General features: G+C 42.1%; 6 long non-coding RNA genes across 6 annotated transcripts; all 6 read left to right on the forward strand.

Annotated features, from left to right (window-relative positions):
* Positions 1–10,655: 10,655 nt before the first annotated feature.
* On the forward strand, positions 10,656–11,293 carry LOC124509598 (uncharacterized). The gene is made up of 3 exons (XR_006961465.1): positions 10,656–10,800; positions 10,907–10,937; positions 11,211–11,293. It is a non-coding gene; the product is annotated as an uncharacterized LOC124509598 (long non-coding RNA).
* A 410-nt stretch (positions 11,294–11,703) lies between these two features.
* Positions 11,704–12,671, forward strand: LOC124509556 (uncharacterized). The gene is made up of 3 exons (XR_006961462.1): positions 11,704–11,943; positions 12,430–12,499; positions 12,607–12,671. It is a non-coding gene; the product is annotated as an uncharacterized LOC124509556 (long non-coding RNA).
* A 16,595-nt stretch (positions 12,672–29,266) lies between these two features.
* LOC124509587 (uncharacterized) lies at positions 29,267–30,039 on the forward strand. Its single transcript, XR_006961464.1, has 3 exons — positions 29,267–29,411; positions 29,518–29,548; positions 29,822–30,039. It is a non-coding gene; the product is annotated as an uncharacterized LOC124509587 (long non-coding RNA).
* A 443-nt stretch (positions 30,040–30,482) lies between these two features.
* LOC124509599 (uncharacterized) lies at positions 30,483–31,029 on the forward strand. Its single transcript, XR_006961466.1, has 3 exons — positions 30,483–30,554; positions 30,788–30,857; positions 30,965–31,029. It is a non-coding gene; the product is annotated as an uncharacterized LOC124509599 (long non-coding RNA).
* Positions 31,030–31,485: 456 nt separating this feature from the next.
* LOC124509641 (uncharacterized) lies at positions 31,486–35,812 on the forward strand. Its single transcript, XR_006961474.1, has 8 exons — positions 31,486–31,578; positions 32,268–32,663; positions 33,198–33,255; positions 33,376–34,510; positions 34,771–34,837; positions 35,242–35,307; positions 35,410–35,477; positions 35,586–35,812. It is a non-coding gene; the product is annotated as an uncharacterized LOC124509641 (long non-coding RNA).
* A 1,764-nt stretch (positions 35,813–37,576) lies between these two features.
* On the forward strand, positions 37,577–38,864 carry LOC124509642 (uncharacterized). The gene is made up of 3 exons (XR_006961475.1): positions 37,577–37,910; positions 38,263–38,381; positions 38,653–38,864. It is a non-coding gene; the product is annotated as an uncharacterized LOC124509642 (long non-coding RNA).
* The last annotated feature ends 33,225 nt before the right edge of the window (positions 38,865–72,089 follow it).

Here is a 72,089-nt window from a genome sequence, read left to right on the forward strand (position 1 = left end):
TTTAGCTTGTGGGGGGGGGGAGGGGGGAAGAGAGAGAGAGAGAGAGGGGAGACAGAGAGGGGAAGAGAGTATTCTCGCTAGGAGAAAGAGAGAGGCGGGGGGAGGAGAGAGAGAGAGAGAGACGAGAGAGAGGGAGAGCGGGGGGTGGGGGGAGGGAGGTACGAGATGGGGGGGAGAGAGAGAAAGGGAGGGAGCAAACCCTTGTTGATACCTTGATTTCCTTGCTGGTATTCCGGCAGGAAATGACAGATCCCTTACTACATTCGACACCATGAGTTTTTAGCGTTTAGAGAAAATTCTTGTTTAACTCTGAATGATGAGGGATTGCACGTATCAGGTGTTTGTCGTTATGTTTCAACCACAGTAGTGATCTTGGAAATTCTTCAGGTGCTCTGTAGAAGTTGTATTCTTGAAAATGGTCTTGACCTTGGAATGCTACAGTTGTTCAAGCAGAGGTAATGCTTTCATAATGATGGAAATGACTGAGCTTATGTATAGGTGTCCTGGTAGAGGAAGCTGTGTCCTTTCACCCATGTATCATACTGTCTTTTCCAGGTTTTCTGTCGAGATCATGATGAACGTCCCTCTAGTGATTCTCTGGGGACATTTCTGTTCCCCAGAGTAGTGATGATGTTCACCTCCATTGTTTCAAATGATCTGATCTTCTCATAGTGATATATGTGTGATTGATGGCCTAAACTTGCTTACCGTGTGTGTGTGTGTGTGTGTGTGTATGTTTTAGATAATCAGGTAAGAAATGACAGCATTTTGTCTACGGCCATACCACCCTGAACGCGCTCGATCTCATCTGATCTCGGAAGGTAAGCAGGGTCGGGCCCGGTTAGTACTTGGATGGGAGAAATGACAGCATTTCGCCAATTACTGCTCTCATGCTATTCTAGTGTTTTCTGTTTCAGAGAATGACTATGTTTACTCTGTGAGTGATAGGTGAATTCTGATGTGAATAGCCATAATCATGGAGTTGTGTGATGGGGTAGTACCTTTGGTATTGTGCAGGTGAGCAGGAAAGTGGTGAAGGTGTGGCTATCTGTGGCATAGACCTTGAAGGACTGCAACAATCCGGGAAGAGCTGAAGGGTCCTGCAGTGAGGGCAATGAATAAGATGATGTGCCGTGGCCTAGTAGAAGAGGAGTGTCCATAGACGCATTGTTCGCAAAGTGGTTTTTAAGTTACCATCGAGAGGTCATGGTAAATTTCAAGATGGTCATTGATTAGACTTTGCATCTGTTCAAGTAAGTGATGATATGGGCCTTAAGCACCCTACGAATGGATTTTCAGATATTTAGGTAAGGGTAGATGGTGTTCCTAACTGTTCTGTTACCATGTGTCTGTGCAGGTATTCGGTTCAGAAATGATACTGTTCCAAACACTGCTAGTTAAGTATGAGCCCTTATTTATTTCTGTTTTTAAATTGAGATCTAATGTGTATTTAACTTCAGTAGTGATAACGGGATATGGATTTCCAGGGAACTTCTCCTTTTAGCCAGCAATAGTGACCAGGAGATTTCTAGAAGTACTGCTAGAAGAGATGTTAGTGTGTCTGACAATGGTGTTGACATTCACATTGGGCCAAAATCCATATCATGTTATGTTTTCCCTAATGATGGAAGTTACCGAGATTAGGTGAAAATAGGCTATTTATTTATTTATTTTTTGGCAGGTAAACAAGTTGTATCCTGCCACAGGCTTGTTCAGTGTTTGTGTCAAGATTCTAGCAGTCCTGACATCACAGTGACCCAGAGCGTTGTCATCAATGGGAACTTACTGGTAACCAGGTATGTGATAAAGTGGTTTATCACAATAGACATATCTGATACTCAGCTCTCCAGGTGAGTGAGGTTAGTGTCTCTAGCACAATGTACGGTGCTTTAAAGTTGACCTTGAAGTTCTAGTTCGGCCAAGGTCCAAAGTGTTGATGATTCCTCTAATGATGGAAATATCTTACATGTCAGTTGTGTTTTTTCAGGTTGTGGTAGTCAGTCATGTTGCAGTGACCCTGGTTATGCTCTTTCATGGGACCCTGCTAGTCACCTGGTACGTGGTATTGTGGATGTGACAGTGTAGTTGAGATCACCTATTCTTGAGAATTCTAAGTAAGTGAGGATGGTGTCCCAAACACTCACCACAGTGTTACCATGTTTTTTTCCTGCAGAAATCATGTTAAGGTCTTTGTGTTGCACAGATATGTCACATTAACTCATTAGACCTCCCTATTTTCAGATGTGTATGTAATTAATGATGTTTTGAATACTCTTGCATTACACATGCTTTTGGCTTATATGCAGTAGTTTAATTTGTAAACACCGTATTCTTGCAGGAGTCCTGTTAAAACATGATGGTCTCTCTGATAAAAGTGTCAACCCAAATTAAAGGAATCGCCAAAGTAGAGTTGATGTGTTCCATATTAATGGAAGTCAAAAGGAATATTAGCAGGTGTTCTGGTAGAACAGTTTGTACTTAAACAGACTCTTTCAATGTGTTTGTTCAGGTTCTTGTGAAGAAAACCCAGTGAACCTCACGGTATTCACTGATGGAAGCTTGCTCTTAACCTGGTAAGTGATGAAGTGGGTTCCACCACCATCCAGACCACGTGATCTTCCATAGGAAGGTGGGTGAGGTTGATGTCCCTGACATTTGTGGTACCATGTTTGTTTGCAGGTATCCCGTTAAGGCCTTCGCTACTATGCAGGTATGAGATGATGTGACATTGACTTAGACATTATTTTCAGAGCGCTGTGTGACTAACGATATTATTCAGGCTCTTACATAACTTAGTGTTAGACATGTAGGCAGTTAAGACATTCAGTTGTCGCTAACAATCATAGTATGCATGAGAATTTCTTCTTGTTTAGAGAGAATGTGTTTTGGACTGATAGGGGGACTTTCAGACATCCAGGGAATTCATCATATTGTCCATCACTGTGTTATTAACGATAGCCATTTTGCAGGTGTTCCTTCAAGAGAGGAAGGTGGCTCCTACTGCGGGCTGACCTCAGAGTTTTGCAAGTGTTCAGGTATTATTGTTGGATGCTGAAATGATAGAAATGACCAAGGCAATTTGGAGGTGTAGGGGTAGAACGATACATGGACCAGACACTTTTTTCAGGATGTGTTTTTCGAGTCATGTCAAGACTTCACTGTGAGCTTACCAATGATAACATGGGACGTTGCTGTTACCAAGGTAAGTGATGTGGGCCTAATTCATAGCACAGATCATCTGATCTTCACGTACAGACGTAAGAGGTGATGGGTATCTCTAATATTTCTTTTTAACACACTTCTTAATAGTATTCAAATCATAGAGCATAGATTCCAGCCAATTCTGGGAACCATTGGTTTTCACACTTTATATTAAAGTGAAAAATTATGTTTACCTCTGTGAGTGTTGAGGGATTGTGTGTATCCAACCAATTGTCATGATGTTCTGTCCCCAGTAAGTAGCCATGGGATTTTTATAAGGTTCCTGTTATGAAATGATGATGTTATCTGACCTTGGTGTTGACCTTGAATTCATCGAAGGATCCTTGATGTGCTCTGTGATGATAGAGTGTCCATGGTTATTTGCAGATGTTCTGGCTAAAAAAAAAAAAAAAAAGTTGTATCCCTTAATACATACTTCAAAAAATGTTTTTTGGGTTCTTGTCAAGATACCATGATGAACCAGAAGTCATAAACAGGGGGGACATCTCTGGTATGCAGGTAAGTGAGGACAGGCACATCACAGACCTTCTGATCTTTGTCCGTCTGGGTGAATGATGCTGGATTGTCGAAACCTGTTTGACTATGTGAGTTATTAGGAGGTGTTCAGGTAAACAAGCAATCATAATGTTTTGCTAATTTTAGCAACCATTATCCTGCTGTCCTATTGTACAGGTAATATACGTTTAACTCTGTGAGTGTGGAGTAATTTCCATTTTTCTGGGTAATTCCTGGATTTCCACCTCACAATTGTACCCATGGCAATTTAGAGATGTGTAGTCAGGAAATAATGCGTGTAAATTTGGCGAACCCTTTCTGTCTGTCTGTTTCTCTCTCTCACACACAATAAGTAAAGAAACTTAGGGAAATAAAAGAAATGACAGATTCCTTAGCCATTCTAATAACCATGAGTTTCTACTTTGCATATTTTAGAGAAAATTTATGCTTAATCCTGTAAGTATCGAGAAATTGATCCTGTCTGGGTAATTGTATCGTACACTCACCACAGTAGAAACCATAGGATTTTTTCAGGTATCCGGTCAACTAGTGTTAGTCTCTCCTGAAAACGGTGCGCTGATCTTGATTTGGTACAAGTGTGCTGGTGGAATTCATGTGTTCCATAATAATGGAAGGGAACAAGTTCACGTGCAGGTGTCTTGAGAGAACGCATTGTATATTAAACACATTTCTGTGTGTTTCCTCAGGTTCCTGGTAAGAAAACAGGGTGAACTGAAAATGGTTCACATACCCTTGCTAGTAAGCAGGTAAGTGTCAAAGTGAATCCGACTACAATGAAGACCCTGTGACCTTGAGTATCTAGGTAAGCGAGGGTGATATCCCTAACATTGGTGTTAATGTGGCTTATTTTTTGATTTTTGTCGGTATCAGGTTAGTATCTTTGCTAGTGTGCGGGTATGAGATGGTGTGATAGTAACTGATTAAAGACCTTTGTTTTAAAGATTTTATTTTTAAGTAATTTCTGCACCCTCCATGGGGCTCAAACTCACAACTGTAAGATCCAGAGTCACATGCTCCACTGACTGAGCCAGGCAGGTACCCCTAAAGACATTTCTGTAATCAGGTATCTACATAATTTATCACTTCAAGTCTCTTCAGTTTACTTTCTTTATGGGATGTATTCAGTTAAGAGTTTACTGTGTCCCTTATCATGCTGGTAGCAATACGATTTTTTTGTGTTCTTGTTTGGAAATAAGATCACTTAACATAGCAGTTACAAATTTGCAGATATCCTGGAAGTTTCTCATATTGTCCTTCGCTCCTTATTGACTATGGAATTAGTATAAGTAATTTGAAGAGAGGAAGGTGCGTCTTCCTAGAGATTGACCTTGGAGTTCTGCAAGGATCCATGGGTCCTGAAATGATACAGTGACCAAGGGAATGTGCAGGTGTAGTGGTAGAATGAGACGCGCCCAAAATATTTTTTGCCATGTTTTTCTTTTTTCAGACTCGTATCATTGAATCACACTGAGCCTATTGATGATAGCTAACATAAGACATTGCTAATGTCACGGTAGAGATGATGTAGGCCTTAGCCACAGCACCGACCATCTGATCTTCAGACTGCTAGGTAAGTGCTGATGGTGTCCCTAACACTTGTCGTTGCCATGAATTCTCTGCAGGTATTCAGGTAGGAAATGACAGATCTCTTACTAATTCTCAAAACCACGGGTTTTCGGTGTTTAGAGAAAAGTCTCGTTTAACTCTAATGAAGGACTGCACATATCAGGTGTTTGTCAGTCTGTCTCAACCACAGTAGTGATGGTGGAAATTTTGCAGGTGCTCCGTAGAAGTTGTGTTACCTGACAATAGTCTTGACCTTGGAGTCCTACAGCTATTCGAGCAGAGGTAATGCTTTCATAATGGTGGAAGTGACCCAGACTATTTATTGGTGTCCTGGTAGAACAAGCTGTGTCCTTTCACACATGTATCGTAATGTGTTTTCCAGGTTTCCTGTCAAGAGATTATGATGAAACTCGCACTAGTGATTCTCTGGGGACATTTCTGTTCCCCGGACAAGTGGTGATGTTCACCTTCGCCATTTCAAACCATCTGATCTTCTCCTATCTGGATGAATGTTATCGATGGACTAAACTTACTTAGCGCATGTGTTTTGGTTTTTTTTTTTTAATCATCAGGTGAGAAATGACAGCATTTTACCAGTTACTGAAATCATGCTGTTCTAGTGTTTTCTATTTCAGAGAAAATGTATGTTTCCTTATTTGAGTGTTAGGTGAATTCGGATGTGAATAGCCATAATCATGGAGTTGTGTGGGATAGTAGTAACCTTGATGTTTTCCACGTGAATAGGGAAGAGGTGATTGTGTGTCTGTCTTCGGCATACACCTTGAAGGACTGCAACAATCCAGGAAGAGTTGACGGGTCCTGCGCTGATGGCAGCGAACAAGATGACGTGCAGTGGCCTAGTAGAAGAGGAGACACATTTTTCACCAAGTGTTTTTTAATTACCATCAAGTGATCATGGTAAATTTCCAAATGGTCATTGATGGGACTTAGTTTACATTCAGGTACGTGATGATATGGGCCTGAAGCACCCTACAAATGGATTTTCAGATATTTAGGTGAGGGTAGACGGTCTACCTAACTGTTCTGTTGCCATGTTTCTATGCAGGTATTCACATCAAAGATGATACTGTCCATTACCAGTAAGTATGAGCCCTTATTCATTTTTTTTTTAATTTAGCTATAATGTGTATTTAACCTCAGTAGTGATAAAGGGACGTGCATTTCCGGGGAACTTCTCCTGTTGCACATCTCCTTGGCCATGAGATTTCTCTTCTCTTTCTAGAAGAGATTTTAGTGCGTTTGACAATGGTGTCGAGCTCAAGTTCTACCAAGATCCATGTCGTGTTCTGTTTTCCCTGATGACGGACGTGACCCAGGTTATTTGTAAATAAACTGTTTCTTTTTGCAGGTTAACAAGTTGTATCCTGCCACTTGCTTGTTATAAGTATGTTTCTTAAGATTCTAGCAGTCCTGACACCACAGTGATAGACAGTGGTCGTCAGTAGGAACTTTCCGGGAACCAGCTATGTGATATTGTGGATGTCACCAATTAGTTGAGATCAACTGTTCCTGAGATGTCTAGGTAAGTGAGGATGGTGTCCCAAACACTGACCACAGCGTTAACATGTCTTTTCTGCAGGTATCAGGTTCAAGTTTTGCTGTTGCACAGGCATGAGATGATGTCACGTCAATTCATTAGACATCCCTATTTTCCAGTATGCATGTGATTATTGATGTTTGAATACTCTTCCGTTACACATACTTCTGGCTTATATGCAGTAGTTTAATTTGTCCCTAATAATACTGGTAAAAACGATATTTCGCTGTATACTTGTTCAGGGATTGTGTTTCCTACACTCCCCCTGATGAGAGGTTCTGCACGTATCCAGATGATCTATCACATTGTCCGTCTTCATAATCCTGAATGTGGAAAGTTTACACGTATCTCTTTAAGGGAAGAAGGTATTTCCCACCAGGGTTTAGTCCTGGACGTCTGCAAGTATGCAGCTAGTGGTGATGCCTCTCAAAATGATGCACTTGACCAATGGAATCTGCAGTCGATCACATAGAAGAAAGTATGTGCTGAACGTATTTTCCACAATGTGTTTTTCAGGTTTATGTGAAGCTCTCCTGATTGATAGGCTCAGCTATTGTATTTAATGAGGCATATGGAAGTATGTAGATTAGTGGTGATGTGGGCCTAAACCACAGCACAGATCATGTGATCCTAATATGTAGGTAAGTGATTGTGTCCCTAACACTTCTGTTACTATGATTTTGTTGCTGGTGTTCAGCTAAGAGATGATAGAGTCCTAGTCCTTACCATGTCTAAGTGACCATGACTTTACCCTTTTTAAATTTTGGAGACAACTTACATTTAATCCTGTGAGTCTTGACGTTTGAATGTATCCCTAATTGTCAAGGAGTTTGCATGCCAAGTTAAACACCATATTGTTGCAGGAGTCCATGATGGTCTCTCTGACAGAAGTGTTGACCCGAATTAATGGAAGCCATCAAAGTAGAGTTGATGTGTTCCATAATAATGGAAGTGAAAAGGATCATTAGTAGATGTTCTGGTGGAAGAGTTGTGTACTTAAACATATTTTTCCTATGTGTTTCTTCAGATGCTTGTCAGGAAAACCCAGTGAACCTCACAGTATTCACTGATGGAAGCTTGCTCTTGACCTGGTAAGTGATAGAGTGGGTTCTACCACCATCCAGACCATGTGATCTTCCATAGGAAGGTGGGTGAGGGTGATGTCCCTTATATTTGTGTTACCATGTTTGTTTGCAGGTATCCCGTTAAGGTCTTTGCTACTAAACGGTACAAGATGATGTGACGTTTTCTTATTAGAGACATTCTCATTTTCAGGTATTTACGTAATTAATGTTCATGACTCTTACATTTATCTTAATTTTCGGCATGTATTCTATTAAGAAATTAACACATCCCTAAGAACAGTGGAAGAATGTAATTTTCTGTGTTCTTGTTTGGGGATACTGTGTATTTAATACCTGTAGTGATAGGATGATCTAGGTATTCTATTACATAGTCTATCATAGCATTATTGACCATGGAGTTTTTGCAAGTATCCATCAAGAGGAGAAGGTAGGTCCTCCTCACTTTTTAACCTGAGAGTTTTACAAGTAACCGAGACAAATTTCAAGTGTAGAGGGAAAAGGATTCACTCTCTACAACGTGGTTTTCAGGTTCTTGTCAGAACATTCCGGTAAGGTAAGCCTATTATTGGTAGTTAACCTGGGACATTGCCAATGTCAAGGGTAGTGACAAAGTGGGCCTAACCCACAGTACATGCCATCTGTCCTATACCTAAGGAAGTCCTAGCTTGCCTAAGCTTTTTGTTGCCCTATTTCTCTTGCTTGCCATTTGTCTGCTGGTTTAGGTATTTAGTTTAGAAATGCGACTATCCTCATCAATACTTGTAACCACGTACCTTCCTTTTTTTAGAGAAAATGTATGTTTAACCCTGTGAGTTTTGAGTGATGTGTGGGTGTCCACCTAATGATTATGGAGTTCCCTGTTCCAGTAGTAACCCTGTGTCCCTTGACAGCAGTTAGGAGGTGAGGGTGTTTTTAACAGTGGCGTAGACCTTGGACAACTGCAAGTATCCAGGGAGAGATGAGGTGTCTCATGAGGGTGAAAAGGACGGAGGTCGTTTGCAGGTGTTCCGGTGGACAGTACGTGTCCATCTGCCCACGTATCACAATGTGGTTTTCAGGTTCCCATCAAGAGATCATGGTGAACTTCTTAATGGTTTTTACCAGCGACATCCTTGTCTTGCAGTAAGTGGTGATGTGCCTTAAGCATCCCCACCGACCTTCTGTCTCGAGATGTCTAGGTAAGTGACGATAGTATCACTAACACTTGTGTGACCACGGTTTTGTTTGGTTTTATGTGTGTGTGTGTGTGTGTGTGTGTGTGTGTGTGTGTGTGTGTAAAAATAGTACCTCAGACAAGGCTAGTAAGCATTATTAGCTCTCACAGGCTTAAGAGTTTAGGGGCACCTAGCCCATCCGTGGAGCATGTGACTCTCGATCTTGGGTTGTGAGTTCAAGCCCCGCCGTGGGCCTAGAGCTTACTTAAAAATAAATAAATACGTAAGAGCTTACGTTTAATGTGTGTTGAACATAAATAGTGACCGAGATCTATGCAGGTAAGTTATCCAGGCTTCATACCCCAGTGTTGACCATAAGATTTTTCCAGGTGGTCAGTCAAGAGGTAATGGTGTCTCTAATATCCATGTAGACCATGAAGTTCTGCCAGGATCCAGGTAATGTTGATGGTTCCCACAATGAGGAAATTGACCAAAATTCTTTACAGGCCCCCTGGCAGAACACGTTGTTGCCTTACACACATTTTTGACACCTCGTTTTTCAGGTGCCTGTCAAGAAATCACTGTGAACGTAATAACGGTCATGAGCAAAATCTTGTTAGTAACCAGTGAAGGGATAAAGAGTGTTACTTACCGTGAAGACCATCTAATCTTCACATTATCAAAGCAAGTGAGAATGAGGTCTCTAACATTTGTGTTCTCATCTTTTTGCAGATAAGCCATCAAGGTTTTGCTAGTAAACAGGTATGAGATGATGTGACATTGACGTAGACATTATTTTCAGAGCTCTTTGTGACTAAATGATATTGTTCAGGCTCTTACAGTAACCTAGTGTTAGGCACGTATGCAGTTAAGAAATTAAGTTGTCCCTGACAATCATAATATGCCTGAGAATTTCTTATTGTTTAGGGACAATATGTTTTGGACTGATAGTGGGACTTTCAGACATCCAGATAATTCATCATATTGTCCATCGCTGTGTTACTTACCGTGGGATTATTGCGGATAATCCTTCAAGAGAGGAAGGTGGCGCTTACTAGGGGCTGACCTCAGAGTTTTGCAGGTTTTCAGGTGTTACTGATGGGTCCTGAAATATGATACAAATGACCAAGGGAATTGGCAGTTGTCCATCAGGATAAACTTGTACCAAACGCGTTTTTCGCAGTGTGTTTGTCAGGTTCCTGTCGAGACATCACGACGAACCTCGCGATGGTCAGTAATGGGGAACTTTCTGCAAGCAGGCAGATAAAAGAGAATGTGGGCCTAAACCTCAGGCCATCTGGTCTCCAGATAGCTAGGTAAGTGATGACGTTTATAACATTTCTCAATCCCATTACGTTCCTGCAGGTGTTGAGGTAAGAGACGATGTAGCCCTTACCAGTAATAAAAACCGTGAGTTCTCACCTTTATATTTAGAGAACATCTATAGCGCTGTTCGTGTCGAAGGATGGTTCTTGTACAGGTGATTGTCATGGAGTTCACACCCCAGTAGGACCCACGGAATGTGGCAGATGTCCAGTTGATGTGTTCCATAGTAATGGGAGTGAAAAGGTTATGTTCAGGTGTTCTAGTAGCATAATTTGCATTTCAAACCCATTGTTGCTTGTGCTTTTACAGGTTCTTGGCAAGAGAACACAGTGAACCTTCCACCGGTTTGGAACGCATCCTTACTAGTGACCAGGTAAGTCATACAGTGGGTCTTACTACACTGCAGACCAATGTAATCCCCAATATCTAGGTAAGTGAGGGTGGTGTCCCTAACACTGTGTTACTGTGTTCATTTGCAGATACCCTTTTAAGGTCTTTGCTTGCCCACAGGTAAGCAATAATGTGACATCAACTCAATAGAGACGTTCTTATTTTTAGATGCCCGCATATTAATGTGTTTCAGGTTCTAGTATTCACATTGTTTTTGGCACGTATTCTGTTAAGACATCAGTGTATTGCTAAAATGCTAGTAAGAATGAGAGTTTTATCCTTGTTCAGAGATACTGTATTTTTTAAAACGAGTAGTGATAAAAGGATATGCAGGTATTCAGGTAATTGAGAGTATTGTCCATCACAGTATTCTTGACCGTGGCTTTTTTGTAGGTATCCCTGCGGAGAGGAACCAGTCTCTTCCTAGCTTTGAGTTTGGAGTTCTGCAGGTACGCAGGTAGTGTCGATGGATCCCAAAACAATACAAGTGACCAAGGGAATTTGCAGGTGTATGGGTTAAATAAGACGTAAACAAAATTTCCACAATGTGTTTTTCAGATTCACTTCAGGACATGACGGTGAGTCTGTCAATAGTAGTTCATGTGAGACCCTGGTGGTATGAACGTAAGTGATGATGTGGGCCCCAGCACAGACCATCTGATTTGCATATGCATGGGCAAGTGGTTAAGTGTTCTAACACTTCTTGTTCCCGTGTTGTTGTTTTTTTTTGGCAAGTATTTGGGGAAAAAAAATGATGGTTTTACCAACTGTAGAAAACACAGGTTTTCACTTTTATATTTCAGGAAGGTTTATGTTGAACACTGTGAGGCGTTACATACATCCAAGTATTTATCTTGTGTTCCCTCCGTGGTACTATTTATATGATATTTAGAAGCGTCCGAACACTGACAGTTTTCTGACGTTGTTGCTAACTTTCCATTACAAGTACTCAGAGTTGGTTTGTTCCGTAATGATGAAGTGAACAATCTTTTTTGCAGGTGTCATGGTAGAAAAAGTTGTTTCCATTAACCCTGATTTCATAACGTGTTTTCCAGATCCTTGTCAAGACCTCAGGATGAACTTAGCAGCAGTCATGAATAGGGGCGGATATCCTGTTGATACGCAGGTAAGGCCACCCGATCTCCAGATACCTAGGTAAGGGATAACAGTGTCTCTAAGGGTTGTTACCATGATTTCTTTGCAAGTATTCGGGTAGGAATTGATAGTCCTTTCTAATTCTAGAAAGTGTGAGTTGTTAGCGTTTGTATTTTATTTATTTATTTTTTTTTTTAAATTTTTTTTTTTTCAACGTTTATTTCTTTTTGGGACAGAGAGAGACAGAGCATGAACGGGGGAGGGGCAGAGAGAGAGGGAGACACAGAATCGGAAACAGGCTCCAGGCTCTAAGCCATCAGCCCAGAGCCTGACGCGGGGCTCAAACTCACGGACTGCAAGATCGTGACCTGGCTGAAGTCGGACGCTTAACCGACTGCGCCACCCAGGCGCCCCTAGCGTTTGTATTTTAGAAAAGATGTCTGTTTAGCCCTGTGAGTGTTAAGGGATATTTATCATGATGCTTCCGACCATAGCAATGACCATGGGAATTTTGCAGGTGTCCTGTAAAGAAATAGTGTGTTCCCTGACAACAATGGTCTTGATCTTGGAGTACTGCAAGCATTCAGGTAGAGTTGATGTTCTCATAATAGCGAAAGTGAGCAAGGTGCCTTAGAGGTGTTCTGCTTACAGCAGGTCACGTCCCTTTACACATATGTCATAATGTATTTGTCAGGTTCCTTCAAGATCCTGAAGCACTTAACAGTGGTCGATAATGGGGGACATTTCTTGTGTCCAGGTAAGTGGTGATGTGTATCTTTACCGCATCAGACCCTCTGATCTCTCCGTGTGTGTGTGTGTGTGTGTGTGTGTGTGTGTGTGCGCGCGTGTGTGTGCAGAAGGACTGCAACAATCCGGGAAGAGCTGAAGGGTCCCGCAGTGAGGGCAAAGAACAAGATGATGTGCCGTGGCCTAGTAGAAGAGGAGTGTCCATAGACGCATCGTTCGCAAAGTGTCTTTTAAACTACCATTGAGTGGTCATGGTAAATTTCAAGATGGTCGTTGATGGGACTTTGCTTCTATTCAGGTACGTGATGATAGGGGCCTTAAGCACCCTGTACGTTGATTTTCAGATATGTAGGTGAGGGCAGATGGTGTTCCTAACTGTTCTGTTACCATGTGTCTATGCAGGTATTCAGTTCAGACCTGATCCTGTCCCAACCAGTGCTGGTAAGTATGAGCCCTTAGGTATTTATTCGTTAAAATTTAGATCTAATGTGTATTTAACCTCGGTAGTGAGAAAGAGATGTGCAGGTGCAGAGAACTTCTCCTCTTGCACAGCAAGAATTGACCAGGAGATTTCTACAAGTGCTGCTAGAAGAGATGTTAGTGTGTCTAACAATGGTCGGCCAAGACCCGTGTTGTGTTATACTTCCCCCAAGTGACCAAGGTTATTTGCAAATACACTGTTTTTTTGCAGGTAAACAAGTTGTATCCTGCCACAGTCTTGTTGAGTGTTTGTCTGAAGATTCTAGCAGTCCTGACATCACAGTGACCCGGACCGTTGTTTTCCGTGGGATCTTGCTGGTAACCAGGTATGTGATAAAGTGGGTTATCCCAATACACGTATCTGATCCTCAGCTCTCGAGGTGAGTGAGGTTAGTGTCTCTAGCACAGTGTACCGTGCTTTTTTGAAAGTTTCCTATTGACTTCTTTGCTACGTTAGCGATATGAGATGCTGTGGTATTAACTCATTAGGTCCATTCACTTTGTATTTGAGACACAGTTTGTTTGACCCTGTGAGCGTTGAGGGATAACACATATACAAGTATTTACGACCGTGTCTTCCCCACAGTCCTCCCCATGGGCTTTCTGCTGGTGGCCAGTGAAGTGATGCTGAGTTTGTCTGACATCAGTGTTGATCCTTGATTACTGAAAGTACCAGGTGGGGTTTGTGTGCCTATCATCACGGAGTACCCAGGCTATTTCCAGATACTGGCTAACACAAGTCGTTTCCTTTAACATAAATTTCATAATGTCTTGACAGAAACCTGAAAAAGACATCGCTGTGCTCTTAACATTGATGTTAATGGCAGATGTGGCTGTTATGTCCGCAGGTAAGTGAGGATGTGGGCCTCAACCCCGGCACAGGCCGTCTGATGTCCAGATAGCTAGGTAAGTGATGATGGTGTCTCTTAGCGTTGGGACCCTGATTTCTTTGCAGGCATTCGGGTACGATTTGATAGTCCTTACTGATTCTAGAAACCATGAGTGTTTACTGGTTATATGAGTCTGAGTGTTGAGAGATTGCCATATCCATGTAATTAACACATGCCCTCAACCACAGCCATAACCGTGAAAACGTTGCAGGTGTCCTGTGAAGACATATTGTCCTAACTGGTGATGATTTTGACCTTGGAGGACTGCAAGCATTCAGGTAGAGCTGATATGTCTCATGAGGAGAAAGCGACCAAGGTTATTGCAGGTGTCCTGGTAGAACAAGTTATGTCCCTTTACACATGTGTTGTATTGTGTTTTTTAGGTGTCCGTCAATGAGTTCAATGCACCTGACAAGGGTCATCAAGGCAGGGACATTTCTGGCCTTCAGGTATATGATGAGGTGTACCTTCACTGGATCAGACCCTCTGATCTTCGTGAATCTATTTGTGCTCAGTTTTGTTAATTGCTTGAACTTGTTTACCATGTGGGTTATGTGAAGCATTCTGGGAGAAATGATAGTATTTTTACCAAGTCTAGCAAACATATTATCCCACCATTTGATGCTTTAGAGGAAATTTACACTTAACCATGTGAATATTTAGTGATTCATGGCTACTCACGTAGTGATCATGGAGTTGCGGGTCACACACGTTACCATGGTGTTTTGGTACGTGAGCGACGAAGGCATAATGGCGTCTGACAGTGGCCTAGACCTTGGCGTACTGCAAGACCCCAGGTAGGTTTGATGGGTCCTACAGTGATGGAAGCGTACACAGATACTTCCCATGTCCTGGTAGAGGGGATTATACATGGACCCATTTATCATATGTGGTTTTCACTTGATCTTAGGCAAGACGCTGAGGAGTGATGTCACAATGAGTTTTTCCCTGTCCTGTGCAGAAATCACAGTGAGCCTCATACTGACCAGACCTAGGCCTATGCATTTCCAGGTGAGTGATAACACGGGCCTTCACCCTGGAAACATCCTAGCCATCTGACATGGATAAGTGTGGATGGATTTCCCAAGTTGTTGTTAGTATGCTTTTGTCTGTTTTTTTTTTTTTTTTTGACAGGTATTCGGGTAAGGAATGATACAGTCCCCACAAATGGTAGGATGCATGCTAGTGAGTATTTTAAAGTTTAGATAGAATGTGTGTTTAGCCCTAGTGGTGACAGAGGGATACACAGGTGTGCAAGTCCCTTATCCTACGGGGCCACAGCACAGTCATGAGCCTGAAATTTTATAGGTACTCAGGAGACGATGGTTTCTCTAACAGTGGAGTTGAGCTTGAAGTTCTAGTTCGGCCAAGGTCCAAAGTGTTGATGATTCCTCTAATGATGGCAGTAAGTTACATGTCAGTTGTGTTTTTTCAGGTCATGGTAGTCAGTCATGTTACAGTGACCCTGGTTATGCGCTTTCATGGGACCCTGCTAGTCACCTGGTAAGTGGTATTGTGGATGTGACAGTGTAGTTGAGATCACCTGTTCTTGAGATGTGTAGGTAAGTGAGGAGGGTGTCCCACACACTAACCACAGGGTTAACATGTTCTCTCTGCAGATATCTTGTTAAAGTCTTTGTGTTGCACACATATGAGATGATGTCACATTAACTCATTAGACCTCCCTATTTTCAGATGTGTATGTAATTAATGATGTTTTGAATGCTCTTACATTACACAAGCTTTTGGTTTATATGCAGTAGTTTAATTTGTAAACACCGTATTCTTGCAGGAGTCCTGTTAATACATGATGGTCTCTGTGATAAAAGTGTCGACCCAAATTAGAGGAATCACCAAGGTAGAGTTGATGTGTTCCATAATGGAAGTAAAATGGGTTATTAGCAGGTGTTGTGGTAGAACAGTTTGTACTTCAACAGACTTTTCCTATGTGTTTGTTTTTAGGTTCTTGTCAAGAAAACCCAGTGAACCTCACGGTATTCACTGATGGAAGCTTGCTCTTAACCTAGTAAGTGATGAAGTGGGTTCCACCACATTCCAGAGCACGTGATCTTCCATAGGAAGGTGGGTGAGGTTGATGTCCCTGACATTTGTGGTACCATGTTTGTTTGCAGGTATCCCGTTAAGGCCTTCGCTACTATGCAGGTATGAGATGATGTGACATTGACTTAGACACTACGGACCAGCAGATTTCTCCAGAAGAAACGATGGTGTTTCTAACGGTGTCAACTTTGAATTCTGCCAAGATCGAGGTAGTGTTGAAGCTTCCCCATTAACGGAGGTGACCAAGATTAATAGCAGGAGTCGTGGCAGCACACGTTGTTTTCTTTCTTTTTCTCTTTTTTTTTTTTTTGGAAAAAGGTTGTGTTCTTAAACCCAATCATTGCACGTGTTTTCTCAGGTCCCAGGCACGAACTCACAGCAAGTGTGACAACGGTCATTATTGGGACAATGTTTGTAAGCAAGTGAGCGAGAATGTAGGTCTTTCTATGATGTAGACTATCTCATCTCCAGTGTCTAGGTTGGGATGTGTCCCAGCACATGCGTTCTGCTTTTGTACGTATCCCGTTAAGGTCTTTGCTAAGAGAGGTGTGATGTGATCAGACAGACACTCACTACAGACTTTTTGTTCTTCTCGGACACCTAGGTAGTTAAGGTTCCCAAGACCCTGCCAAAAATGTCGTTTGGGGGCCCGTAGACAGTTAAGCATTTGATGTGAACTGAGCACTTCTGGTAAGCATGAGTATTCACTATCTTCTTGTAGAGGTAATGTATTTTTATACTCCTAGTGGTAACAGATACGCAGGTAACCATGGAAATTTTGCAGATGTCCCTTTAAGAAAGGAGTAACCTTCTGAGGGAGAAGTAACTTCTGAGGGAGTAACCTCCGATTTAGGCAGTTATTCAGGGGAACTTGATGAGTTACAAAATGATAACCTGACCAAGGGAATTTTTTGTGGGTGCCCATGTGATGTGTCCTGAACACTTCGCATATTTTTCAGGGTCCTCTTAAGACCTTGACCATGCCCCTGTCAGCTGTATTTAACGTGGCTTAAAGGAGGTAAGCGATTTGAGCCTAAACCACAAGCACAGACCATCTGATCTTCCCACATCTAGGTGAGTGATGTTGATGCCGTTAATACTTCCTGTTACCCTGACCTTGTTGCAGGTATTCGGCTAAGAAATGACAGAGTCTGGGGCGCCTGGGTGGCTCAGTCAGGTAAGCATCCCCTCTTGGTCTCAGCTCAGGTCATGATCTCACGATTTCGGAGATTGAACCCCACATCAGGCTCTGTGCTGACAGTGCAGAGCCTGCCTGGAATTCTCTCTTTCTCTTTGCCTCTTTCTATCTGCGTCTCTCTCTCTCTCTCTCTCTCTCAAAAAATAAAACAAAAAACAACCAAGAAAAAACAGAGTCCTTACGAATGCTAATAACCATCAGTTTCTACTTTGCACACTTTGGAAAAAATACGTGCTTAATCCCGTAGGAATTGAGAAGTTGATCCTGTCTAGGCAGTTGTGGTAGAGCCTTACCACTGTAGAAACCATAGGATTTTTCCAGGTTTCCAGTCAAGAAATGTTAGTCTCTGCTGACCATAGTGTTGACCTTGAATTAGTGCAAGTGCGCCAGTGGAGTTGAGGTGTTGCCTAACGATGGAAGGGAACATGTTCGTGTTCAAGTGAGGAAGATGTGCCCAACATTGGCGTTAATGTGTTTCTCTTTTGAAAACTTTATGAGTATCAGATTAAAATGTTTGCTAGTGTGCACGTATGAGGTGATGTGGTATTAACTGATTAAAGACCTTTGTTTTACGGTTTTATTTTTCAGTAATTTCTACCCCCAGCATGGAGCTTGAGTTCACAACTCTAAGATCAAGAGTCCCGTGCTCAACCGACTGAGCCAGGCAGGTGTCCCTACAGACACTTCTATATTGAGATATATACATGATTTATGATCTCAAGCGTCTTATGTTTATTTGGATTTGGGCATGTATTCAGCTAAGATTTTATTTGTCCCTAATGATGTTCATAGCAATATGATTTTTTTGTATTCCTGTTTAAAAATATGTACTTAACATACTAGTGGTAGACAGATTTGCAGATATCCAGCAAATTTAACATATTGTCCTGCAGTACTTTATTGACTATGGAATCATTATAAGTAATGTGAAGAGAGGAAGGTGTGTCTTCCTAAGGATTGACCTTGGAGTTCTCCAAGTATCCGTGTAGTGTTGATGGGTCCTGAAATGATACAGGGGCCAAGGGATTTGCAGGTGTAGACTTAGAATGAGACGTACACCAGAAATATTTTCTGCACTGGTATTTTTTGTGTTTTTTTTTTTTTGAGACTGCTGTCAATGAATCACAGTGACCCCGGCAATGATAGGTAACAGAGACATTGCTGATGTCACAGTAGAGCTGATGTAGGCCTAAGCCACAGCACTGACCATCTGCTCTTCAGAAAGCTAGGTAAGTGCTGATGGTGTCCCTAAGAGAGAGAGAGAGAGACAGTTTATGAGTTTTAGCTTGTGGGGATGGGGAGGGGGGAGGAGAGAGAGAGAGAGAGGAGAGAGAGGGGAAGAGAGTGCTCTCGCTAGGAGAAAGAGAGAGGCGGGGGGAGGAGAGAGAGCTCTTCCTCTCGAGAGGAATAGAGAGAGTGAAAGCAAGGGGGGGAGGGAGGAAACAGAGGAGGGGGGAGAGAGAGGGAGGGAGGGAGCAAACCCTTGTTGATACCTTGATTTCCTTGCAGGTTTTCAGGCAGGAAATGACATATTCCTTACTACTCGACACCATGAGTTTTCAGCGTTTAGAGAAAATTCTTGTTTAACTCTGAATGATGTGGGATTGCACGTATCAGGTGTTTGTTGTTATGTCTCAACCTCGGTAGTGATTATGGAAACTTTGCAGGTGCTCTTTAGAAGTTGTATTCCTTGAAAATGATCTTGACCGTGGAGTACTACAGCTATTCAAGCAGAGGTAATGCTTTCATAACGATGGAAATGACTGAGCTTATGTATAGGTGCCCTGGTAGAACAAGCTGTGTCCTTTCACCCATGTACCATACTGTGTTTTCCAGGTTTCCTGTCGAGATCAGATGAACCTCCCGCTAGTGATTCTCTGGGCACATTTCTGTTCCCCAGACAAGTGATGATGTTCACCTCCACTGTTTCAAATGATCTGATCTTCTCATATCGATATATGTGTGATTGATGGCCTAAACTTGCTGACCGTGTGTGTGTGTGTGTGTGTGTGTGTTTATGCGTGTGTGTGTGTGTTTATGCGTGTGTGTGTGTGTGTGCATGTGTGTTTTAGATAATCAGGTAAGAAATGACAGCATTTTGTCTACGGCCATACCACCCTGAACGCGCTCGATCTCATCTGATCTCGGAAGGTAAGCAGGGTCGGGCCTGGTTAGTACTTGGATGGGAGAAATGACAGCATTTTGCCAATTACTGCTCTCATGCTATTCTAGTGTTTTCTATTTCAGAGAAAGACTATGTTTACTTCTGTGAGTGATAGGTGAATTCTGACGTGAATAGCCATAATCATGGAGTTGTGTGATGGGGTAGTACCCTTGGGTTTGTGCAGGTGAGCAGGAAAGTGGTGAAGGTGTGGCTATCTTTGGCATAGACCTTGAAGGACTGCAACAATGCGGGAAGAGCGGAAGGGTCCTGCAGTGAGGGCAATGAACAAGATGATGTGCCGTGGCCTAGTAGAAGAGGAGTGTCCATAGACGCATTGTTCGCAAAGTGGTTTTTAAATTACCATCGAGAGGTCATGGTAAATTTCAAGATGGTCATCGATTAGACTTTGCATCTATTCAAGTAAGTGATGATATGGGCCTTAAGCACCCTACAAATGGATTTTCAGATATTTAGGTAAGGGTAGATGGTGTTCCTAACTGTTCTGTTACCATGTGTCTGTGCAGGTATTCGGTTCAGAAATGATACTGTTCCAAACAGTGCTAGTTAAGTATGAGCCCTTATTTATTTCTGTTTTTAAATTGAGATCTAATGTGTATTTAACTTCAGTAGTGATAACGGGATATGGATTTCCAGGGAACTTCTCCTTTTAGCCAGCAATAGTGACCAGGAGATTTCTAGAAGTACTGCTAGAAGAGATGTTAGTGTGTCTGACAATGGTGTTGACATTCACGTTGGGCCAAAATCCATATCGTGTTATGTTTTCCCTAATGATGGAAGTTACCGAGATTAGGTGAAAATAGGCTATTTATTTATTTATTTTTTGGCAGGTAAACAAGTTGTATCCTGCCACAGGCTTGTTGAGTGTTTGTGTCAAGATTCTAGCAGTCCTGACATCACAGTGACCCAGAGCGTTGTCATCAATGGGAACTTACTGGTAACCAGGTATGTGATAAAGTGGTTTATCACAATAGACATATCTGATCCTCAGCTCTCCAGGTGAGTGAGGTTAGTGTCTCTAGCACAATGTACCGTGCTTTCAAGTTGACCTTGAAATTCTAGTTCGGCCAGGGTCCAAAGTGTTGATGATTCCTCTAATGATGGAAATATCTTACATGTCAGTTGTGTTTTTTCAGGTTGTGGTAGTCAGTCATGTTACAGTGACCCTGGTTATGCTCTTTCATGGGACCCTGCTAGTCACCTGGTAAGTGGTATTGTGGATGTGACAGTGTAGTTGAGATCACCTATTCTTGAGAATTCTAAGTAAGTGAGGATGGTGTCCCAAACACTCACCACAGTGTTACCATGTTTTTTTCCTGCAGAAATCATGTTAAGGTCTTTGTGTTGCACAGATATGTCACATTAACTCATTAGACCTCCCTGTTTTCAGATGTGTATGTAATTAATGATGTTTTGAATACTCTTACACTACACATGCTTTTGGCTTATATGCAGTAGTTTAATTTGTAAACACCGTATTCTTGCAGGAGTCCTGATAAAACATGATGGTCTCTGTGATAAAAGTGTCAACCCAAATTAAAGGAATCACCAAAGTAGAGTTGATGTGTTCCATATTAATGGAAGTCAAAAGGAATATTAGCAGGTGTTCTGGTAGAACAGTTTGTACTTAAACAGACTCTTTCAATGTGTTTGTTCAGGTTCTTGTGAAGAAAACCCAGTGAACCTCACGGTATTCACTGATGGAAGCTTGCTCTTAACCTGGAAAGTGATGAAGTGGGTTCCACCACCATCCAGACCACGTGATCTTCCATAGGAAGGTGGGTGAGGTTGATGTCCCTGACATTTGGGGTACCATGTTTGTTTGCAGGTATCCCGTTAAGGCCTTCACTACTATGCAGGTATGAGATGATGTGACATTGACTTCGACATTATTTTCAGAGCGCTGTGTGACTAACGATATTATTCAGGCTCTTACATAACTTAGTGTTAGACACGTAGGCAGTTAAGACATTCAGTTGTCGCTAACAATCATAGTATGCGTGAGAATTTCTTCTTGTTTAGAGAAAATGTGTTTTGGACTGATAGGGGGACTTTCAGACATCCAGGGAATTCATCGTATTGTCCTTCACTGTGTTATTAACAATAGCCGTTTTGCAGGTGTTCCTTCAAGAGAGGAAGGTGGCTCCTACTGTGGGCTGACCTCAGAGTTTTGCAAGTGTTCAGGTATTATTGTTGGATGCCGAAATGATAGAAATGACCAAGGCAATTTGGAGGTGTAGGGGTAGAACGATACATGGACCAGACACTTTTTTCAGGATGTGTTTTTCGAGTCATGTCAAGACTTCACTGTGAGCTTACCAATGATAACATGGGACGTTGCTGTTACCAAGGTAAGTGATGTGGGCCTAATTCATAGCACAGATCATCTGATCTTCACGTACAGACGTAAGAGGTGATGGGTATCTCTAATATTTCTTTTTAACACACTTCTTAATAGTATTCAAATCATAGAGCATAGATTCCAGCCAATTCTGGGAACCATTGGTTTTCACACTTTATATTAAAGTGAAAAATTATGTTTACCTCTGTGAGTGTTGAGGGATTGTGTGTATCCAACCAATTGTCATGATGTTCTGTCCCCAGTAAGTAGCCATGGGATTTTTATAAGGTTCCTGTTATGAAATGATGATGTTATCTGACCTTGGTGTTGACCTTGAATTCATCGAAGGATCCTTGATGTGCTCTGTGATGATAGAGTGTCCATGGTTATTTGCAGATGTTCTGGCTAAAAAAAAAAAAAAAAAAGTTGTATCCCTTAATACATACTTCAAAAAATGTTTTTTGGGTTCTTGTCAAGATCCCATGATGAACCAGAAGTCATTAACACGGGGGACATCTCTGGTATGCAGGTAAGTGAGGACAGGCACATCACAGACCTTCTGATCTTTGTCCGTCTGGGTGAATGATGCTGGATTGTCGAAACCTGTTTGACTATGTGAGTTATTAGGAGGTGTTCAGGTAAACAAGCAATCATAATGTTTTGCTAATTTTAGCAACCATTATCCTGCTGTCCTATTGTACAGGTAATATACGTTTAACTCTGTGAGTGTGGAGTAATTTCCATTTTTCTGGGTAATTCCTGGATTTCCACCTCACAATTGTACCCATGGCAATTTAGAGATGTGTAGTCAGGAAATAATGCGTGTAAATTTGGCGAACCCTTTCTGTCTGTCTGTTTCTCTCTCTCACACACAATAAGTAAAGAAACTTAGGGAAATAAAAGAAATGACAGATTCCTTAGCCATTCTAATAACCATGAGTTTCTACTTTGCATATTTTAGAGAAAATTTATGCTTAATCCTGTAAGTATCGAGAAATTGATCCTGTCTGGGTAATTGTATCGTACACTCACCACAGTAGAAACCATAGGATTTTTTCAGGTATCCGGTCAACTAGTGTTAGTCTCTCCTGAAAACGGTGCGCTGATCTTGATTTGGTACAAGTGTGCTGGTGGAATTCATGTGTTCCATAATAATGGAAGGGAACAAGTTCACGTGCAGGTGTCTTGAGAGAACGCATTGTATATTAAACACATTTCTGTGTGTTTCCTCAGGTTCCTGGTAAGAAAACAGGGTGAACTGAAAATGGTTCACATACCCTTGCTAGTAAGCAGGTAAGTGTCAAAGTGAATCCGACTACAATGAAGACCCTGTGACCTTGAGTATCTAGGTAAGCGAGGGTGATATCCCTAACATTGGTGTTAATGTGGCTTATTTTTTGATTTTTGTCGGTATCAGGTTAGTATCTTTGCTAGTGTGCGGGTATGAGATGGTGTGATAGTAACTGATTAAAGACCTTTGTTTTAAAGATTTTAAGTAATTTCTGCACCCTCCATGGGGCTCAAACTCACAACTGTAAGATCCAGAGTCACATGCTCCACTGACTGAGCCAGGCAGGTACCCCTAAAGACATTTCTGTAATCAGGTATCTACATAATTTATCACTTCAAGTCTCTTCAGTTTACTTTCTTTATGGGATGTATTCAGTTAAGAGTTTACTGTGTCCCTTATCATGCTGGTAGCAATACGATTTTTTTGTGTTCTTGTTTGGAAATAAGATCACTTAACATAGCAGTTACAAATTTGCAGATATCCTGGAAGTTTCTCATATTGTCCTTCGCTCCTTTATTGACTATGGAATTAGTATAAGTAATTTGAAGAGAGGAAGGTGCGTCTTCCTAGAGATTGACCTTGGAGTTCTGCAAGGATCCATGGGTCCTGAAATGATACAGTGACCAAGGGAATGTGCAGGTGTAGTGGTAGAATGAGACGCGCCCAAAATATTTTTTGCCATGTTTTTCTTTTTTCAGACTCGTATCATTGAATCACACTGAGCCTATTGATGATAGCTAACATAAGACATTGCTAATGTCACGGTAGAGATGATGTAGGCCTTAGCCACAGCACCGACCATCTGATCTTCAGACTGCTAGGTAAGTGCTGATGGTGTCCCTAACACTTGTCGTTGCCATGAATTCTCTGCAGGTATTCAGGTAGGAAATGACAGATCTCTTACTAATTCTCAAAACCACGGGTTTTCGGTGTTTAGAGAAAAGTCTCGTTTAACTCTAATGAAGGACTGCACATATCAGGTGTTTGTCAGTCTGTCTCAACCACAGTAGTGATGGTGGAAATTTTGCAGGTGCTCCGTAGAAGTTGTGTTACCTGACAATAGTCTTGACCTTGGAGTCCTACAGCTATTCGAGCAGAGGTAATGCTTTCATAATGGTGGAAGTGACCCAGACTATTTATTGGTGTCCTGGTAGAACAAGCTGTGTCCTTTCACACATGTATCGTAATGTGTTTTCCAGGTTTCCTGTCAAGAGATTATGATGAAACTCGCACTAGTGATTCTCTGGGGACATTTCTGTTCCCCAGACAAGTGGTGATGTTCACCTTCGCCATTTCAAACCATCTGATCTTCTCCTATCTGGATGAATGTTATCGATGGACTAAACTTACTTAGCGCATGTGTTTTGGTTTTTTTTTTTTAATCATCAGGTGAGAAATGACAGCATTTTACCAGTTACTGAAATCATGCTGTTCTAGTGTTTTCTATTTCAGAGAAAATGTATGTTTCCTTATTTGAGTGTTAGGTGAATTCGGATGTGAATAGCCATAATCATGGAGTTGTGTGGGATAGTAGTAACCTTGATGTTTTCCACGTGAATAGGGAAGAGGTGATTGTGTGTCTGTCTTCGGCATACACCTTGAAGGACTGCAACAATCCAGGAAGAGTTGACGGGTCCTGCGCTGATGGCAATGAACAAGATGACGTGCAGTGGCCTAGTAGAAGAGGAGACACATTTTTCACCAAGTGTTTTTTAATTACCATCAAGTGATCATGGTAAATTTCCAAATGGTCATTGATGGGACTTAGTTTACATTCAGGTACGTGATGATATGGGCCTGAAGCACCCTACAAATGGATTTTCAGATATTTAGGTGAGGGTAGACGGTCTACCTAACTGTTCTGTTGCCATGTTTCTATGCAGGTATTCACATCAAAGATGATACTGTCCATTACCAGTAAGTATGAGCCCTTATTCATTTTTTTTTTAATTTAGCTATAATGTGTATTTAACCTCGGTAGTGATAAAGGGACGTGCATTTCCGGGGAACTTCTCCTGTTGCACATCTCCTTGGCCATGAGATTTCTCTTCTCTTTCTAGAAGAGATTTTAGTGCGTTTGACAATGGTGTCGAGCTCAAGTTCTACCAAGATCCATGTCGTGTTCTGTTTTCCCTGATGACGGACGTGACCCAGGTTATTTGTAAATAAACTGTTTCTTTTTGCAGGTTAACAAGTTGTATCCTGCCACTTGCTTGTTATAAGTATGTTTCTTAAGATTCTAGCAGTCCTGACACCACAGTGATAGACAGTGGTCGTCAGTAGGAACTTTCCGGGAACCAGCTATGTGATATTGTGGATGTCACCAATTAGTTGAGATCAACTGTTCCTGAGATGTCTAGGTAAGTGAGGATGGTGTCCCAAACACTGACCACAGCGTTAACATGTCTTTTCTGCAGGTATCAGGTTCAAGTTTTGCTGTTGCACAGGCATGAGATGATGTCACGTCAATTCATTAGACATCCCTATTTTCCAATATGCATGTGATTATTGATGTTTGAATACTCTTCCGTTACACATACTTCTGGCTTATATGCAGTAGTTTAATTTGTCCCTAATAATACTGGTAAAAACGATATTTTGCTGTATACTTGTTCAGGGATTGTGTTTCCTACACTCCCCCTGATGAGAGGTTCTGCACGTATCCAGATGATCTATCACATTGTCCGTCTTCATAATCCTGAATGTGGAAAGTTTACACGTATCTCTTTAAGGGAAGAAGGTATTTCCCACCAGGGTTTAGTCCTGGACGTCTGCAAGTATGCAGCTAGTGGTGATGCCTCTCAAAATGATGCACTTGACCAATGGAATCTGCAGTCGATCACATAGAAGAAAGTATGTGCTGAACGTATTTTCCACAATGTGTTTTTCAGGTTTATGTGAAGCTCTCCTGATTGATAGGCTCAGCTATTGTATTTAATGAGGCATATGGAAGTATGTAGATTAGTGGTGATGTGGGCCTAAACCACAGCACAGATCATGTGATCCTAATATGTAGGTAAGTGATTGTGTCCCTAACACTTCTGTTACTATGATTTTGTTGCTGGTGTTCAGCTAAGAGATGATAGAGTCCTAGTCCTTACCATGTCTAAGTGACCATGACTTTACCCTTTTTAAATTTTGGAGACAACTTACATTTAATCCTGTGAGTCTTGACGTTTGAATGTATCCCTAATTGTCAAGGAGTTTGCATGCCAAGTTAAACACCATATTGTTGCAGGAGTCCATGATGGTCTCTCTGACAGAAGTGTTGACCCGAATTAATGGAAGCCATCAAAGTAGAGTTGATGTGTTCCATAATAATGGAAGTGAAAAGGATCATTAGTAGGTGTTCTGGTGGAAGAGTTGTGTACTTAAACATATTTTTCCTATGTGTTTCTTCAGATGCTTGTCAGGAAAACCCAGTGAACCTCACAGTATTCACTGATGGAAGCTTGCTCTTGACCTGGTAAGTGATAGAGTGGGTTCTACCACCATCCAGACCATGTGATCTTCCATAGGAAGGTGGGTGAGGGTGATGTCCCTTATATTTGTGTTACCATGTTTGTTTGCAGGTATCCCGTTAAGGTCTTTGCTACTAAACGGTACAAGATGATGTGACGTTTTCTTATTAGAGACATTCTCATTTTCAGGTATTTACGTAATTAATGTTCATGACTCTTACATTTATCTTAATTTTCGGCATGTATTCTATTAAGAAATTAACACATCCCTAAGAACAGTGGAAGAATGTAATTTTCTGTGTTCTTGTTTGGGGATACTGTGTATTTAATACCTGTAGTGATAGGATGATCTAGGTATTCTATTACATAGTCTATCATAGCATTATTGACCATGGAGTTTTTGCAAGTATCCATCAAGAGGAGAAGGTAGGTCCTCCTCACTTTTTAACCTGAGAGTTTTACAAGTAACCGAGACAAATTTCAAGTGTAGAGGGAAAAGGATTCACTCTCTACAACGTGGTTTTCAGGTTCTTGTCAGAACATTCCGGTAAGGTAAGCCTATTATTGGTAGTTAACCTGGGACATTGCCAATGTCAAGGGTAGTGACAAAGTGGGCCTAACCCACAGTACATGCCATCTGTCCTATACCTAAGGAAGTCCTAGCTTGCCTAAGCTTTTTGTTGCCCTATTTCTCTTGCTTGCCATTTGTCTGCTGGTTTAGGTATTTAGTTTAGAAATGCGACTATCCTCATCAATACTTGTAACCACGTACCTTCCTTTTTTTAGAGAAAATGTATGTTTAACCCTGTGAGTTTTGAGTGATGTGTGGGTGTCCACCTAATGATTATGGAGTTCCCTGTTCCAGTAGTAACCCTGTGTCCCTTGACAGCAGTTAGGAGGTGAGGGTGTTTTTAACAGTGGCGTAGACCTTGGACAACTGCAAGTATCCAGGGAGAGATGAGGTGTCTCATGAGGGTGAAAAGGACGGAGGTCGTTTGCAGGTGTTCCGGTGGACAGTACGTGTCCATCTGCCCACGTATCACAATGTGGTTTTCAGGTTCCCATCAAGAGATCATGGTGAACTTCTTAATGGTTTTTACCAGCGACATCCTTGTCTTGCAGTAAGTGGTGATGTGCCTTAAGCATCCCCACCGACCTTCTGTCTCGAGATGTCTAGGTAAGTGACGATAGTATCACTAACACTTGTGTGACCACGGTTTTGTTTGGTTTTATGTGTGTGTGTGTGTGTGTGTGTGTGTGTGTGTGTGTGTAAAAATAGTACCTCAGACAAGGCTAGTAAGCATTATTAGCTCTCACAGGCTTAAGAGTTTAGGGGCACCTAGCCCATCCGTGGAGCATGTGACTCTCGATCTTGGGTTGTGAGTTCAAGCCCCGCCGTGGGCCTAGAGCTTACTTAAAAATAAATAAATACGTAAGAGCTTACGTTTAATGTGTGTTGAACATAAATAGTGACCGAGATCTATGCAGGTAAGTTATCCAGGCTTCATACCCCAGTGTTGACCATAAGATTTTTCCAGGTGGTCAGTCAAGAGGTAATGGTGTCTCTAATATCCATGTAGACCATGAAGTTCTGCCAGGATCCAGGTAATGTTGATGGTTCCCACAATGAGGAAATTGACCAAAATTCTTTACAGGCCCCCTGGCAGAACACGTTGTTGCCTTACACACATTTTTGACACCTCGTTTTTCAGGTGCCTGTCAAGAAATCACTGTGAACGTAATAACGGTCATGAGCAAAATCTTGTTAGTAACCAGTGAAGGGATAAAGAGTGTTACTTACCGTGAAGACCATCTAATCTTCACATTATCAAAGCAAGTGAGAATGAGGTCTCTAACATTTGTGTTCTCATCTTTTTGCAGATAAGCCATCAAGGTTTTGCTAGTAAACAGGTATGAGATGATGTGACATTGACGTAGACATTATTTTCAGAGCTCTTTGTGACTAAATGATATTGTTCAGGCTCTTACAGTAACCTAGTGTTAGGCACGTATGCAGTTAAGAAATTAAGTTGTCCCTGACAATCATAATATGCCTGAGAATTTCTTATTGTTTAGGGACAATATGTTTTGGACTGATAGTGGGACTTTCAGACATCCAGATAATTCATCATATTGTCCATCGCTGTGTTACTTACCGTGGGATTATTGCGGATAATCCTTCAAGAGAGGAAGGTGGCGCTTACTAGGGGCTGACCTCAGAGTTTTGCAGGTTTTCAGGTGTTACTGATGGGTCCTGAAATATGATACAAATGACCAAGGGAATTGGCAGTTGTCCATCAGGATAAACTTGTACCAAACGCGTTTTTCGCAGTGTGTTTGTCAGGTTCCTGTCGAGACATCACGACGAACCTCGCGATGGTCAGTAATGGGGAACTTTCTGCAAGCAGGCAGATAAAAGAGAATGTGGGCCTAAACCTCAGGCCATCTGGTCTCCAGATAGCTAGGTAAGTGATGACGTTTATAACATTTCTCAATCCCATTACGTTCCTGCAGGTGTTGAGGTAAGAGACGATGTAGCCCTTACCAGTAATAAAAACCGTGAGTTCTCACCTTTATATTTAGAGAACATCTATAGCGCTGTTCGTGTCGAAGGATGGTTCTTGTACAGGTGATTGTCATGGAGTTCACACCCCAGTAGGACCCACGGAATGTGGCAGATGTCCAGTTGATGTGTTCCATAGTAATGGGAGTGAAAAGGTTATGTTCAGGTGTTCTAGTAGCATAATTTGCATTTCAAACCCATTGTTGCTTGTGCTTTTACAGGTTCTTGGCAAGAGAACACAGTGAACCTTCCACCGGTTTGGAACGCATCCTTACTAGTGACCAGGTAAGTCATACAGTGGGTCTTACTACACTGCAGACCAATGTAATCGCCAATATCTAGGTAAGTGAGGGTGGTGTCCCTAACACTGTGTTACTGTGTTCATTTGCAGATACCCTTTTAAGGTCTTTGCTTGCCCACAGGTAAGCAATAATGTGACATCAACTCAATAGAGACGTTCTTATTTTTAGATGCCCGCATATTAATGTGTTTCAGGTTCTAGTATTCACATTGTTTTTGGCACGTATTCTGTTAAGACATCAGTGTATTGCTAAAATGCTAGTAAGAATGAGAGTTTTATCCTTGTTCAGAGATACTGTATTTTTTAAAACGAGTAGTGATAAAAGGATATGCAGGTATTCAGGTAATTGAGAGTATTGTCCGTCACAGTATTCTTGACCGTGGCTTTTTTGTAGGTATCCCTGCGGAGAGGAACCAGTCTCTTCCTAGCTTTGCGCTTGGAGTTCTGCAGGTACGCAGGTAGTGTCGATGGATCCCAAAACAATACAAGTGACCATGGGAATTTGCAGGTGTATGGGTTAAATAAGACACAAACAAAATTTCCACAATGTGTTTTTCAGATTCACTTCAGGACATGACGGTGAGTCTGTCAATAGTAGTTCATGTGAGACCCTGGTGGTATGAACGTAAGTGATGATGTGGGCCCCAGCACAGACCATCTGATTTGCATATGCATGGGCAAGTGGTTAAGTGTTCTAACACTTCTTGTTCCCGTGTTGTTGTTTTTTTTTGGCAAGTATTTGGGGAAAAAAAATGATGGTTTTACCAACTGTAGAAAACACAGGTTTTCACTTTTATATTTCAGGAAGGTTTATGTTGAACACTGTGAGGCGTTACATACATCCAAGTATTTATCTTGTGTTCCCTCCGTGGTACTATTTATATGATATTTAGAAGCGTCCGAACACTGACAGTTTTCTGACGTTGTTGCTAACTTTCCATTACAAGTACTCAGAGTTGGTTTGTTCCGTAATGATGAAGTGAACAATCTTTTTTGCAGGTGTCATGGTAGAAAAAGTTGTTTCCATTAACCCTGATTTCGTAACGTGTTTTCCAGATCCTTGTCAAGACCTCAGGATGAACTTAGCAGCAGTCATGAATAGGGGCGGATATCCTGTTGATACGCAGGTAAGGCCACCCGATCTCCAGATACCTAGGTAAGGGATAACAGTGTCTCTAAGGGTTGTTACCATGATTTCTTTGCAAGTATTCGGGTAGGAATTGATAGTCCTTTCTAATTCTAGAAAGTGTGAGTTGTTAGCGTTTGTATTTTAGAAAAGATGTCTGTTTAGCCCTGTGAGTGTTAAGGGCTATTTATCATGATGCTTCCGACCATAGCAATGACCATGGGAATTTTGCAGGTGTCCTGTAAAGAAATAGTGTGTTCCCTGACAACAATGGTCTTGATCTTGGAGTACTGCAAGCATGCAGGTAGAGTTGACGTTCTCATAATAGCGAAAGTGACCAAGGTGCCTTAGAGGTGTTCTGCTTACAGCAGGTCATGTCCCTTTACACATATGTCATAATGTATTTGTCAGGTTCCTTCAAGATCCTGAAGCACTTAACAGTGGTCGGTAATGGGGGACATTTCTTGTGTCCAGGTAAGTGGTGACGTGTATCTTTACCGCATCAGACCCTCAGATCTCTCCGTGCGTGTGTGTGTGTGTGTGTGTGTGTGTGTGTGTGTGTGTAATACGTAAGGTGTTGATTGCCTTAGCTTGTTTTACTGTGTGATTTTTTTTTAAGGTTTGCCAGTAAGAAATGATGTTGTAATAATTCTGGCAATCACGTTATCCTACTGTTACTTATTTTAGAGAAAACTTATGTATAACCGTGTGAGTGTTGATCAATTTGTGGGTATCCACGTAATAATCACAAAGTTGTGCATCACAGTAGTAACTGTGGTATTGCTGCTGGCAAACATTCAAGAGATGATGGTGTTTCTAACAGTGGTGTAGACTGGGGAGTACTGCAAGAATCCAGGTAGAGTTGATAGGTCCTGCGTTGACGAAACTGAGCAATGTTATTTGGAGGGTCCCGAGAGGAGAAGTATGTCCATAGTCACCTTTGTCATAATGTGTTTTTCAGGTTCCGGTCAAGAAATCATGGTATGCCTCATAATGACCATGAACAGAACTTTGCTCGCAGCCAGGTAAAAGATAGGAGGCTAAAACACCCTACACACAATCCAGTCTTCAAATATTTAGGTTAGCGTGGATGGTCCTAACGTTTGGGATAGCACGTTTTTCTATGTGGATTCCGTTGAAAAATGATACTGTCCCAACCAATGTTAGTAGTAAGCATTAGCCCTTAGAACTATAGAGCTTAACGTTCAGTGGGTGTTTAAACTTAGCATTGATGGAGGCATATACAGGTATCTAGGTAAGTTATTCTACTATTAACATTCTCATTAAGTTCTTTGCTAGTATAAAATTGAGGTGATGTGACAATAAATCCTCAGGGATTTATTTTCAGATATATAGGTAATTAACGCTTCCTCAACCTTTATATTAGTCTTCTTGGCGTATACACAGTTCAGAAATTAACTGGCGAGCATGAGCTTTTACTGTCTCCTTGTTCGGAGATAATACGTGTTTTTACACATACCAATGGACCTACAGTCAGTCATCCAGCTAATTTGTCATATATTCCATACCCATGATGCTGACCATAGGATTTTTACAGGCATCCACTCAAAAGATGAATTTAACCTGTTGAGTTCTGCGTATTTTCCAGTAATGTTGAAGGGGGTCCCAAAATAATACACTGGCCAAGAGAATTTGCAATTGTCCAAGTAGAATAAAATGTACATGGAACAAGTTTTCTATGCTGTGTTTTCAGGTTCAGGTTAAGACATCATGGGGAGTATATCCATCGTAGTAAATGAGGCACATAGCATGTATGGAGGTAAGTGATGATGTGGGCCTGAATTACAGCACAGATCATCTGATTCTATATGCAGGTAAGGTATTATGGTCCTAACACTTCTTGTTACTATGATTTTGTTACAGGTGTTCAGGTAAGAGATAGTCCTTACCAAATCTAGTGACCTTGACTTTATACGTTTTACATTTTAGAGATAAACGTTTAACCCTGTGAGTTTTGAGAGCTGATTGTATCCATAACTGTTAATTTCCCACCCCACTAGTAACCACAATGTATTTGCAGGAAGTCTGCTTCAGACATGATGGCCTTCTTCTGATGAAGGTGTTGACCCGAGTTGATGCAAACGTCAAGGTAGAGTTGATGTGCTCCATAATAATGGAAGTGCAAAGGATTGTCAGTAGGTGTCCTGGTAGAGCAAGTCATGTCCTTGAACATCTCTGTCCTATGTGTCTCTTCAGTTTCTTATCAAGAAAGTATAGTCAGGGCGCCTGGGTGGCTCAGTTGGTTAGGCGACCGATGTCAGCTCAGGTCATGATCTCACAGTTCATGAGTTCGAGCCCTGCGTCAGACTCCGTGCTGACAGTTCAGAGCCTGGAGCCTGCTTCGGACTCTGTGTGTCTCCCTCTCTCTCTGCCCCTCCCCAACTTATGCTCTGTCTCTCTCTCTCTCTCTCTGTCAAAAATAAAACATTAAAAAAAATTTTTTTTTACTTAAAAATTTTTTACTTAAAAATTACTTAAAAATTTTTTTTAAAAAAAATTAATTTGACCCTAATAATACAAGTAAAAATTAGATTTTTCATATTCTTATTTAGGGATGATGTATAATCCAAGTAACTTACTCTATTACCGTCATCATTTTTATCGATCTTGGAAATTTTTTCAGGTGTCCGTTCAAGAGAAGTAGATGTCTCTTCACAGGGTTTATCCTTGGAGTTCTGCAAGTAAGTATCCAGGTAATATGGATGGGTCTCAAAATGATACAAGTGACCAAGGGAATTTGCAAGTGTGGAGGCAGAATAATTCATGTGCTCAAAACATTTTCCACGATGTGTTTTTTTCAGGTTAACGTCAAGACCTCACGGTGACTTTATCAATGCTAATGGATGTGGGACATTGTTGGAATGGAGGTAGGTGATCCTGTGGGTCTAAACCACAGCACATACCATCCAGCTTTCATACATGGAGGTAAATGGTGAGTATCCTTACACTTCCTGTTACCATGAATTTTTTGAAGGTGTGCGGGTAAGAAATGATAGAGTCCTTACCAATTCCAAAGACCCTGTTTCTCTGCTTTCTGTATTTCAGGAAATGTTCATTTTTAACCCTCTGAGTGTTGAGGGACTGCACGTATACAGGTATTTATCATGATATTGCCCGTGAAAGTCCTACCCATAGGCTATTTGCAGGTGTCCAATCATAGAATGATGGTCTTATCCGATACTGGTATTAACCTTGGATTACTGTAAGTATCCAGTAGAGTTGATGTGTCTCATGATGATGAAGTGAACACTGTTATTTGCAGGTTTCCTGGTAGGAAAAAGCTATGTCCTTCAACACACGCTCGTAATGTCTTTCCAGCTTCCAGTCACGAATTGATGAATCTAACATTGCTCATCAGTGGGGATGTTCTTAGTGTGCAGGTTAAGTGATGACGTGGGCCTAGACCAGGCCATCCGATCTCCATCTAGCTGGATAAGTGATGAAGGTTTCCCTAACAATTGTTACCATTTTTCTTTGCAAGTATTCAGGTAGGAAATAGTCCTTACCAATTCTGGAAACCCTGAGTTTTTTCTTTTTATATTTTAGAGAAAATTTTATTTTATTCTTGTGCGTGATGAGGGGTTGCCATATTCAGGTAATGATCATGATGTTTCTAACCCTAGCCATAACCATGGAAATTTTGCATGTGTTTCATAATGAAATGTTGTTATATCGGATCATGATCTTGACCTTGGTTGGAATACTGCAAATATTTAGGTGGAATTGATGTTCTACTAATGAAGGAAGCGTCTAAGGTAATTAATTTGAGGTTTCTTGCTGCAAGTTCTGTCTTTTTACACATCCGTAATGTGTTTTTCAGATTCCTGCCGAAAGATCAAGATGAAATCAATGGTTAATGGGGGACATTTCTGGTATCCAGATAGGTTATGCCGTACGCCTTCACCACATCAGACCATCTGATAGTCACATATCTAGGTACGTGATATTGATGGGCTAAACTTGTTCTACTATGTGATTTATTTTAGGTATTCAGGTACAAAATGATAGTGTTTTATCAATTCTAGCAGTCATCTCAAAAGAGATGATGGTGTTTCTGACCATGGCATAGACCTTGGAGTACTGCAAGAATCCAGGCAGAGTTAAATGTTGGGTCGTGTGTAACGAAAAAGGCCATTTGCAGTATCCTAGTAGAAAAGGTGTATCTATAGACAGCTTTTTTACAACGTGTTTTTCAGGTTCTGGCAGTCATGAAATAACGGTGAACCTAAAAATCGTCATTAACAGAACCTTACCAGTAACCAAGTAAGTGATAAAGTGGGTCTTACGTCACTACAGACCACGTGATCTTCAGATATCTGAGTGAGCATGGTTTCCCTAACAGAGTGTCACTTTGTGTTTTTTTGCAAGTGCCCTGTTAAGTCCTTTCCTAGTATACGGGTATGAGATTATGTGGCATTAACTCAATAGAGAGCTGCTTGTTTTTCATACATGCAAATGATGTTTTCAATACCATGTTAACTATGTTTTTGGCACGTGTGCAGTTCAGAAATTAATTTGACCCAAATAGTACTAGTAAGCATGAGATTTTAGCGTCTTCGTATTCAGAGATGATGTGTTTTTATACACCCATAGTGGTAGATAGGCAGAAATCCAGGTAATTTATCACACTGTCCATCACCGCATTATTGACTGTGGGATTTTTGCAGGTATCCCTTCAAGAGAGGAAGGTGTCTCTTACTAGGGCTTAACCTCAGATTTCTGCCGTTATCCAGGTAACGTTGATGAATTTCAGTGATACGGTTGACCAAAGAATTTGCAGGTGTCCCTGTAGAATAAGATGTGTACCAAACACATTTTCCACAATTTTTTTTCAGGTTCACGTGAAGACCTCCCTATGAGCCGGTTAGTGGTAGTTAATGATGTGTGCATAGCAGGTATTGAGGTAAGTGATAACGTGGGCCTAACCCACAGTACAGATCATATGACCTTCATACATGTAAATAAGTGATGATGGTGTCCCTAACACTTGTGTTACCATATATTTTTCCAGGTACCCTGTTCAGGTCTTTGATAGTACAAAGGTATGAGATGATATAATATTAACTCATCGATGTTCTTATTTTCAACTATCTATGTAATTGTTTTTAAGACTCCTCCTTCCCTTGTTTTTGGCAAGTAGAAGTTAAATTAATTTGACCCTGACCGTGGGGGACGGGAAGGGGGAAAACCTAGTTACACAGAGGGAGAGAGGCAAACTATAAGAGACTCTTAAATACAGAGAATGAACTGAGGGTTGATGGGGGGGGGAGGGGAAAACGGGTGATGGGCATTGAGGAGGACGCTTGCTGGGATGAGCACTGGGTGTTGTATGTAAGCGATGAATCACGGGAATCTACCCCTAAAACCAAGAGTACGCTATATACACTCTATGTCAGCCAACTTGACAATAAATTACATTTTTTTAATTAATTTTTGACCCTAATAATACTAGCAAGCAGTTTTTATTGTTTTCTTATCTGGAGATAACGTGTATTTCTCACTCATAGTGGTACGTCAGATATCTAAGTCACGTATCATATTTTGCTAACTGCATTATTAACCATGGAATGTTTGCAGGTATCCCTTCAAGAGAGGAAAGTGTGTCTGACTAGGGTTTAACTTCAGAGTTCTGGAAGTGTCCAGGTAATGTTTATGGGTCTCCAAAGGATACAAGTGACCAGGGAATTTGCAGGTGCATGGGTAGAATGAGACATGTCCCAAACGTAAACCACAGTATGTTTTTCAGAACATGCCAAGAGATCACAATGAGTCTATCTATAGCAGTTAATGGGGGGGACATCACTGGTATTAAGGTAAGTGCTGCTCTGGCCCTAACCCATGACACGGACCATCTGATCTTTGTGTATTTAGGTAAGTGATGACATGTGCTGCCACTTTTTATTACCATGATTTTGTTGCAGGAATTCAGGTAAGAAGGAAGAATCTTGCCAATTCTAGAGACTGTAAATTAAGAGATAATCGTGTCTCTAATGGTGAGATCAGCCTACCTAAGGTTACTGGTAGACTTAATGAGTCCCGCAGTGATACAAGGGACAAGGTTCTTACCAGGGTCCAGGTAATAAAAGTGTTGTCATATCACATCTGTTCAAGTGTGTTTTTCAGGTCACTGTTAAGATACGATGGTAAGCTTCATAAAGATGATGAAAGGGATTTTGTTTGTATCCGGGTAAGTGATGATGATAGCCTTTTCCATGCAATAGACCATCTAATATTCAATATCTTTGTAAGTACGGGTGGTGCTCCTAACTTTGTGTTGCTGGGTTGTTTTTTTTTTTTTTGGTGTGTTTTTTGCAAGTATTCGGCTAAGAAATGATATTGTTAGTCAATGCTAGTAAGCATTATCCCTTTCTTTAAAATTTTTTAAATTTATTTGTTTTGAGAGAGAGAGAGAGCGAGCATGAGCGCAGGAAGGGCAGAAAGCAGGAGAGAGAAAGAATCCCAAGCAGGATCTGCAGTGTCAGCACGGAGCCCGATGCAGGGCTCGAACTCAGGAAGCATGAGATCATGACCTGAGCCGAAATCAAGAGTAGGACGTTTAACTGACTGAGCCCCCCAGGTGCCCCAGTCCTTATTATTTTAAAGCTTAGATACAACATTTGTAAAACCTCCGTAGTGACAGAGATAACACAAGTGTCCAGGTAAGTTACTGACCATCTCCTGTTTATTGACCACGGATTCTTACACTAGTCTTGTCGAGACAGTATTGTGTCTCTAACTGGAGGCTGACCTTGAACTCTGCAAGTTTCTAGGTAGATTTGATAGGCCTCATAAATTCGATGGGATTTGGCAGGTGTTCAGGTAATACATGTATTCCTAACACAGTTTTTGCCATGAATTTTTGTAGAACCCAATCAAGAGATAATGGAAGGCCTTACATCCTGTCTTGATTAGATACCAGAAAAATCCCAAATTACCTACTGTGGTCACGAAGAGCACTGGGTGATGTATGGAATTGTTGAATCACTGTATTGTATGCCTGAAATTAATATTACACTGCATGTTAACTTTACTGGAATTAAAATTTAAAAAATACATATACAAGGGGATTCAAACACAATCCCAGTGAAAAAATGACCTATTCAAGTCATGGAACAAGATTTTCCATTTTCAATAGCTGCCTATGAAAAAAATCTTGCTCCAATTCCTAAAATGAGAAAAAGCAAAAAATAAAATCGAATGAATGAATGAATTAGTAAATAAATCAATACATATTGTTGTCAGTTGAACCATCATCTCTTGATTTGTATTTTTACAGACACCCGCTCAAGAGGAGATCACGTCTCTATTCAAGGGTCTTGTCCCTGGAGCTTTGCAGGTATCTGGATAAATTTTATGGTTACCTTTAAGTCTGTAGGGCTCAGTAGGTTTTTAGGTGTCCAGGTTATAGAATTATCCGTAAACAACTGGGAAGAACCTCAAGTGGTATTGAAGGCGAAGTTTTGCTTGTGTTCAAGTACAAGTTAATGGTGTTTATACCACAGCTAGAGCTCATGAGATTTGGCAGATATCCAGGTAGACAATGTTGCTGGTGTTCTTAAGCCAACATAGTGACCATGTTTATTTTTAAGTATTCTTAAGTTGTAAGCAGTGATCAGGGACATTTTGCAGATATCCTGTCACACTGTGAAGGTGTCTCTAACTAAGGTGTTTTTCTTGGAAATTCGTAGGTGTCCAGGTAATGTGTCCCTAATCCAGATAACGATCATGGGATTTTGCAGTTATCCAAGCAAGAGACGACATGCCCCTGCCATGATCTTGATTCCCCTGCACATGTCTAGGTATCCAGGTAAGAGACGATATTTGTCTGATTATATTAGTGGCCCGGGGGCTTTTACTGGTCTGCGGGCAGATGATGCTTATATCTGTCTCCAGAGTGCTGACCTTTGAATTTTGCATGTATCCAGGTAAGAGTTGATCTGTCCCTTACCGTGCTAGTGGCGTTAGGATATTTTAGTTCAGATAAGCAGTGGTATGTCCTTAACCATGTTAGTTACCACGAGATTTTGCAGGTATCCAGGTAAGATACCATGTATCTACAACATATTATTTCTCTTCAGACTTTTAAGGTATTCTGGGAAGAGATGATGATGGTCCTAACCACACTAATGACGACAGAAATTTGCACATATCCACTCAAGAGACGATGGCATCTCCATCAACATTGGTGGCTGTGGAGGTGGAAGAAATGGCATGCTTTTTTTTTGGAACTATATAATTTGTTAAAAGAATTTTGACATTCAATGACTAGTAAATGTTATTCGAAATTGTATTTTGTTCTATCCATTTCTTGATTCACTTTCTCCATAATGACATTTGCACCAGGCATCTTAGGCTCACGTTTATGAAATATTTTAATATCTTGGGGCCATCGATATAGACACACTTCATCTGAAATGTGGTTATTCCTAACCACACAAGGAAAACTAGGCTGTCGACCCAATTCTTCATTAAAAGGGTTGGGGGGCAGGGGCGGGGTCGCCTGGGTGGCTCAGTCGGTTGAGCATCCAACTTCAGCTCAGGTCATGATCTCGTTGTCCATGAGTTCGAGCCCCACGTCGGGCTCTGTACTGACAGCTCAGAGCCTGGAGCCTGTTTTAGCTTCTGTGTCTCCCTTTCTCTCTGCCCCTCCCCCGTTCATGCTCGCTCGCTCTCTCTCTCTCTCTCTCTCTCTCTCTCTCAAAAATAAATAAACATTAAAAAAAGAACTTAGAAAAAAAAAGGGGTTGGGGTAACCAAGGAAGAAGAATATTGGTATACATATTTTGGAGAAAAAAACATTTGTATCACCCTCCTGATATGAATAGGCATTAGATGGTATGTTAGAAAAAAATATGTGAATCGTGATAGAGATTAATGGGGAACCTGAATATCTCTTACCTAATTTTCAGTTATTACTTAGTTTATATCATTACCATATAGAAAATGAGAGCTGAGTAAGAATTTGATGATCATTGGGGTGCCTGGGTGGCTCAGTCGGTTAAGGGTCCAACTCTTGTTTTCAGCTCAGGTCATGATCTCCTGGTTCATGAGTTCAAGCCCCACATCGGGCTCTGCACTGATGGCCCAGAGCCTGCTTGGGATATTCTCTCTCTCTCTCTCTCTCTCTCTCTCTCTCTCTCTCTCTCTCTCTCTCTCTCTCTCTGCCCTTCCCTGCTTGCATGCTCTCTCTCTCTCAAAATAAATATATAAACTTTAAAAAACAAAAGAATTTGCGGAGTACGGGGAGGTTAATCAAGGTCACACAGCTGTCTAGTCGTGAAGTGTACTTTCCACTACCCTGCTTTCCTGGTTTGAAAACCTGAGACCAATTAAAAAGCAATAAAGCAAGTGTCCAGGAGCTTGTTAGAATCGATATAGCTCAGGAAATGTACGTCCAATTGGCCAGACTCTTCATCGTGTACTTTGCTTTTTTTGTTCATGTAGTCAGTATAAAATTCTCCTTGTCCCTGGGTCTCCGTCCTAAACCCCCAGCTACAGATGTCTGCAGTGAAGGGAAGCAACCTAGTCTGAATTGCAATTCAGCCGAGTGGGATCCCTGTGAACTTCCATTCTCCTCTGATAGAACCGTTCTGCGATCCATTTACAACCGTTGTTCATCTAAGTATGGAACCACCACTCTCCATTTCAACACCATGGAACATATGTCAGAGCAAGACCTGGTAGGTCTAATTCCATAGGAAAAGAGAAGTAAAGGGTTGAATCTGCAACATTGGATGATGATAATGTTGGAGAAAGAAAATTAACGAAGATAAACAAACGTGACAAGATGTCTTCACCCCCATCCCTGCACACAGTAGGCACTCAGTATTTTTCTAAGTAAATGAGTGCTGCTTGACAGGTTGGATGATTAAGGATCAGTTCATTCAACCACCATTCATTCTTCTTGTGTGTGAAGTCACGAAAGCTAAAACTCCATTTCCCAGACTTCTTGCAACATGGATGTATGATTCAGGGTCCATCATCCAGTGTAACAGTATGTTTAACTTTTACTGGAATTAAGTCCCAGGTAGAAGGGCAAAGGAGTGGACATTTTGCTGGCACAGAATGTGGCAGGGGTACCTTGGTTCTGGCCAGACGCATATGAGTTCGTCTAATTCATAAAGCAGGTAAACCAATGCCGGAGACATAGCTCAGGGTCCAATATGCTACCTGAAGAGACATTCATTTTCCCACTTTTTTTTCTTTTAGTTTTTGAAAATTCAGGCCATATTGCCATAGAGATACAAGACGTTGAAAAAGCCAACTATTAAACCACCAGTGAAACCCATGAAGAGCCAAGGAAAAACTAATCATCCATATGAATACATCGTATATAGTCACTATAAGGTCGATATAATTTTGTGTTCTGATTTTTTTTTAATTGCAAATATATATGCGCATATTTTAATATCTAGCAAATTGCAAAAATGACCAGGAAAAATTAAACATGCAAACCTGTGCCCCTAGAAGTCCTTCATTCAACACTTAAGTACCTACCAGTAGTCGGTACTGTTCCACGCTCTGGGGATCACGGGTGAAGAAGCTAGACAACATCCATGCCCTAAGGAAGATTACATTTTCTAGTATGTTCCCATTCCAGTGACCCATACATCTGGTGGCCCCGTTATTTCAGCATTTCCATGATCCCAGCATAATTATTAATCGCTCTCGCTCTCAAGGGTATCTCATTCTGGGCACTACGTGAAATGGACACCGTGGATATGACAATACACAGGACCTACTTTAATGAGAAAAATAAGTGCTGTAAGAATATAAGGTAAGGTGATGGTAATTGGGGAAAGGGACTTCTTCCTTGTGAGTGGTCGGTCAGGGAAGGTCTCTCTGAGGAGAGCTAAAGCAGTGAAAAGAAGGAGCCAATAGGTGAAGATTGAGAAGGTAAGCATTCTGGGGACAGAAAATGCAAGTAGATGTGTCGGGAGGACAGAAAGAGGCAGGACAGATGGAGTGCAGCGCATGAAGGGAGGGTGCGGCCAAGGGATGTACAGGGACCAGATTGCACAAGGCCTTGTATATCGCGGCAAGGAACTTGACTTCCATTTGAAATGCAGTGGGTGGTCTTTGAGAAAGAACAAAGTAACTTAATTTGTGTGTCTTTGCCCAATTTATTCAATGCCACAGTACAGCAAATCCGTACCTGATGAGGCACTCTGAAACCTAAATCCCAGTGGCTCCTGTAGTAATGCCACAGGGACCACGACTTAATGACAACTCATGCCCAGTTATTACCAACACCGGCATGGGAGGTCCATTATGATAGGACTTCAAGCTTACTACTAAGCTCAAATTCTCAAGAAACCTTTACAACTCCCCTCCCCCCGCCCCCGCCAAAGTATTAATGGATAAAATACATCAAAGCGTGCAATTTTAGGACGTTAGAACAGACTTGCAAACAAATGCGAATTTTTACAAGTTAGTTCCCCTTCCCCTCGCCTCATTTCCGCCATTTGTTGGATTTTGCAGTTTAAACGTAGTTGGGACAAGTCTCCAGACGCAAGGGAGTGGCGATTTGGGGCAAACTTCCTCCCATGGGTTTGGTTTCCTCCCATGGCTTCCTCCATGAAATTGGTTGGACAGGGAGGGAGGAGCAGGGTTCCACAATCTGGTAGAGGTCCTTGATGGGTGTTCCAGCAGCTTCCACGCTCCTCCTGAGGCATTTTAAAGTGGTACAGCTCAGAGGCACACCTCCCTCCTGCTATGCTTAGCCTCCCAAGGCCCAACACTTGGCCACATGGGTTGTATGCAACACACGGGTGCCAGGCTGCAGAAGTGTAGCGAGGGCCAGGTTCTAGGTCACTTTGCTCACAGAACCAGGTCAGCTCAGAGGAAGGGACACGTCCTCAGTTCAGCCTTGCTTTGCCTTTGGGTTTTATGAATTCCAAGCTCCTCAAATCCATGGGCTCTCTGCCCCAAACCATGTCCGGAAAATGGATGTCCGCTCCCTGCCTCTCTACCTCCTACTCGGAAAAGGGCCGTGCCCTGAGGGGAGGCCACCAAGACTTCTGAGCCTCATTTGGGACATTCCTGGGGCCTTCATGACCTCCGGCCAGTTCCCTTACTCTCTGAATCTCAGCAGATTCACCCTCACCAGCTGGCTAGCTCTGTCTCCTGGTTCTCACTCTGGATTTGAAATCGATTTCCCATTTCAGCAACATCCAAGGCAGAAAACAAATAGAAGCCTTTCCATTATTCACTCAAATAATTAGTTGCTCAAGACTGCTCTGGATAGCCGGACTACACACAGCGAGCCAGCTGCCGAATATATCATTATCTCAAGCATCACCTTGCCTGGCGCCGGGAGTCGTGCTAGGACCTCCATCATCTCCGTCCCCCTTTGGTACTTCTAGTCTTTTCTGTCTCCCCCAGGACTAGTTAAGACAGATGCTAGTGTGTCGGTGGGGTTTGGAAAGTAACACTTTTCATAGCAGTGGTTTGAGCTAATGGTGTTTTCCATCTCAAAAATGTTTTACAAACACTAATTAAGCTTTGGCTCCCGGGTAGGCTTAGGCCAAGAGGATGCTTACTGAGTTAACTGCTTTGCCCTCAAGCCACAGAAAGTCCTCAAGGCAACCGAAGTCCTGGGGTCTTCTGCCTAACAGTCCTCCACCTGAAAGATGATTTTTTTTTTTGTATTTTCAGCTGCAATGTATTTACTTTTTAGTACATTATGTATGTACTAAGTACAAAATACATTTACTTTTTTGTACATTTACTTTAATACGTTACATATGTACTACAGAGGATTTTTTTTGTTGTTTCATACACATTCGCAGTGAATGTGTTCATTTGGATCTCTCAATGTCTCCAGATTATTGAGAATAACATCATTTAGGGTAACTGAGTGAGGGAAAAAAATCGGCCCTGTGCCCGGAGAGGTTGGACAGGTTTGTTGTATAGAGTGCTCACCCAGTGAATGAAATGATTGGATCCAAGCTCTGATTCTGCTACTAACCAGTTCTGTGGCTTTAAGCAAAGTCGTCACATTTTTCTGAGCTTTATTTCCCTAGTCTCTAAAATGATAAGAATGTATTGGGCAATACTTAATTTCTTTTAGTTTGAAGATCTTTTTTTTTTCTTTTCAAAATTGTAATTGCAAAATTAAAATTAAGCGTAAAAAAATAATTTTTTAAGTTAAAACATTGTAACATTTGCTTTTTTCCATGTATAGTTCTGAGTATTTAGCACTTAGCTTTGGAACTTTACTGATGCTCGCAAAATGAAATGTTTTGTGATGCTTCATAAAATGAAACCCCCTGGACATGCTTTTTGAAATGAAGGCCGGCAAGTAAAAACCACATGTCAAAAGGTCTTTTTTCTTATTTGTTATGGAAAAGTGTACGTTGATTGAGTTAGTGCACTGGGAAAATAAACCTCAAGTGTAAGTCAATTCGGTAAGACAATAGTTATTTCTCAATAGGAAGAGGAAAGAAAACAAACAAAACGCCCAAGCAAGTGTGAGTAAGAAGGAAGGAAGGATATGAGAGAATACGAGGTCCTCAAAAGCATTTCTTCCGTTTCCTCGTTCTGGCCCAGAAATCCAAACAGAAAAGCCTTAAAAGAAACACCTGAAAAAACAGTATCTCCACATTCAAAATGCAGCAACACAGGCATCATACAATGGTAAGATTCATTCGTGGCCATTTTGACTTAAATGATGCCCAGCCAGGTGTGGCTTTGTCCCCCCACTCCCCACCCCCCTGGGACATTTCACAAGGGCCTAGAGGACCTTTGGGTTGTCCTCACTTGAGAGGCCAATGGAGTAACACTGGCATCTGGTGTATGGTGGTCAAGGATGCTGCCAGAAACTTCCTACAATGCACAAGACGGCCCCCATCCCAAAAGCACGGCCCGGCCCCAAATATCAATAGTGGTCAGGTTGAGGAACCCTGCCCTGTATCATCACCTTGCCGGAAAGGTGTCTCCAAGTCGCCAAATCCAGCTGGAGTTAGTGATACGCCATTGGTAAGATTGACTTCAACGCCCCCAATTCCCAGCTGGCTCTACATGGCGGTCTCTCCCGGTGCTTGCTCTCTGGTACCTTCGTTAGGCCTGGGAACCAGCCCTGCACAGAGTCGAAAGCCTAGCAGGTGCCTAGCTGCTCCACAGTTGATCTTCTCGGAAGGCAATGGCTGTGCTTTTATTTTGAAGTGACCCGGGGTCCTTTTAGTTAGGAAGACACATGCACATGTCTACTCGGATCTATCGGCCAGTTTATTTCATTGGCGCAGACACAAGGTCAAATGCCAGAAAAAGGAAAGACCATAGGCGCTTTTTCTAGACGCTCTATAGCCTTTCGGGCTGGATCCACCAAGAAGCAAATGGCAAGATGCAACGAGGGGCAAGTGGTGCCGGGCGGTTCCCGGGGGGCGGTTCCTGTGCAGGATGGAGGTGAGGACGCAGGGGGCAGGCAGGGTCTCTGCAAAGCTGGTGGGTCTCACAGAAAGGAGAGGGAGGAAGAGGAGGGGGTCGAGGGGTAAGAGCCTCCAATGGCATTGCCATGCAGGCAAGAATTTTCCAGCATGATAGGCCATCTTTGAGCGCACCCGTCCTCCCTCAGAGAAGTCTCTCGTCCTCCAGCTGCGGGCCAGTTCCGGACCTCTGTGTTTGCGCTCACCTCTTTGGGAGAAGGCCATCTCAAGAGGTCAGAGGCCAAGAAATGACAGAAGCCTAGTCAACCCCGGCCTGAGGTGTAGCACCCCACCTAACCAACCAGCAGACCCAAGAGTGAGAAAATCTTGTAGTTACAAGCCATTGAGATGTGTTGCCTTCACGGAGGAAATAATTGATCCTGCCTGGTAGGGATGGCCAAGGCTTGACAGAGGAAGGAACATTGAGGCAGAGTGTTCTTTATAGTTACACTTTTGACAAGACAAACATCTTACGTTCTCATTGGCAAAAATGTGGAAAGCATGGAAAGCACCGGTGTAACGTCAAAGACATTATATCCGTCGTTCTTTATTAGAATCCTTCTCCACACATACTAGGCCTTTCTGCACGCTGACACTTCCCCTTTTTGCCTCCTATCTTATCAGCAATCTTCGTTCTTGCACACCATCAAATATTCTCTGAAAACCTAGCTCATCATGGTTGCAAAATATCCATTTCGGCAATTAACTGGAGCTGCAAGGACAAGTTGAAGCACACCTGAAGGACATTCTTTTGTGCATGTGGTTTAAATTATTTATGGAACACTTACTGGGTGCCAGGCCCTGTTCAAGGCCCTGGAAGAAACAATTGTTACAAAACCTGTTCAAGGCACTAAAAACCAATTGTTACAAAGCAGACAGAATCCCAAAGTCTCCCAGCAGGTAACCGATAAGTTGTGGTATATCCATACAACGGAACACCTCTTCACAATAAAGAACTAACTCCTGATACGTAGTACAACAGGAATGAACCTCAAAAACATTACAGTAAGTGAAAGAAGGCAGATACCAAACGCTATATATGATGATTGCATTTTGATAAAACTCGAGATAATTCAAACAAATCTTGAGAGAAAGGAAGCAGACTAGTGGTTGTGGGGGAAGCAGGAGCAGGGAGGGAAGACAGGAATTATAAAGGGCATGAGAAACCTTTGGGGGATGAGGAGTATGTTCATTACCTTGATTATGATGATGTGTTCATGCAGGTACACATATGCCAGAACTTTCATTGTGTATGTCAATTATACCTCAATAAATCTTTTAAAAAATTTTTTAATATTTACTTTTGAGAGAGAGAGAGAGAGAGAGAGAGAGAGAGAGAGAGAGAGAGAGTTCATGCAGGGGAGGGGCACAGAGAGACAGAACCCAAAGCAGGCTCCAGGCTCTGAGCTGTCAGCACAGAGCCCGATGAGGGGCTTGAACCCATGAACTGCGAGATCATGATCTGAGCCAAAGTCGGACACTTAACCAACCGACCCACCCAGGTGCCCCCAAAAATCTGTTTTTTAAAAAATCATAGGGGTGCACCTGGGTGGCTCAGTCGGTTGAGCGTCTGACTCTTGTTTCGACTCAAGTCATGATTTATGGTTTGTGAGATCACGCCCCATGTCAGGCTCTGCACTGGCAGTGCAGAACCTGCTTGGGATTGTCTCTCTGCTCCCCCCACCCTGTGTTCTCTCTCTCTCAAAATAAATATTTTTTTTTTAAGTCACAGGGGTGACTGGGTGGCTCAGTCAGTTAAGTGTCCAACTTCCACTCTGGTCATGATCTCATGGTTTGTGAGTACGAGCCCCGCATGGGGCTCCCTGTTGTCAGTGTGGAGCCGGCTTCAGATCCTCTGTCCCCCTCACTCTCTCCCCTCTTGCCCTGTCTCAAAAATAAATAAACGTTAAAAAAAATTTTTTTTAAGTCATAGGAGTAGGGTGTGGGCTGAGGAAGTGGAGGATAGGCATCTGAGCGGAAAGAAAAGTGAACACAAAGACATAGAGGCATTGTATTTAATAAACACATAGGAATTAACATCCACTGGGCAACATTCCAAAAGTTTTACAAGTATTAATTCATTTTCTCCTTGCAGCATCCTTGTGAGGTAAGTCCTATTCATGCTCCACCTTGCTGAGAAATTAAGCCACAAAGATAATGAGTAACTTGCCCAAAGTAACAGGAACTGTGATAGCCGGGCTTTGAACTCACAAGCCTAGATCTAGAGTTCATGCTTTTATTTTTTTTTTCTATTTTTTAAAGTTTATTTATTTATTTTGAGAGGGAGACAGAGTTAGTGAGAAGGGAAGGGGACAGACAGAGAGGGAGAGAGAATCCCACGCAGGCTCTGTGCCGTCAGCACACAGAGACCAACACGGGGCTCGAATTCACGAACCGTGAGATCGTGACCTGAGCCAAAGTCAAGGGTTGGACGCTCAGCCGACTGAGCCACCCAGGCGCCCCTAGAGTTCATGCTTTTAAACCCAACGATCTGCTGCCTCCACATATGTAGGGACATATTTGGTAGTATTTGCAGGTATGTCTGAAAAGCCACATGACTGGCCAAAACTGAAGGGAGGATAGAGGAAAGAGAAGACCTTGGAAATGTAAGTTGAGGGAAGTTCACTTAAGTATGAAAAGTCCAGTCATATAATGTGAAGATGTATTAGAAGCCTCCCAAATGATATCTTTCTTTTGCGTGGACAAACTTTCATTCGTATCAAATCCTAATTATATCCGCAACAGAACTTGTCTGAAAGCAACTTTTCTACCACCCTTCAAAAGGACTTCGTCCCAAATGCACAAGTTGATCAGATAGCGTATTATGCTCTCCAGGTAGCTTAAGAATCGGGCGACATATTCTTTTCTCTCTGGCTTTAACACCGATCACTCACAAAATCTCCTCTGCTCCCCTAAAAGCATGAGGAGGACATGACTGAAAAATGGGGCTATTTAAAGGCTGTTACCCAAAAAGGCGGGCTCCTAAGCTTCTTACAGTTTATACCAACTACAAGATACACCTTCAGCAGCAGATATGATAGGGACCCAAGACTTGGTGGCATGTGTCTTCTTGAATCCAGGAGCTCATCGCTGCTCATCTCCATCAGCCCTCGTGTCACTCCCTCCGGAAACCCAGCCTTCAAATTGAAGACTCCTCCGAAGTCTTTTTCCTTCTTCATTTCCGGACAAAACCTAGCTCCAGAAGACTGAAGAGGAAAACGGGCCCCTGAGCTCAGCAGCCCATCCGTCACCAGGGCCAGGAAGTTGGACTCAGCTCCCTGGGTTAGCCCGCTCTGGCTGCCATAACCAAGTACCGTAGTAGACTGGCTGACTTAAACCATCGAAATAGATTTTCTCACAGTCCCAGAAGTTGGAAGGCCCAGCTCAAGGTGCCAGCAGGGGCAGGTTCTGGTCATTGCACCCTTCCTGGTTTGTAGACGGCCTCTTCCCCTTTGTGTTCTCACGTGGTCGTTCTTTGGTGCCTGCGCGTGGACGGCCATCTTCCTCTTCGTAAAAAGCCGCCAATCCTTTTGGATTAGGACTCTACCGTTAATGGCTTCATTTAAACTTAATTACCTCCTAAAAGCCCCGTATCCACATACAGTCAACCTGGGGATTAGGGCTTCAACGTGTGAATTGGAAAAGGACACGTTCAGTCCACAGCACTCCCGTCCTCCGCCTTCTGTGCTGTATCCATTTTCCAGAGGGGCCCCAGCGTCCCCACCTCTCCCTGAACGCAAGCCACCCTCTCACGACCAGCGCATGTGAGATTGCAGCCTTGAGACCCGTAGGCCAGAGTCAGCTTTCACCAAGACTGTGTTTAGCCCACAGTTTTTAAACCAAGTTAAATTAGCTGACGACATTGAAAAACTTGGACTATAGCAAACCATCATTTGCTTTCTAGCTTTTCTTGAAGGAAATCTGTAATGGAGTGTGTTTTGGTCTTTGTATTGGCCTGGAGAGCTCAAAGTCAAGCTTGTGTCCAAAGGCTGAAAAAGCAAAGCAGGACCTTGTGGAATCTACTGCGGGAGCTGAATACCCCTGATCAAGCTTCCCCCCACCTTTTCATCAAATTATTTACCTCCTGTTTTATTGTGCCTTGTGGATATTTACAATCCATTTCAAATTTAGAGGGAGCTAAAACCAGGTATATATATATAAATATATATTTTTGTATATAAATATAAACAAGTATATATACATTTTATATAAATATAAAAATATACACATTTATATTTATATTATTAATATGTTTGTATTTATTTATATAATTTTTTATATTTATATATAAATTTATATATTTTTATATTTATATAAACTATATTTTTATATTTATATAAAAATGTATGTTTTTATATTTATATAAAAATGTATGTTTTTATATTTATAAATATATAAATATATAATTATATATTATAATATAATTATATATAATTATATATAATTATAAATATATATAGTATAATTATATATAATATATAATTATAATATAATAATAATTATAATAATATAATATAAATATAATATTACATTATATTATATTATTAAATATTATATATTATATATTAATATAGTATATAATAATATAATATAAATATATATAATTATAATATATATTTATAAATATATAAAAATATATTTATAAATATAAAAACATACATTTTTATATAAATATAAAAATACAGATTTTTATATAAATATAAAAATCTATATTTTATATTATATATATTTATATATAAATTATTATATTTATATATATTTATTAGAAATATTTATTTAATTCACATATATTTAAATTGACCCTCAAAATGTGTTTGCTGTGAGAATAAATGAACGAATGAACAGTTGTGTTCACATGCACGCATATTTTCAAAATGTCCAACAAAAATTCCTTATTCAATCCAAAAGTAAATGTAGCACTTGAAAGGCAACTTACTGTTTAACAAAATCTTGAAAAGAACTAATATATAATAAAGCGGGACGGATCATTCATCAATCAATGAATCTGTTTGGCACTTTACAGTTTACAAAGCCCTTTCCTATATATTGTCTCACATATGGCTCATATCTGTGAACCATTAGGGGGAGGAGAACTCAGTGCCTATGGCCCGGCTGAACCATAAAGATGGTTCATAAAGATGACCCATAGCTCAGCTCAGATCAAGTCCACGTGTGGGTTTATCCCTATTCTGACATGGGCCCAGAGGCATGGGCTCGTGAACCGTGTGAAAAGAAGAGTCAGGACTCGGATAAACATGGATCTTGAAGCGTTTGTCCAAGGCCGGGTGCTTGTGTATATAACACACTATATCACTCAGGGTGTTTTCACATTAATGATCTCACTAGAGGCTTATGGGCTGATCTTATGTCCGTGTAACAAACGTGGAAATTAAAACAGAATTATGAATGATACACCAAGTTCACACGGCTGTTTGGTGAAAGAAATGGACTTAAAATGGAGACCTGACCTCAAGTCTGGTTTCACTGCAGCAGCCTGGTCCAAAGTGTAGTCAGGGAACAGGCAGTGTGATGCAAAACAAAGTTACGAAGCCAAAAAAGGAAAAAAGAAAAAAAAAAAAAAGAACAGCTTCATGATGAACTAGATTTGGAAAGCATTTTCAGGACTTCGAGACTTGAACATACTACCACCTATTGCCAAGTTACAGGGGACAATTTGCTACGCAGCATTTTCCCAAATCGTAAGGCCATGCAAACCATTCTTCAGGGACGTTCCTTTCACACAACTAGTGTTCTCGAGGACAGGCTTTGAGAAACACTTTGCTACATCAGTCGTGGGTCAGTCACGGGTTACGTCAAATCGTGAGTGACATCACAGCCCTGTGAATTGTTCGTTTTCGAGGCTGAGGGTCTAGGGACACGGAATGAAAACAGAAGTTCCTTTGAAAAATGAGACGTCTTCTGTGTTCGTAGTCCCTAGCGCTCACGCCTCACGCCATTAATGTCAGCCTTGCTTAGGCCAATGGAACGTGAGTGGACCCAACTCGTGTGACTTCCAGGCAGGGGTTTGAGAGCTTGTGCTTTTCTACGCACATTTCCCTCTGCCATGGTGACCAGCCGCGTTCAGCTAGAGATCGCTCCCCCCGTCTGGGGCACCCACGGGTGTCGCCAACCCAACTGTTCCCATTGAGGAGAAAGAATCCCCTGCTGTCACAAGCTACTGAGATAGGGGGGAATTTATAACTGCAGCATGACCATAACAGTTTCCAAAACATTTATTGTCACATAATTAAGTATTGGTATGGCCTGTCTTCTGCACACACTTATTCACATGTAATGTTTGAACAGTTGTTAGGAGTCAGAAGAAAATTCAAGGGTCCTAAGTGTAGGAGATCTGTTTCTTGTTTGCCCTTGATAATGTTACTGAACTACCCTGAACTGCTAGTTTAAAAAAAAAAAAAAAAAAAAAAAAGGGGCGCCTGGGTGGCGCAGTCGGTTAAGCGTCCGACTTCAGCCAGGTCACGATCTCGCGGTCCGTGAGTTCGAGCCCCGCGTCGGGCTCTGGGCTGATGGCTCAGAGCCTGGAGCTTGTTTCCGGTTCTGTGTCTCCCTCTCTCTCTGCCCCTCCCCCATTCATGCTCTGTCTCTCTCTGTCCCAAAAATAAATAAACGTTGAAAAAAAAATTAAAAAAAAAATGCCTACACAGCTCACCTCACACGGTTGATGAGACAATCATATATGGAAGTATTTTAAAAACTGTGAAGTACTGGGGCAGCTGGGTGGCTCAGTTGGTTAAGTGGCCGACTCTCGACTTCGGCTCAGGTCACGAACTCACAGGTCATGATCTCACGGTTTGTGAGTTTGAGCCCCGCGTCGGGTTCTGTGCTGACAGCTCAGAGCCCGCTTGGGATTCTTTCTCTCTCTTCCTCTGTCACTGTCCCTTCCCCACTCATGCTCTCTCCCTCTCTCTCTCAAAATAAATAAACTTTTTTAAAAAAATTCTGTAAGGTGCTAAACAAATGTAAGACCTATAAATCAGCATGCCGTCCCAGGCTGGATTTCAGAGCTCCTGCCTCGGCAATGAATGACAGTGGAGTGACCTCCAAGCGGAGAAGCAGGAACTCAAATGCTCTTGACGCACGTCTCTGGTTCCTTTTCATTGTATTTCATGCATTTTATAGCAAGAGACTTCTGAATTAATGAATATGAACGTTTCTCCATCTCCTACTGGGATGCTTTGGGCTCTGATTAAAAGAAATCCAAGCTCACACAAACTTGAACAGTACGGGAACGTTTCATCGGACGAAACGTCAAATCCGGAAGCAGGGCAGTTGATGGGTAATCGACAGCTGGACTCATGGCGGAGGGATCCGCTCAGGCGCTCAGATGATGATGTCTGAACAAAATCAAGATTTGTTAGAGAGGAGGAAAGGAGAAACAGACAACGCAATACTCTGTAAGGCAGCTCAATAGGAGAAAATCTAGCACCTTGCACATCTCCACAGACCTGCGAGCTGTTTGATGTTCAGATTTGCCAACCTGACAATTGGGCATAAGTAAAATCTCCTAACACTTAGTTCTATCATCTGTTGCTGACATAACAATTTTACATAATATGAAAAATGCCAGATGGAAGCGATGCATTAACCGGGTCCAAGATGTTTTATGCTCACAACATACACAGAGTAGAAGAAGCTTGGTCGCATGCACTGTTGATCTCGTAGCTCTCCAGTTAGAACTCTGGCCATCGATGGAGGACAGCCTCGGAGCTTCCGAATCCGAATCGCTTACGTTCCCTTGCTGTTTGGAAAGCTGCGTGCGCTGGTGACCCCGCAGAATATCAATCCAGGACAGACGCGGAAGCTACAATTGGTTTGGAGCTGAGCACGGGGAAGGGGAAGGCACGCGTGTTTGAAATTGTGTGTGCACAGCAAATACACAGTTTTTAGCTTAGAATTCATAGGATGGTGAGTAAGACTGGTAAAGTTTTCTGAAGATGTTTTTATTTTTCCCGTGTATCTTATCCACTATCAGAAATATGTAAATTACATCAGAAATATGTATCTTATCCAGTATCCAGAAATATGTAAAATCTTCTACATATTTTATACCTACTACTGCACATGTCCATATGAATGAAGACTGTCATTTGGAAAATGGCGTCCTATGAGGCGTCATTCAGCGGCTTGCCTTTCCAACCACTGTTCAGCGAGTTTCACCCTTGTTGGCCTTCTGATCTGCCCTCTACTATTCCCTTACTGGATCTCGATCGCACAGTCTCCTCGCGTGTGCTTCTGTTGATGCCCGTGTACTCTATTTCCGTTTTCCATCATCACAAACAATGCTGCAAAGGACAATCTGGTGTGTGATTCCTTGCGCGGGCCAGAGGAGTTGTGTAGGTTACAGAGCCACAAGGGTAGAGCGAGAAATGCCTTTCCATCACGATTTATCAAGTCACACCTACACCAGCGATGTATGAAAGTTCCTTGGTCTCCATTTTGCCAACCTGTTGGCTACAAGATGGCGTTTTCCTGATAGAGAAATAGAGCTGCTCTTCACTTATTTGACATTCAAGTTTCCTCTTCTATGAATTTGCTTCTTGACACATTTTGCCGATTTGCCCATTTGTCTTTTTCTTGTTGAATTGTAAACATTTTCCCACTAACATTTGTTGATTATGTGCATTGCAAATATCTTTCTATGACTTGTCTTTTTAAAAATATATATATAATATTTTGTTTCAGGCGTTTTTTGGTGTGTGTAGGTTTATAATTTCAGTGTAGTTATATTTGTCTACCTTGTCCTTAAGTAAGGGTTTTGTTTTCTTGTGTGTGTCGATGGAATCTTCCAAAGATTCAAGATTATTAAGAGATTTTCCTGAATTTTTTTCCAGAAGTGTTCATGGTTTCTTTTGACATTTAGATCGTCTGCCTGGAACTTATTTTTGTGAGGTGTAAGATAGTGACTTAATTTTCTTTCCAGAAGGATAACTAATTTTCCCAGACTCTTTTGTTGACTAGTTCATACTTTCCACATGAATTCGTAGGTTCTTCTCCATCCTGAATCAAGTCTCTATATATACCTGGGTTCACTTTGTCCAACTTAAATAGCATACTGTCTACATTACTATTTCTTTTTATTGAGTCTTGATATTTGGCAAAGCAAGCTCTCTGACCGTCCTAGCTACTGTGATGGTTACTTTTATGTGTCACCTTGACTGAGCCACGGAATGCCCAGATGAAACATTATTTCTGGATGGGCATCATCTGATCCGTTGAGGGCCTAAATGGAACAAAAGGCAGAAAAAGGGAGGATCTGTTCCCTTCCTGCCTGCGTGTTTGAGCTGGAACATCCGTCTTCTCCCGGCTTGGCATTGGGATTTATGCCATCGGCTGTCCTGTCAGCACGGGAATGACACCACCAGCTTTCCTGTGTTCCCAGCCTGCAGACAGCAGATTGTAGGACTTCTCACCCTCCACCGTCATGGAAGCCAATTCCCAATTCCTCATAATAAACCTGTTTTTGTATCTCATTGATTCTGCTTCTCTGGAGAATTCTGACTATTCCGGTCTCTTGTCTTTCCCATACAAGTGTTAGGGTCAGCTTGTCAAATTCCAGGGAACACCCTGTTGAGCCTTTTCTTTTAACTCCATTACATTTCTAGATTAATTTGGAGACACGTGCCATGTTCATGATCTTGACCTCCGCGAACCTGCTATCTCTGCATATATTCGGATCCTCGTTTACGTCCTACAGTGCCGTTTTGTGATTTTCTCCACAAGAGATTTTTTTCACATCCTGTGCAAACTTATTCTTAGGTATTTTGTAGTTTGGGTTGCTATGATAAACGAGAGCTTTATTCTCAAACGTTGCTAATTGGTCACTACCATGTGTAGAAATGCTAAACAGGTTAGCGTGTTGATTCTGTACTCAACAGTGTTGAGGAACATCATCGAAAAGGTCTGACCACCGACTGCCCAGGCACTGGGCAGCTGGACCCAGGCACTGGAGGGTCGTCTTCAACCCCCGCTACCCATCCATGGAATGTGGGTTCCTCTTGGCTCTCCGGCTCCTACAGGCTGCTCCAAGGACATGGCCTTGACACAGTGATGTGACATTGAGAACACCTGCGCAGGATACATGGCTAAACCCCATTAAGGCCTCTTTATACACTTTTAAGGTTTGGCGGGTAGGTGGGAGGATCCATTTGCCTTGCTGCCGCCTAAGACGAGCCTCGTATGTAAGTTCCCCTTGCTTATTAAAACTCCCACCTACCACCCCGGCGTGGACTGCCTCTTTCTTCCCTTTCTCCCTGCCCTCCAAGGTTTCAGTTCACACCCGGGGAAGCTCCCGAGAGGGTTGCGGACCCACAAATGTTGGCCAGACTTTCTTATCAGTCTAAAAGTTTGTTATAGATTCTTTGAATTTTCTATGGAGATAATCATATTGTTTACAAATGACTGTTTTATCTTCTTTTTAAAAATTCTTAAGCCGGGGCACCTGGGTGGCTCAGTCAGTTGGGCGTCCAACTTCGGCTCAGGTCATGATCTCATTGAGTTCGAGCCCCGCGTCGGGCTCCGTGCTGACAGCTCAGAGCCTGGAGCCTGTTTAGGATTCTGTGTCTCCCTCTGTCTCCGCCCCTCCCCATTCATGCCCTCTCTCTGTGTCTCAAAAATAAAGAAATGTTTACAAAATAATAAAAATAAATAAATAGGAGATATACCACGAATAGAATTCTAAAAGTTAAAATGTATTCAGTGCTAGAAGAAACCCCACTTGAAATATTATATGGTACGTGTATACAATCTTTTTGACATGAGTAAATTTTATATTCTTGTGTAGTTATATATAATAATTTTAGTCCTTATTTTCTTTTTTAAGATTTTATTTTAATTCCAATAGCATTCCTTTTTTTATTTTCTTAAGGAAACAATCTTGTTTCCTTATTCTATAATAATCTTACCCCTTTTAACTTTTCTCTGACTTATGCTTAAAAGGCCCTTCCCCACTCCAATAAATATTCAACTATCAACATTTCTCCACTATTTTCTCCACTTCTTAAAAGTATTTGCATTTTGTTCTTTGTATGGTATGAAATCTAAATTTAACATTTCCCTCACAGATAGTTGATTCTTTTTAACTCTTTGAGGCATAGTCTCTTGACCGTTAGTTTGTGATGTTTTCTTTATTATATATTATCTCCTCAAATAGATTGGGATTATTTCTCTATAATCACTTTATTTCCATGGATCCATTTTCATGCTAGTGTCATGATGTTACCATTTCTGTCATTTGTTAAATGTGTCTTTGTGTGTGTGTGTGTGTGTGTGTGTGTGTGTAACACACAAACAAAAGGAGAACAATGAAATATTGCATTTCATTCTTTTTTATTATTTTTTTAATCTTTATTTATTTTTGAGGGAAAGAGAGAGAAAGAGAAAAATAGGGAGGGGCAGAGTGAGGGGGAGACAGAGAAACCCAAGCAGGCTCCGTGGTCTTATCACAGAGCCCGATGTGGGGCTCGAACTCACGAACCGTGAGACCATGACCTGAGCCGAAATCAAGAGTCAGATGCTTAACCTACTCAGCCACCCAGGCACCCCTAACACATCTCTTTCCAAAGGAAATATTGGACCAGGGTCCCATAATTTTTTCTTTTTTTTTTTTTTAGTAAACACTTTCCTTTTATTGTTACCCACTAGAAACATTTAAATTTTTTTTAATGTTTATTTATTTTTGAGACAGAGAGAGACAGAGCATGAACGGGGGAGGGGCAGAGAGAGAGGGAGACACAGAATCGGAAGCAGGCTCCAGGCGCCGAGCCATCAGCCCAGAGCCCGACAAGGGGCTCGAACTCACGGACCGCGAGATCGTGACCTGAGCTGAAGTCGGAGGCTTCACCGACTGAGCCACCCAGGCACCCCAAAACATTTAGAGACCTAACGAAAAGGAATGCAGATACAGCTGTGGTAATAGACCTCTCCACACACTCTTTCAATTGACATATTACATAACATTACAAACAAATATAAGTATATATACAAAACACTTTAAGACTTGTAGAGGGGAACCCGGCTGGCTCAGTCAGTAGAGAATGTAACTCTTGATCCCGGGGTCGTGTTCCAGCCCCACATTGCACTTAGAGATTACTTTAAAAAAATAAAATACAAATGCAAGGTGAGACTTCTAGAAATAAATTGCATTTTAAAATATTTTGAATATTTTATTTCATGTTCAAAAACTTATCGTAACTAAAATCATAAACAGAAAGCAGGAGCTAATTATAGGATGTTGTTTCTATGCAGAAAATAGTTGAAATGATGCCTGTATATATTAACTGACACAAGAAAATGATATAAAAACTATAAGGAATTTAAAATTTTCTGTTAAAATATTTTTACATGTGATTTATTTTATTTTTTTAATTTACCTCCAAGTTAGTGAGCATATAGTGCAACAATGATTTCAGGAGTAGGTTCCTTAATGCCCCTGACCCATTTAGCCCATCCCTCCTGCCACAACCCCTCCAGGAACCCTCTGTTCTCCATTTTTAAGAGTTTATGTTTTGTCCCCCTCCCTGTTTTTATATTATTTTTGCTTCCCTTCCCTTAGGTTCATCTGTTCTGTGTCTTAAAGTCCTCATGTGAGTGAAGTCCTATGACATTTGTGTTTCTCTGACTGACTCATTTCACTTAGCATAATCCCCTCCAGTTCCATCCACGTTGTTGCAAATGGCAAGATTTCATTCTTTTTGATTGCCGAGTAATACTCCATTGTGTATGTATACCACATCTTCTTTATCCGTTCATCCATCGATGGACATTCGGGCTCTTTCCATACTTTGGCTATTGCTGATAGTGCTGCTATAAACACGGGGGTGCATGTGTCCCTTCGAAACAGCACCCCTGTACCCCTTGGATACATGCCTTGTAGTGCAATTGCTGGGTCGTAGGGTAGTTCTATTTTTAATTTTTTGAGGAACCTCCACACTGTTTTCCAGAGCGGCTGCACCAGTTTGCATTCCCATACCATAATTTTTTTTTTTATTTACAGTATGCCTTTATATCCAGCAAAGAAACTCATTTAATTACTCTTGGAGTTGTGTGAAATCAGGATGCTAATTTGGAAAACACATACTTCTGTAATATTCAGTCTTCTCTTCCCATTATGTGGGCTATGTATTCATTTCTTCCTATTTTCTTTGTACTCTCTCAGTAAATTTTATAACTCTCCTTACCTAGATTCTCTTTTTACATTGAGGTTATATCTGCATGTTTTCAGGTAGAGTGTTGTTCCGCTAACATATATATTTTTGATTAGTTACTTTGGGGAGAGCGGGAAAGCTGGTTGTATTGGTACATTTATCCGTAACCAGGCATTTTAATAAACTCCCATAAAGATAACCGCTTTTTAATTATCTTCGGGTTTCGCAACAGGCAATTACATATCTCCAAATAATACATTTTGTTTTCTCGTTTCCAGTAACAATGCTCCTGTAGCTGTTCTAGAATTGCATTAGCTAATACAATGGTGCAGAGAGCCTCGTTTTCTTTCTGATTTTGATGGCATCCGGCTTCCTATTTGGGTTCTTTGTCCAATAATGCATGGTACTGATTAAATGACTTCATTTGTGTTGTCTGGGTTCTCAAGGCGGCTGGTAAACAACTTGGGAAGACAACATTCTGTGCAAACATGTCTGATACTCTGGGAATGGTCTCCACAGCCCCTGGCACAGAGCAGGGAAGTTGCTCAGGGCCAGAAAGAATCTGTCTTATACTGGATTCTCGGGAGGCCCAAACAGACTGGGGCGGCTTGTCTCTGGATCTGGCCACGTGTCTACACAATTCTGCGTCCCCAGAAGCCTGGGGTTTCTACCTTGGCCCCTGGGCAGACACTTGGGTTTTCCTCACATGCTACCGTCTGTCCTCGGTGACACACGAGGAATAAATGGAAATTGCAGCACCTGTGTCAGCTGGGTTCCACTTGACAGAGAAATATTCTAAACAGAACAATTTACTTGTTACAAAATGAAATATTTGAGATCCGTGTTTCCCACCGGTCTTGTCACAAGAGATAAACACCCTTAACCATTTGGGGGAGGGGGCGGGTACGTATCTAGGCATGCACGTACTCATGAACACACGTGTTTCTATACTTGTGTTCTACCCCTTTCAAATATATGCACATCTTTGAATAATGTGAGCCCATCTTCGTGACTTCTTTCCAACTCAGTACGTATACATATTGCTTGTTCTTTTCAACAACTGTGTAATATTCCACCATATGGCCATTCTATAATCCTCCCTTCCCCTGTTAATATATATTTCCAGCTTGTTTCCTTGTATCTTGGACCAACATATATTTACGATAAATTTCTAGAAATAGGTTGTTGAAGTATAAGGTAAGTGTGTATTTTTTAAATTTAGCTTAAAGAGATGCTTTCAACTAGTCCTTTGTCGATGAATTTATAGTCTGGTTCATGAGCTGTTACTGATCCGCGATGAGATAAAAACAACTGGAGAGTGTTTAGAAACACTTATTGTAATTTCATACCTCCATAATATCCAAACATGTGATTTTTGTATTTGATAAAAGTACTGGCATTAAAAAAAAACCGATCATTTTAAAATAATAATGCTAAAACAAGAAAAGAACGATGGGGAGATTCCACTTGGAGACTATTGATTATATGACATCAAAAGCCTTTTCCGTCTTTTTTTCTTTTTGTCTTATTTCTTAAATTTCTCCTATGAGTGAAATCGTGTGGTGTTTTGCTCTGACGTATTTCATTTACCATCTTATTTCATTTACCATACCCTCTAGGTCCATCCACTTCATTGCAAGTGGCAAGATTTCATTCTTTTTTACGTCCCAGTAATATTCCATTGCACATATACACCACCTCTTTTGTATCCGTTCATCCATGAATGGACACAGCTGCTTCCATATCTTGGCTATTATAAATAATGCTGCTATCAACATAGGGGTGCGTGTATCCCTTTGAATTCGTGTTTCTATGTTCTTTGGGTAAATACCCAGCAGTGCGATTGCTGGATTGTAGGGTAGTTCTATCTTTAACTTTTTGAGGAACCTCCACGCTATTTTCCGCAGTGGCTGCCCCAGTTTGCATTCCCACCAAGAGCGCAAGAGGGTTCCTTTTTCCCCACATCCTCACCAACACCTGTGGTTTCTTGTGTTGTTGATTTTAGCCATTCTGACAGGCGTGAGGTGATATCTCACTGTAGTTTTGATTTGCATTTCCCGCCTACAGAGTGATGACGAGCATCTTTTCATGTGCCTGCTGGCCATCTACATGTCTTCTTTGGAGAAAGGTCTGTTCGTGTCTTCTGCCCACTTTTTAATTGATTGGTTTTTGGGTGTTGAGTTTTATCGGTTTTTTAAAATATCTTTTGGATACTAACCCTTTATGAGATACGTCATTTGCAAGCATCTTCTCCCTTTCTGTCGGTTGCCTTTTAGTTTTGCGGATTGTTTCCTTCACTGTGCAGAAGCTTGTCATTCTGATGTAGTCTCAATGGTTTATTTTTGCTTTTGTCTCCCTTGCCTCAGGCTACCTATCTAGAAAAAAGTTGCTATAGCCGATGTCAGAGAAGTTATTGCCTGTGCCCTCTTCTAGGGTGTTTATGGTTTCAAGTCTCATATTTAGACCTTTAAACCATTTTGAATTTATGTTTGTGTATGGGGTAAGAAAGTGGTCCAGTCTCATTTTTTGCATGTCGCTGTCCAGTTTTTCCAACACCAGTTGTTGAAGAGGCTGTCTTTATTCCATTGGATATCCTTTCCTGCTTTGTCAAAGATTAACTTGCCATACAATTGTGGGTTTATTTCTGGGGTTTTTTATTCTCTCCTATGTGTCCATGTTTGTGCGACTACCACACAGCTTTGATTACTACAGCTTTGTAGTATAACTTGAAGTCCAGAATTGTGATGCCTCCAGCTTTGCTTTGCTTTGCTTTTTCAAGATTGTTTTGGCTATTCGGGGGCTTTCGTGGTACCATACAAATTTTAGGATTACTTGTTCTACTTCTGTGAAAAATGCTGCTGGTATTTTCATAAGGATTGCGTTAAATATATAGATTGCTTTGGGTAGTATAGACGTTTTAACAATATGTGTTCTTCCAATCCATGAACATGGAATACCTTTCCATTTCTTTGTGTCATCTTTAATTTCTTTCATCAGTGTTTTATAGTTTTCAGAGTATGATTTCAAGAGCTTTTCAGTGTGAAAATAAATATCTTAGGAAAAGTTTCTTAAGAGACATTACAGATGACTGTAAAAAATGTAATTTTTTCATATTATATTGTGAAAAAATATGTATGTTGTGATTAGGGCTGGATGTGGTGTATGGTAGTGTAATACATTTTCATCAGAACAAAGAATAAAAGAACCTGATTCTTCACCACGAAAAGTTTGGGAAGCACTGCTCCCATAAGCAGCCAGTGAGAATTTCTATTCTCTTTTCTAAGCTTTTCTTTATCGTTTATTCATTTTTTGAGAGAGAGAGAGACACACACACAGAGCATGAGTGGGGGAGGGGCGGAGAGAAAGGGAGAGAGAGAGAGAATCCCAAGCAGGCCCTGCACTGCCAGCATAGAGCTGGCTGTGGGGCTCAAACCCACGAACCATGAGATCATGACCTGAGCCGAAATCAAGAGTCCAGTGCTTAACCGACTGGGCCACCCGGGCGCTCCGATTTAAATGTCTATTAATATGTTGGTTATAAACACACTCGTTTTGATGTGAATTTTTTTAATGTTTTATTTCTTTTTTAGAGAGAGAGCACAAGCAGGGGAGAGGCAGCGAGAGGGGGGCAGGGAATACAAAGCAGGCTCTGCACTGACAATAGCAAGTTTGTTGCGGGGCTCAAACTCATCAACCGTGAGATCATGCCCTGAGCCGCAGCCAGACACTCAACCAACTGAGCCACGCAGGCGCCCCGTGAATTTTCGTGATTTCTAATGATGTTCATATCTTTGTTGGTCATGTGGGTTTCTTCTTGCTACTTATATTGTTTGTGCTATTTTTGTTGTTGTTGGTTTGCAGATTCTTCTTCCTTTCTGGTATCTGTCGATTTCACATTCTTATTTTTGAGTTCCTCTATTATTTAGAAGCATTTTTGTTAGAATTTATTCAATAACTCTATGTATTTAGACTGTGACGAATTGTCTCCCCCCCACGCCCAGGCTCCATTACAGTTTCGTATCGGGCATTGCTGGTTTAATGAACAGCTGTAGATTTTTGTATAGAGTTGTCTTTCTCTAGACTCTTCCTCGGTAATAACAGATTTCTAGGGAAGTCAATTTTCTTTCTCTTTCTCTATACCTCTTCTTTCATATTCTTTCCCCACACCAGGATCATATTTACTGAACATGCCCTAATGGACAATTTCAGCTTCTTTTGGTAGCCCACATCATGGTCCATAGTCTGTTCATCTGTCATCACAATCTGCATGATGGTCCTCCCCACACCCTCCAAGAAAAAGAAAATTTGACAACGTAAAATTGTTGCTCATTGGGGCACCTGGGTGGCTCCGTCGGTTAAGCGTCCGACTTCAGCCAGGTCACGATCTCGCGGTCCGTGAGTTCGAGCCCCGCGTCGGGCTCTGGGCTGACGGCTCAGAGCCTGGAGCCCGTTTCAGATTCTGTGTCTCCCTCTCTCTCTGACCCTCTCCCGTTCATGCTCTGTCTCTCTCTGTCTCAAAAGTAAATAAACGTTAAAAATTAAAAAAAAAAATTGTTGCTCATTAACCAGAGATTATTTGGAAAAGGAAATGTTTGGGATCCCTGTAGGTCAGTCTCTGATAGCAGGACTATTGATTCTCTCAAACAAATACTGTCCATCCTCTTTAGAAGCTTCCAGATTTGGCCCCGCTTGTATCTTCTGTCCATGAATTCTCTCCACTCACCACTTCACCTCCTTTGCCTGATAATAGGCCAAACGGCAAGTCATAATAAGTCCCAAAATGTAGCCATCTGGGGGTGTTGAAGCAGGAATAATTGTGGTCAGCTCTGCAAAGCTAAGCATAAATGTCAGGGGAATGACTGCTCACAGATTTGTAAACAACTGCTGGGCAGTGAGCTGACAGAGGGTAAAATGTGCACAGGGAAGCAAACGAAGAGCTTCAAGTGATCAAATGTCAGTGTAGACAGCTGGGCGATGAGGCTAGCTGACACCACCTGCTGGAGCACAGCTGTCGGGGAAGGCGAGCGCCAAGTGTCATGGCCACAGGCAGCGCCAGCCCAACAGGTGAAAGCCAGACAGAGAAGAGCCCATAAGCTCCGAGACACTGAGTCATGGCCTGGGGTATGCAATCCCAAAATGCGATGTCAGCAACTATCCCTCTCTCTCTCTCTCTCTCTCTCTCTCTGTACTGAAAAAACTCTTCCCACGTGTCTCAAGATTTAGGGTCTTGAGGCAGACCTCTTGAACCACACCAGACGTAATGAAGTCTATAGGCAAAGCAACTGGCCTGAGTATTGTGAGCACCAACAGTCAAAAAGTCCTATACACCTTCACTACATGGTAGGCTCCAATCAAGACAAGCTGTCAGGTAAGACACAAGGAGTTATGGCAGAGACGTACAGGACAGAGGTCAGGTGCAGGGATAAGTCTGGACCCAGCATCAAACCAGTAAGACAAAAGTTGAGGGAAACACTTCCCAGGACCCAGTACTTCTGAACACAAAAATGGCAATTGCCTGGCAACTCTGGAAGTCACAATGGAAGGAGCTGGCTGGGAAAAACGACTCAGGAATTAGTGTCAGGCCACTTTTTGGAAGCCTGATGTCCCATCACTATGAACGAATCTTTGTGCTTTAAGTGTGCTCGTTTCCAGGAGCACCTGGGTGGCTCAGTCGGTTGAGCGTCCGACTTCGGCTTAGGTCATGATCTCACGGTTCGTGAGTTCGAGCCCTATGTTGGGCCCTGTGCTGATGGCTCGGAACCTGGAGCCTGCTTCGGATTCTGTGTCTCCCTCTCTCTCTGCCCCTTCCCCGCTCATGTTCTGTCTCTGTCTCTCCAAAATGAATAAACGTTAAGAAAAAAATTAAAAATAAATAAATGTGCTCGTTTCCAAACCCCATGTCTGATGAATAACCTCCCCTTTGATCCAGCAACTCTGTATCTATGAACGTATCTCAAGGAAATGACCAAGGGCATACATCAAAGTCTAAGTGCAAAGATGTTTGATGCTATAGAGCAGCAAGGCAAGATAAGAAACCACTGAAGCAGACACATGGACGTTCCACGCCACCCTCCTCAGACCCTTGCCCTTGGCACACCTGTGGTGGACAATTCCATGCCTGGTCCCAGCCTCCCACTCCTGGCTCACCTTGGTGGCTCAAGGCTTTCTGCTCTAGGACTTTCTTGGATGCCACAAGAAGGCCATCCTACCAGACGTAGCAGAGAATGGAGGGATAGTTAATATTTCCAGGGAACAACCCTCCACCAATGGGAGGAAGAGAGAGAGTATGAACGCCCAACTTCTTCCTTCAATGAAACTATTTTGGGAGCTATTCTACATGATTCCTAAGAAGGACCCTACGGGATTGAGCCCCACTTGCCCACAGTGATCAACCGCTTACTAACACTCTTTTTTGGCTTTGCTCCTTTCCCTGATTCACCCTCTGCCCCCTTCTCTTCTGTTTCCTGGGATCATCTCTCAAATAAGTTACCTGGACCCAAAGTCTTGTTTCAGGACTTGCTTTGAGGGAACTCAAAAGTCAACCTAAACATCAAAAATAGGGGTTAAATTAACTATGATACATTCACAATGGAATATTATGCAGCCATTAAAATTACCTGGGACCCAAGGAACAAGAAAGCATATGACTATACAAAGACTTTACATGAATGCTCATAGCAGATTTGTTATAGCCCCATACTGGAAATAATCCAAATGTCCGTTAGCATGTGTGTGAACAAATTGTGATATAGCCATACAATAGAATACTATTCAGCAACAGTATTGCTGGATTAACTATTACTTTAACTATTGATACACATAACAACATGAACCTCAAAGTAAGAATGCTGAGTGAAAGAACCCAGGCAAAACAGTACACAGCGTATGAGTTTATTGATAGGAAATTCTAGAAAATGCAAACTAATCTACAGTAACAGAAAACAGACCAGTAGCTGTCTTGGGGTGGGGGGAGGGTATAGAAAGGGAGAAAATGGGATTATAAAGAGGCACTACAAGATTTGGGGCATTTATTATCTTGATTGCAGTAATGGTTTCATGGGTATATCCACATGTTAAAATCTACAAGAATGTACCCTTTAAATGAGTGTGGTTTACTGTATGTCAATTATACCTCAATAAAGCTGTTCAAGATGAAAAAATAATCTCGTATAAAAATAATTAGTGACGTGAAAATGATTCAGATTGGATTGTTGGGTTATAAAAGGGCTAGTTTTAAATCAGCATGTACAGGGGCACCTGGGTGGCTCAGTTGGTTAAGCATCTGACTTCAGCTCACGTCATGATCTTGCAATGTGTGGGTTTGAGCCCCGCGTCGGGCTCTGTGCTGACAGTTCAGAGCCTGGAGCCTGCTTCGAATTCTGTGTTTCCCTCTCTCTGCCCCTCCCCTGCTCGCACTCTGTCTCTCTCTCTCTCAAAAATAAACATTAAAAAAAAAAGTTATATCAGTATGTACAGTATGAGTCTAGATACTCATACAGATTCACGATTAATGATCAAAATGACAAATGTTGTTAGTGTTCATCTCAGTCTGAGGGTGACAGGGACTTTCATTTTTTTCTTTCCATATACCTGTATCTTCCAAATTTTTATAATGCATATATATTACTTCTGTAATACAGAAAATCCATAGATAGAACACAACACAAGATAGCTAATGGTATGGGCCAGAAAATTATAAAGGGCAATGATTTTCAAATTTGGTTTTTGAAAACCAAGGCTTCATTTTGAAGCCTTGGGGGTTTCATGAAGGTGTCTTAGGGATTATTAGCCCTGGGGGGAAATGAGGATAACATAAATCAGAGTCTTCCAGTCCTTCTCTAAGTAGAGTAACTGTTTTCATTACAGGAATAAATATGAAAGCCTGAAGAAGGTCAATTACTGAGGCCTGGGACACTCGTGGAATGCTTTATGGTTAAGACAGAAGTTAGTACGAAAGACGGGGCTTAACCAAGCAAAGTACAGAGTCTTTGCTTGGGTCTTCTAGAAAAGTCTGAGTAAAGACACTAATGGAACCTGTTACCCTCTGCAGCATACTTTTTTCCTCCTCCCATTACTATTCACTTCTTCACTCAAGTCAGAGCTAACCACTGCAAAATGCCCAGCCTGATTCTAGGCCTACTCAAGATCACTCGGGCTGGGAATCCAAATAACTCAGTAGCAATGCCCAGGGAGGAGTTAGGGGGGTGCTAACAAGTGCGGGGACTTTATCTCCTTCCCCAAGCTCCATCAGATCCCCTCCCACATTTTTTATGTCCACCAATAATGTTTTCTCAAGATAATATTCATTTCTTTGCTACCCTAGCTTTGAGGTCCCTCAACCCTCCAAATAGGTCACCGTTCTTCTGTTCCTCCTAGAACTGCCACCGAAAGAACTGGAAACTTAGAGGGGACCATCTTGAGTCATTGCTCTCATGGAAATTCTCCAAAGACGCTTTTGAGATGTCAAAAAGACCTTCTACTTGCACTCTTTTCTCCAAGGATCCTTACCAGCCTTTGAGCCTACTGCAGTGAACTCATAGAACCTTTTTGGAATCAACCCAGTGGGGCCTTGGGAGGGGGTGTGGCACGAGCTACTCATGAGACATACATGAGGCAATGAGCTAGCTTTGCAGGGACTCGCCCCAAAGTCCACGAGCCATCATGTGTTCCATGAACCAGAAGGAGGGAGAAAAGGATGTGCACTGGGGCTTACTATTTCTTGATCCTCATAATCCTAGCTCAATACTGGACGAAGCGTTTTTGCGAGCTCTGAAATCTGAGGGAAGTGCTTTCTTGTTAGGTCGATGTTTTGAGGACACTGGAAAGTACACGACAGTCCAAGTATGGCCAAGGAAGGGAAAAGCAGCTGATTTGTTTCCACTGGGGCCACCTACAGGGTTTTCTTAAATGACAGCAGGGAAAGCAGTAATTGGGTACAGTGGTGTCCTAGCCACGGAGAATTCACGCTTAGAAATTGATGTGCTTCAGGTAAAATGGTCACGGACAATTGGATTTTAGAATGACTGACAATGGCATTTCCATCCACCTGAACCCGGGCTCCAATTAAAATAGGGAAGTATTAGTCTAATGCATTCCTCCGCTGGCAAACTCAGACATACTCCGGAAGATTTGAAAAGAAGCCCAGCCGAGGACTCAGCAATGAATTTCTGATTCACTTGCAGAAAATACAAAGTTCCTTTTAATCTCCCTAGAGAGAGACAATCCTGTTAAAATCTCAGTTTTAAATGTAGCACGTAGGACCAAGAAAAAGTGTCAGCTGAATGCATTTGATATTTCTCGGTTTGAAAGAGAGTGAATAGTTAAATTTAGCTGTATCCAAAAAAATGCTCCACTTACCCCTGTGCAAGGAATTTCAATCACTCTAACAGAGTGTTTGCATTTGTGGCTGCTGATTTCCGAAGTCATCGCTTCCCAACATTTTGTGTCAAAGTCCAAATGGAAAAGGACCACACATTTAGGGCCCACTGGGGTAAAGTGAGGGGGGAGCTGCTCGTGGGAGAACCCACCTGGTCACCCCAAGGTGTGAGGAGGTCACTATGTACACCTGCTACCCCCACTCAGGACCAAATGAATCAAAATGCTCCAGGTTGGGATCCAGGGCCGGTGGATGGCCAGCTGGCTTGCCCCCGAGGGGTTTTAGAGCAGGCCCTTGACTGCACATTGGACCCACCTGAGGAATGTTATTTGTTTATTTATTTATTTAAAATTTTATTGTATCTATTTATTTTTTAATGTAATTTATTGTCAAATTGGTTTCCATACAATACTGAAGCCTGGGTCCCACCCCACCCCCACCCCCAGAGATCCTAGTTTAATTGGTCTGGCCTGTGGCCCGGGGCACTGGGGGGGGTGGGGTTTAGAAAGCTCCCCAGGTGATACTCATGCAAAGCCACTGTTGAGAAGCCCTGTTTTTGCAAATAAAGTTCTATGGGAACAGAGCCACCCTTCATTTACATACTGCCTGGGGCTGCTTTCCTACCAAAATGGCGGACTTGACTAGGTACCTCAGGGCCTTATAACCTGCAGCGCCAGGCAGATTTAGCATCCGGTCCTTTACAGAGAACATTTGCTGAGCCTGCTTTGGAGAGAAACTTCAGGGGGACTTTCAGGGTCGCCTGAGAAAAATCAGGAGTTTTGGTCAAGGTAGTGACAGAATTCCCTTAAGGGATTCTGACAGAGACGAGATATTCAGAATGCAGAAATATGAAGGGACTATGAAGGTAAAAACGAACCTTCACAGCCAACCTGCTTCCCCACATGGAGCAGGGAGGAAGAGTTCAGGAAGAAGGAGAGGCTAGGTGGGTTTCTGTGGAGACAACCTGGGACTGCTCTTAAGAAGAAACCGTCACTAGAGAAAAAGGCAGTGAGGCAGAGACGAGCCGGGGAGTTTCAGGTGAGCGTTTAAAGAGATTGGGGGGGGGGGGCGGTGCTGAAGTGCTGTCACCCTGTGATGAGTTGACACTACAGGGGCGGATGATTCTGGTGGTTTTTAGAAATTTGGCTGTGTGCTATGAATCATATTCCCCTCAGTCTAAGAGACTTCTGTGAAGTTCTATACGTCTTCCATACTTTTCTGGACGTGAGTTTAGTCTTGGCGACGTGACTCTGTACCATGCCCCCGATGGAAGAGGGAAGTGTTTGGCGACGAGGTGAATGCACCTTTCAACTACCAATCTTCACGAGCATCGTAGCAGTTAGGGTAGAACATTAGAGAGGTAGCAGCGGGAAAGTAAAAAAGGAATCAGGGGGGGATCGGAAAGCATAGGAAAGCAATGTGACATTACTGGGTCGGTTTTCCCCTCTGGGGCTCGAGGTAGCTTCCACTGAACACGTACAAAGGAGCATGTGCTCTGCTCCTGGTCCCTGGAATCCAAGACCACGGTGTATATTGATGGATATTCATACGTCTCCACTTCATTGTGAGGAATAGAACCCTTTAAGCCTTGAAGTCATTGTCCAAGCCAACATTTAGCATCTCAGTGATGGCCTTGGGGAATCCCTTTGCCGATCACAGATTTTCCTCACCCGGAGTCCAGGCTTTTAAAAGGGGAAAGGAAGAACTGGAAGGGGTACAAATGCTTGCCCCCGGAGAGGGCGTTCTAGAATTATCTGAACGCTTGTCAAACAGCAAAAGTAATACACTTTAGTAACAAGGTTGATGTCCTTTATTCAAGGGGAAACTACGCATGGATTGTGGGGGACAGTGCCTCACAGGCAGGGGAGCACTGTTCCTGACAGATGTGGGGCAAGGGCAAGTCTCGCAGAGTCTTAAAAGAGGCAGCATGGAAACAGGGCCCGATCAGCTAAGAAGTCAGAGATTTCTCTGCGAGGCCAGCAGGTTGTATTTTCTAGGGTAAGGTCGGCCAGCTGAAGCGGAGCCGGAGGATTGTGACTGGTATACATTAGGGTTCCCTGGCAGGTATTTCCCACGAGTGCGGGCTGACTTACGTCTAGATCTTTGATACGGGCGGGGCCGCTGGGGCCCCTGGACTCCATTTTGTGGGTCCTCATAAAGAAATTAACTCTATCACACCCCACTCTTTTCCTGGTTTGTCAGTTCTCCCGACAAGAGAGGAATGGCTTAGGAGCCTAGATGCCCCCAAGACACTGAATCAGCTGGTGAACACGGAGGGGACCTAGGGCCAAGGTGAATCATGGGAGACTGTCAGCCTTAGAGCAAAGGATCAACCCAGAGGTCAGAGGCAGGAGACAGATGTGGGCTTCCAGCATCCCGGACAGCCAGTATGAGCTGAATACTGATCTCCAGAAACCAATCATCATCCATGGCATTTGTTTGTCATTATCACATCCCTACAGCTTGAACCCTGAGAGCATCTAACTCGAAAGAGTATTGCAGTAAAATATCAACAGGAAACCCGTGCATGCGCAGGGTATATTTCAAAAGCAGAATCCTTCAGTTTCAACTATTTTCTGTCTGTGTTTATTTATCTCTCTATACATGCTTATATTGTTTCATAAATACTGGAAGACTTCATTATCCAAGGATAATTTGTATCTGAAAAAGGCCATTTTTAAAAAATTTATTTCCCGAGAGACAGAGATAGCGCAAGCAGGGGAGGGGCAGAGAGAGAGGGAGAGATTGAAAAATCACAAGCAGACACAGGGTTCAAACCCATGAAACCACGAGATCATGACCTGAGTCAAAACCAAGAGTTGGACGCTTAACCAACGGAGCCACCCAGGTGCCCTGAAATGAGGCCATTTAAAATGAATCCACCTAAAATAGGACCCAAATAGCACAGGGGGAAAAAAAAAAAAAAAAAAAAAAAAAGCTTAGACCAGGATTTAATTCTGAAAAGAAAACCAATTTGCTTTAAATAGTAGGAAAATAATTTTATACATTCTCATATATTAAAAATTCAAGATAGAGCTGCTGTAGATTCTTAAAATTAACAGCAATGACGTGCTGCTTTTTCTTTTGGCATAATTGTACTGGAAAAACGGTTACGATAGTTTGCGTGGCCCTCTATTCACAATTGACTCTCAGGCAAAATCGTAAAGAAGGTCATTATGACAAAACCATTTGAGGGTTTCATCGGTTTCCCTGAAAGACCTCCCTAAAGGCTTTGATCTCCAAATCTTTCTTCAAACTCCATACTCTGACATTGTAGGGAAGGAAAATATTCCCTCTGCCTGTAGCTGGGGCACAGGGGTGTGAGAGCACCTGACTCCAGGGGTCCCAAACGGGCCAGGTTCAGCTCCACACCGCTGGCAAAATCCAAAGACAGAGAGACCCGCGGTGGTGAAACAAGAAAGGGATTTAGGGGCACCTGGGTGGCTCAGTCAGTTGAGTTTCCGACTTTGGCTCAGGTCATGATCTCACAGTTTGTGGGTTCGAGCCTTGCATCAGACTCTTTGCTGACAGCACGGAGCCTGTATGTCTCCCTCTCTCTGCTCCTCCCCAGCTCATGCTCGTGCTCTCTCCCTCTCTCTCTCTCTCTCTCTCTCTCAAAAAGAAATAAACATGAAAAAAAAGGGGGGGGCGCCTGGGTGGCTCAGTTGGTTAAGCCTCCGACTTTGGCTCAGGTCATGATCTCATGGTCCGTGGGTTCGAGCCCCATGTCGGGCTCTGTGCTGACAGCTCAGAGCCTGGAGCCTGCTTCGGATTCTGTCTCCCTCTCTCTCTGCCCCTCCCCTGCTCACGGTCTGTCTCTCTCTGTCTCTCAATAATAAATAAACGTTAAAAAATTTAAAAAGAAAGAAAGAGATTTATTTCAGGGAGGCCACCACCGGGAAGACAGCAGACTAGCGTCTCAAAGGCTGTCTCGAAAGTGCCAGAAAAACTTCCAGGTTTTATATAAGGAAAATGTGGGGCAAAGGTCCGTGGGTATGTGCAGGTGGGCAGTGAAGGCCAAATAGATCACAGTCTCGGAGTCAATCCCAGGCAGGGTCATGCTGTCTCAGGGCAACCCTTACTGCTTGAGGAATAGTTTCAGTTCCCATCAGCGGATGCTTGAAGGGTCTCCCACTGGAGCCAAGAGACAAGCTGAGCTCAAAATGGATTCTTGGCTGAGACCCACACACACACACACACACACACACACACCCCATAATGAAAGACAGATTAGCACGAGACAAGCAGAAGGTGAATGACGTGGACGGAGAAGCTGCTTTTAGGCAACAGGCTTGATCAATGGAAACTTCAGCAAGGCGAAGGGCCCACAGTGACCACTGAGCTGACGCAGACAGGCTCATTAAGTGACCCACCTCGAAATAGCCATAGGCCCTAACTGACCACTTACAACCAGCCTCAGTTCCTGAGATTACCAGAAAAAGGAAAAATTCCATACATTCCCATCGTGCCTCACTCCACTCTGTAACTATATAACCCCTCACCATCACCTTGTGGCAGACAGTCTCTCCCTTGCTGTCCTGCCCGCCACT

The sequence above is a fragment of the Lynx rufus genome, unplaced genomic scaffold (genome assembly GCF_022079265.1).
Source record: "Lynx rufus isolate CCGP_SWC_20201006 ecotype Redwood Valley unplaced genomic scaffold, mLynRuf1.p SCAF_14, whole genome shotgun sequence".
Classification (NCBI taxonomy): Eukaryota; Metazoa; Chordata; class Mammalia; order Carnivora; family Felidae; genus Lynx; species Lynx rufus.